This window comes from Lathyrus oleraceus, chromosome 1, assembly GCF_024323335.1.
Source record: "Lathyrus oleraceus cultivar Zhongwan6 chromosome 1, CAAS_Psat_ZW6_1.0, whole genome shotgun sequence".
Lineage (NCBI taxonomy): Eukaryota > Viridiplantae > Streptophyta > Magnoliopsida > Fabales > Fabaceae > Lathyrus > Lathyrus oleraceus.
Window position 1 is genome coordinate 429,861,370 of NC_066579.1, and position 72,089 is coordinate 429,933,458.

General features: G+C 35.7%; 1 long non-coding RNA gene across 1 annotated transcript; it reads right to left on the bottom strand.

Moving 5' to 3' along the window:
- Positions 1–17,318: 17,318 nt before the first annotated feature.
- On the bottom strand, positions 17,319–19,492 carry LOC127079696 (uncharacterized). Its single transcript, XR_007787946.1, has 2 exons — positions 19,166–19,492; positions 17,319–17,644 (listed from the first exon to the last, which is right to left on the bottom strand). It is a non-coding gene; the product is annotated as an uncharacterized LOC127079696 (long non-coding RNA).
- Positions 19,493–72,089: the final 52,597 nt, after the last annotated feature.

Below are 72,089 nucleotides of genomic sequence, written 5' to 3' on the forward strand. Positions count from 1 at the left end.
ATTCTGATCCTTTATCCCCAGCGGCGTATGACCCATTCTAACTCCCCAGTGAAGTCGACGGCCTAATGAATGACTCACTATACGGTCTGGCGTATGACCCAGTGACACCCATGACTTCAGATATCTTCTAACGTACGACGCACTCTGAAGCTCTCATCATCAAACTTCCTAGATGGCATCTTTAAGCCCATCTCCATCAAGACTAACTAATTGACAAGTGCAAATTTTTGGGGCGTTCTAAGTGTTCAATAATCTTCCACCTCCAGACCATGAATGGCGTACATACCATTCTGACTCTCTCGGTTCAAGAATATTGAACAGGGGCAGCTGTCATACCCCAAAATTTGCCCATTAATATTTCAAGACATTTTTTAAGGCACTCAAACTCATTTTTCAAGGCACTGATCTTAAAGGAACAAAGGCCCAGCTCACGAATGGCCCAATCCAGAAAATGGCCCAAACTGGCCTGTTCGCTACACGCTCGCCTAGCGAAGCTGACAGATAACAGAAAATTCTGGGCTTCACTCTGAGCCCATTAGGTCACAAAAAAAGAGCATTATAAATACCAGCACTTCAGTAATGAAAAGGAGAACGAAAAAGGACGAAAGGAGAACCCTAGCAAGCAAACCCTAGCGCTCACAGACGGAAAACCCTAAAGGAAACCCTGAAGGAAAAGCCGGCGGCAGCAAGGTCACTTCCGCTCAATTCGATCCGATCGGCCAACTCAAGGTTACAATTCGATTACAAACAGGTTGGCATTGCTATTACTACCTTATGTTCTTAATTTGCATATGGTATCATGATTGAATTTATGAAACTATCTTAAGTTTTACATATGAATTTAAGTATGCATGAACACCTGAACGTCTAACCACATAATCTCTGTAATGGATGCTATAAGGTGTGAAGCTTGCTGACATTATGCTGTTATCAAAACCAGAATCCGCAGCCGCTCGCTAGCACATCGCTAAGCGAGCATGCAGCGAGTATTCGCTAAGCCCTCGCTAGGCGAGGCAGCGGCGACCGGGACAGTCGCTGATTTTTCTGTTCTGTCCTTTGCTAACCTGTCATGTTTTTATCATAGCCATGCATTGTTTATCTGACCCTACTGCTGTTCTGGTTTCTTTTGCGGTGCAATCCTTGATTGCATCCTGACTTGGTACTCTAACCCGTTTGCTGAATTTTGTAAAGGTTCACCTTTCCCAGGAAAAGATTGTTGTCTAGGTCTTCCACTTTATTTGTGGGATACCCTTGTGGAGTTTCACCCTAAATTACCTAATTAATTTTAATGTATTAATTTTAATGTATTAATTTTAATGTATTAATTTTAATGTGGAGATTCATCCTAATTACCTAATCGATTGTAAAATACGGCCTCTAAATATGTGATCTTGGACCTCTCTTTATTGCCTTACGATATTACGGTATTACGGTCATGTCCCGCGAATGTGGGGATACCCTTAGCAAAGACCCTTCGATTAAATCATCATGTCCCTTTAAAATAAATCATAGTCCCTCGGATGTTGCCTTCGAATATATGATTTTGTCCCTCGATGACCCTTCGGTGTAGCTTACGGTTAAATGATGATCGTCCCTTCGAATGCTAAGGTATCCTTACAACTGTTGCCTTCAATGACCTATCGATGACCCTACAATGACCCTTTTACATCCAAAGGATAAAACTACTTACTTCTCAATAGTAAGGACAGTTTTACCCTCATAAGGATAGGAAATGCCCATAACGACCTTAGGAAGGTATAACTCTCAATTACTGGATCATAACCTAAAACATTTTTCACCCCTCACACTTTGCAAGTCCTAGAAAATCACCACTTGGTATACATTCATACTAGAATCATTACCAAGTTATATCTTTCTAAACTGTTTTTTCAAAATCAAACGAGATAAATACTTTGTATACATTCATACGAGAATCATTACAAAGTTAAACTCTCTTTTCGAAACATTTTTAAACAATTCACCAACACTTTTCAGACAAAAATATAAGTGATCCAGCAATTAAGAGCCCATGGATAACCATGGATACAAAGGGTGCTAATACCTTCCCTTTGTATAATGTACCTCCCGAACCCAAAATCTATTGAGGTCTTTCCTGTTCTTTTCCACCTTTCCTTATTGGATAAAAGAAAAGTCGGTGGCGACTCTTGCTATCCGCGACATTGCGATAAAAAGCAAAATACCCCAAGTCAGTTCACCGTATGACACATTGTTCTGAGGAGCTTCATGCCCTGGCAACCTTCATGCATTTCCTTGTGGAGCCTCATGCTCTAACAACTTTCATGTATTTCCTTGTGGAGCCTCATGCTATGGCAACCATCATGCATTACCCTGTGGAGCCTCATGCTCTGAAAAGCTTCATGCATTTCCCTGTGAAGCCTCATGCTCTAGAAACCCTCTTCATGTAGGTCTTGATCCTTGGATCTAGGCCAAATCCTACAACCTTGCATTGGCCACACCATCTATTGGTTAACGCTACATTCTTTGATTCAGATACACCCATCCATGGCTTCAAAAACATAATTTTGGTTCAAATTATACTTTCACCATATCCAACACAACACTTTCCACAATTTCTTTTACAATTCAAACAACACTTTTGCAATTCAAATCAAGTTCTTTTGTATTCAATTCAATCAAATCTTTCTTTTTATTTTATCACACAAACCTTTTCAAAACAATTGAATTCTTTTCTTAAAAAAACTGTTATAACCTGTTCCTTAGTAGTCAGACTAAAAGCTTGGGGCATCTAAACAAGGATCAAATCAGCTAACGTCTACACACTTCTAGGATACGATTATAATTGTTCCCTAAAATCAACCAACAAATCCGTATTTTCTACCATGAACTACAAAGCTTTGATTTTCTCATTACAATATAAAAATACTTAGGCACGAGGATTCGAATCCTTGGCGAGCACACTAATTATAAACTTATTATTTCCCTATTATCATTTCGCAAGCATCTTTATATAATAACACTCATACGCGCAAAGAACAAACAAAATGGTTCCCGTTGAGTACACTGGATGTGAGGAGTGCTAATAGATTCTCTTTACATAACTGACTTCCTTACCCCTTTTCTATTCCCCTTGAGTTTTATCGATATTTTCCCTTTCCGTCGGGAATAATAAAGTTCAGCGGCAACTCTGTTGTATCTTCAAGTGTGCATTGCGCTCAGGTGTTTTTCGTTGGGCGACACCCGCAATACATTTATGTATTCAAGATTTCACCACTACTTTCCTCATATAATAACCTAAGGTCAATAATATTCTTCACTCTATTTTTTAATTTATCACCAAACATAATCACATAATAGTTCTTTATTTATTAATTCCCTTTTATATGATAAATGAAACAGAGGGTAATGCATTAGTTTCCTAACGCATTTGATCTCGCTTGAAACGAAATTCCAAAACTCAATTTATGGTGTTTTAGGTTAGGCAATTAGTTAAAAAAATGGTAAATAGTTACCAGAAGCTACTGGCTCATTTTGGGGCATTTTTCCAGTTAGGTAATCGTTTACCAACAAGTAATAATCGATTACCAGAAGCCACTGCCTCTCAAAACCTCATTTATGAGTATTTTTCTAGTTAGGTAATCGGTTACCAACATATATTAATCAGTTACCATAAGTCACTTCCTCTCAAAACACCATTTTTAGGCATTTTTCCATGTAGGTAATCGGGTACCAATAGGTAGTAACCCGTTACCAACCTGCTCAAGCTCGAAACCCATACGTAAATTCACCTTCTTCACTGATGTATTCAGAAACTTTCCCATTATTCTTCATGTTGAGATTCTCATATTGCTTTCTCAAGGACTGAAGCTTCACCTTCTTCACTGATGCGTCACCACCATAACATCTAACCAGTGTGTCCCACGCGGCCTTTGTCGTCGTTGAATCTGCAATCTTCTCAAACACATTTACATCAACACATTGATGAATGAAGAACAATGCTTTCTGATCCTTCTTCCTTACTTCCTTCTGCGCGTTTTTCTGTTCACCATCGCATCTGCTGCTACCGGAACATAACCATCAGTGACAAGATCTAGAACATCTTGAGCACCGAACAGTACACGCATTTGGATCATCCAACAATTCCAGTTTTTACCGTCAAATACTGGAAGTTTGGTGTTCATGTTGCCGTTTCCGTTCATCTTTCTACCTTGCACAGTACACTCAGATTTCTCACAGTGTTTCCCAACCCACAGAATTAAAGTTCTGATCAGATTTTGTTCAAGATTGAACACGAATCTAAGAATCAAAATCAAACACACAAGACCTCACGTTCACTCGTGTTTCCCGTGTTTCCCTAATGAATCTGAACCGGAGCTCTAGATACCAATTGTTGGTGCAAAGGTAGAATAAACGATGAACGGAATATTCTATTAAGAGAATGACGGCTACAAAACATGATAAAAGTTACAATGATTGTCACCCTATTTATAAGCTAAAACTAGGGTTACTAGAATAGGATAAAATACTAAAATACCCTCTAACAAACTTAGGGGCTAAGAAAATAGTACAACTAATAAATATGAATTACTTCTAATATAGGTGTTATCTAACCTAGATAATTAGACTTCTAAACAAAATAAAATTAAATATGTTTGATTTTATTATTTACACATATCACTAACTATTAACATAGTCTTTAATTTTTTAAAATAAACATTAGTCTACATATATAGAACTAAGATTGAAAAATTAAAATGTTTATGAAAAAGATTTTAGGAAAAGTTACGAGCTTCAATTTGTTTCTCTTGGGATACTACAAAGATATTTAGGCATTGAAGTTATATAGAGCTACGATCATTTTTAATTTAGAAATCGGATTAAAATGAGAACTAGAAAGGAATAGAATTCTTTAAAATAAAAATTTGAATTGTTCCTTTGATTCCATTAATTCCACTTGAGAGATTCAATGCATTGCAATGGAAACTGGTTTAGTTCTCGGAACTAGGTATATGGATAATTTCATTTCTCTCTCGGGAGATAGGTAAAGAAGTGATATTCTCAAGAAACACATCTGAAAATTCACACACTCCTGGAATTTATGAGGTATCTATCTTCTCATCTGAATCCATAGTGAGAAACAAAAGAAACACCTTATTTTGTTCATAAAGACAAATAATAATGCTAATCACATCTGAAAATTCACACACTACTGGAATTTATGAGGTATCTATCTGCTCATCTGAATCCATAGTGAGAAACAAAAGAAACACCTTATTTTGTTCATAAAGACAAATAATAATGCTAATCATAACTTCCAAAAGTGTGGATATCACGTAATCTAGGGTGGTTGCTTCAGTAGGTATGAAAATGACCTTCTCTTTACAATCAATATAAACTTAATTGATACAGAGCCATGTAGTCCCTTCTCTTTTTCATTCGCCCCTTTTGCGCCCCTTCTCTTTTTCATTCGCACCCTTCAGCTTGTCAAACCATGTCAAACCATGCAATCTAGGCCTTAGGCCCATTAATTTACATGGAATACTCCTTGTGTTTAGTACACACCCATATCAGTGTTTCTAAATGAGAATTGGGCCTCTTTTGAATTAGAGTGTGCACACCCATAGTGTTGTAACACCCCCTGTTTGTTTGTATTTTATTTTATTTTTCTTTAGCTTGATCTCGGGCCTTAAACATAAATTGCCTTTTTTTTATGAAACCCCTTTTTTTGCACCCCTCTTGAGCTTTTATTTATTTTATTTTAATAAATGTATTAATAGATTTATTTACATGGTAATGAATTGATTAATTGTTGAATGTTGTTAAATAAATACTAAAAATCAATGTTCCATATTATTTTCAATAAAAATCAAGCATAATTTCTAAATTTAATCAAAGTTAAATTCTTTTTTCTCAATAAACTCGAATGAAAAAGGAATAACTGGATGTATATCCCTATTTTTCTCGAGTATTTGGATACAAGTCGTATAGCTTGCCTTTAAAATACTCGTCATCCTCTCAAAGCTTAATAATGTAAGCGAATTCAACACGTTCCTTCATGGATGAAAAAGGACTAAATGGATGTATGTCTCTTTTTTCCCCGAGCACTTGGATACAAGTTGTATAACTTATCTTTCGAGTGTTTGTCATCTTTGAGGAACCTTGACTAAATTCATACCAAAAATATTTTTACATTAAAATTGGATGAAAAAAGATTAATTGGTCGTATGCCTCTTTTTTCTCCGAGTATTCGGATACAAGCCATATAGCTTTCCTTTCGGATACTCGTCACGATAAATTAACCAAATTTAGTTCTCTCTTTAATCAAACAAAAAATGCTTAATTAGGCGTATGCCTCTTTTTTCCACGAGCATTCAGATACAAGTTGTATAGCTTTCCTTTCGAATGTTTGTCTTCCTTTAAAGAATTGCAACTCGATTCACCACACATTTCCAAAATCAAATCGGACGAAAAATGATTAATTTGATGCATATCCCTTTTTTTCCCCGAGTATTTGGATATAAGTTGTATAGCGTTCCTTTCGAATACTCGCCTTCCACCTAAAAAAAACTTCAACCAATCAAACCTACTTTTTCCGCCTTTGTGTGACTAAAACCTTTTCATAAATGAACGGTGGTTTATCCATACTGTTGCGATAAACAAATAACACTTCATTCCGCCATGCGCGACCAGCAAACAACGTTTAACCGCTCCAATACGATCAAAACAACTTTCACTAAAATCAACCAAGCAATAAACATTTTCTACCTAGAACTACGTAGCTTTGAATTCTCCATTGCACCGGGAGATACGTAGGAGCAAGATTCAACATCTTGTCAAGAACTCTAGGAAAACACTTATTTTCCCCTTTCTTTCTTTTTATAAATATGTTGTAATAATTAAAATAAATAAAATATACCTCAGCTAATGCTCTTATTCGCAAAACTAATTAAATGGTTCTCGTTGATTATAATGGATGTTGTAGGGTGCGAATACCTTCCCTGCGCATAATCGACTCCTGAATCTGAACTTGGTTGGGATGACCATATTTTTTGTTCTTTTGGCTTTTATCGATGTTTTCTCTTACAAAATAAACTTCGTTTGCAACTTGATTGTAATTTGAGCGCCTACGCGCTCGGGTTTTTATTTCACCGTGATAACTGCTGACTTTATTGGGGATTAATTTAGAGTCAAGCCTAGTTTAGTTAGCTTTGTGATGAGTGTTCACATTGTTTATTTTATTTCTTCTAACATCTTTTATTTTTATATTGCTTTGACATTTATTTACTTTATGATTTGAATATGTTAATGTGTTGGATTCTCCGTTTGCTTTCACATGGTTGATCGAGGCTCTATACCCGAGTCTAAAAACCGAAGTTTAAATGGATGGGCACGTAGTATTGGCCTTCGAGATGTATGTCTCGCTTGGTTGGAATGAAGACCTCACCTATAATACATCCTCTTGGGGGATATTATTGTCTAATGAGTAATTTTTTATCGACGGATTTTTTTTCAAATAAGGTTCGTGACTCTAGGAACCTTGTTTAGAACCTTGGAGTCGATGGTCGTGTAGTTTTGTCCTTCGAGATGCATGTCTTGTTCGGATGGCGTGAAGACCTCACCTAGAGTAGATCCTCTTGAGGGTGTTAGGGTCTAATGATTAATTCATTATTGATGGCAATATTCTCAAATAGGATCCATGACTCAAGGGACCTTGCAAAACCCTAAAGTCATCCAAGGTGAGCATCACTGGTCTAAAAGCTTATAACCATCATTTCGTAGGAAATCCTAAACAAACTTTTTGAAACCCAATAACCCATATCCCTTATGCATCCATACATTACATGGCATTTCATTTTCATAAAAAAATTGGTATATAAAAAAACAAAAAATTTCATGCATCCGCATTCATCGGCATGCATGCACATTTTTCCACAAAAAACCAAAAAAACTCATCCCACCTTTTGTCCATTTCCGCAATAAGATTACATAGAACTCTCTTGGAACTCAAAACAACTTTAAGAGAATTATGGATGAACTTAAGCTAGGCCAAGAAATGTTAAGAAAGGACTTCAACTAGTTAGAAATCCAGATGAGTCAGGTCTTGGAAGCCTTGCAAGATTTGACAAAGAGAGAAGACCACTCACCGCCAACTATTACAACAAAAACAATTACCTCTTTACATTCGCTCGATTTCACCCTAGGTCCACAACAGACCCATGCAGCGACCACCCCACTTCATGATGTATGGATTTCCTTTCGGATATCCTCCACCGCAAGTGAACCTTATCGAAATCTCTTCTCATCCAACAAAATCTTAATCATGCTTCCCTTCATCATTATAAAGGGGAATGGGTCCAATAAAGGTTTGACCAACTAAACCTTATAAAAAAGGAAAAAATGATAGCCTTATGTCATGGTGAGTTGTATCAAAGAGGCTCAAAAAGGCATTCGACAAAAAGTCAAGTCCTTGAGAGTTCAAGGAATGCGACCTAGTACTAAAAAAGATATTGCCTATTTAAAAGGATTCACGTGGGAAATGGACCCAAACTATGAAGGCTCATACGTTGTGAAAAAGTTCTTCTCTACTTAAGCTTTGATTCTTACAACGATGGCTGGATAGGAGTTTCCACTATGTGCAAACTCTGACGTAGTGAAAAAATAACATGCCTAAAAAAAGATTAAAAAAACTCGTTAAGTCAAAAACCCGAAATTGAGGCTTAGTAAAAAAGGACATCCTGGTGGATCAAAAACTCGAAAGAGCAGTCTAGGCAAAAGTTAGGGATTTTCAAAGAAGAAAAAAAGACTGCAGCATGCGATCCTGCTCCAAACAAAAACTAAAGATAGGAAGAATCAATGATAGTCTTCCAGATACAGTAAAGGTGGAAAGCCCAATATTAGAGGAGTCAGGAGAAGAAGAAAAAGACTTGGAGGATTCGATGTCAAATCACGACGAAAAGTGGAACACCTTCTCTTCCTTGATAAACATATTGACTTCAATATTTGAGTGGGTAAAAGGCCAACCAAATAATGAATCAATCACGAGAGTTTATCCTCGACGCTGATGATCATTTGGCTATTTCAACATTTTCCCCTAGTAATTTCCTTGTTTGCAAAGTACTCATTTTCTTTTATATTTATTACTTTTTTGAATGGTAAGATTAATGAAATGATCATGCATCTTTTGAACCAATCCTTTCATTTTCACCCTTTCTATATTCGTTTCCTTTTCACACAAAAATAAATTATAATATCAATATTTCTTCACCTCACTTTGCAAAGATTTGATGGAGGATGATGCGAATAAAATACCCAAAATTTCTAGAGTATGTTTTGATGTAAGGCATTGTTTCAATTCCTAAACACTAAGGACCTAAGGAAATTTAATCCTTAGTCCACCTTGTTGTGCCTAGAAGTTGGCGTTTCTTTTTGTATTAAAAACTCTTAAGCTTAACTACGGGCATGAAAGTTTTTTCAGTTAGTTTCACTATGCATTCAAACTTCAAGATAATCATCCCATATGTACACCTTATAATGAAAGGTTCAACCATATCTTCTTCATCACACACGTCATATAGTGTTAGAGAAGTCGTGAAAATCCAAAAATTTATAGTAATTGTTCCTCACTAACCATTAACATGGAAGTCACGACCTTTTTTTAACAAAATCAAACAAAAAGAACAAATTTTATGAAAATTGTTCCAAAAAGAATGAGATATGAAAAATCGAAGAAAAAAAAAAGAAAAGCAAAAAAATAATTAAAAAAAAAGGTCACCAAAACCTTTAACAAAAAAAGGAAAAATTATACCAGAGGTCCTTTAAGTTATTTTTGAGTAACAGGTTGACCCTTTAAGTTTTTTTGTAATAACTTAGTCCTTTAAGTTACAAAATGTGTGTATTGTTACCCTTTTTTAATAAAGTGAATGTGTTAATTTTGTATGCAATTATTTTGAATGGTATGAAAACTATAGAGTGAAACCAAAAACTCAACAGTCACACATTTTTAAATGTTCAAAATATGAGAAAATGATATAGAAGTCACCCTAAAGGACCAAGTTGTTACAAAAAAAATTAAAGGACCAACCTGTTACAAAAAAATAACTTAAAGGACTTCTGGTGTAAATTTTCCAAAAATAAAACACAAGATTATGTGATTACCATATAAAAAAATGAGAAGAAAAAAAAAGAAACCAAAATAGGTGATTGTCATCTCAAGAAAATCGTCATTAGTTCTCGAGCCATCATATCTTCACCTTTGCAATTTCAATTTTCTCTTGAAATTTGAATGTGTGTGTCGAATTAATTGACCTAGGAATGGAGATCATTAGAAGGAGAAATGGGGGGTTAAAATTGAATTTTGAGCCTGTTGCACTTTTGTTTAAACAACGTGAACCTGACCATGTTACAACACTCAAAAGACATAATTGAAGCAAGGTTTAATTTGAAAGTATACTATAGAAAAATTGCATAAAACTGACTCCAAAGATATCTTTTAATCATCTTAAAAGCAAATCATGCTCTCTGTCGCCTATAGAAAAATACGACCTTATGAGCGCATCGCACGCTAGCGGATGACTAACATAGTCGCCACCGAATTTTATTTATTTCTAAGGAAATGGAAAATAACAATAAAACCCTAAGGAAAGATGATAAGATGGTCATCGCAACCAAATCAGGTTCGGGATTCGGTTATGCGAGGGGAAGGTATTAACAACCCTCACATCTATTGTACTCAACTAGAACCTCCTATAGTTTAGGGTCAAAATGTCTGCTTGAATAATAATTGCAATTATCTATTCTAGTTATTAAAATATTTAAAAAAGGGAAAGAAAAAGTTAATTTTTTATTAGTGCGCTCGTTAGGGTTTCAAAACCACGTGCTTACGTATTCTCAGGTTCAATCAAAAAATTATAGTATCGAAGTTCGGTAAAAAAGAAGTGCTTGCTGGTTGATTTTATAGAATAGGGTTTAAGTCAAATTCTTTCGTTTAAACATTAACTTGTATGCTCGCACGATGAAGGCGGAAGCGCTTGTTTGTGTTTCGTGTCGAATGACCTAAACTATTCATTTCATGAAAAGAGTTTGAATTAAGCGCGCAAGGGCACAAGATATTTTGATGTGTCAAAGATTGATTTTAATTCGTTTTAAATTTGAATATCCGACCGATGCGGCACACACCAACCAATCAATTACTGGGGACATCATAGATGCTCATCCACTCATCCAAACATTTTCAAAAAGTTTGAACTAACTTGATTTAGAAAATAGTTTTGATTATGTAACTTGATTTATTTTTTGTTACTTTTGAGTTACATGAATGAATTAAGTATTTTGAACTAAATAAAATAATGGAATAAAGGGACATATTTTGGTATTTATTTTGTTAAAATACTAACCTAAATTAAATTAATAAAAATGAGAAAATAATAAATCTAAATTAAGTAACTAAAGCTAATTAATTAATAAAATTTGATTTTCTTTTTGTACTTTTTTAATCAACGAAATAGAATCAATTAAATAAAAGTAATTAGGGAAATTTACTAAATAAATAAAATTTACTAAATTACTAAAATAAATTTAATTTCAAAAAATTTAGAAGATAAATAAAATTAAAATAATAAATGCATAAAAGCTAAAATTAAAAAAAAATGGAATGAACAAAAAAAAGGGTCCAACATGGACTTGAGGAAGTGAGAATATCATTTTAGGCCCAAACCCATCACCACTAACCCTAAACATTCTTAACTTAATAAAATAATAAAAGTAAAAAAGAGAAAAAAAGTTTTAAAAAATGGAGAAAGGGGCGACGCCCCACTCATCTCTATTTTCCCTCCTTTGATTTTTCAAACAAATTTCTCAAATAATAACATATTGACATGTGGCATGTAACATAATCAAAAGAAAAGAACAATAAAAGAACTCCCTCACCCTAATTACTCGGTCCTCTCTGTATTCATTTTACTCAATTTCCTTTTCTTCCCAAACCTAAAGACACGACTCTCTCTTTGTTTCTATTCTTCATCTCTCAATCTCAGTTTCCTAACCATACAGTTCATTTTCTTTTGAAAAAGAAGAGAAAACTTTCCTCTTCCTCTCAAACTCAAACCAACAGGCTTCCATCTTTCTCAAAATCACAAAGCAAAACAAAATCAAATCAAACAAATATTCAATGAAATCCAAGAAGGGTGTAAGTACCGAAATTGGATAGGGGTGGCATGGCGTGGATGTGTCTTTAGCAGAGGGCCTTTCACGGGGATCCAGCGGTCTGCATGCTGATCGTAGATTCACATGAGATAGGACGGGTGGAGAGGGGTTCTGCATGGTCGTAGGTGGCAACAATACGCCTGCAATCAGAGCAGTTTCTGCGGTAGTCGGCGGCGATGCAAGCAGCTTTTGATTTCACTTTTTACTCCCTTTTTTCTCCTTTAATTTTTGTTGTGGTGTTATGTTTTTATTTGTTTGGGTTTGAACTTCTTAGAACTGTTCTTTTGTGTTATGAGTGTGTGATGTTGATATCGATTATTGATGTTGTTGTATGAAGAGTTTGAAAAATAATGAATATGGTGTACGTTGGTTTTGTGTGGAATTAAAAATGGTTATTATTGGTGGTGGGAGGTGGTAGGATGATGGTGTTTGTTGAGGTTAATTATTGTTTTGGTGGAAGAAGTTATTTTTATAAGTTGAGTTTTGTTGAAGGTGATATTAAAAAATGGGTGTTTTGTGGTGAGTTTTTTTTGTTGATACAGTATAAATGGTTTGATTTTGAAAAGATGCAAGTGTGGTTTATGGATGAGTTTGTGTGAGAAAAAAAACATGTGAGAGAGGGAGGAATATTGGCTACTTTCTCTATTTGTGTTTGTGTGTTTTTGTCGTGTAAGAGATGCATGGTATTTGTGGTGTAATTGGTATCTGGAAAACTTAATGGAAAAAGAGGAACGTTGATATGTGATGTTGAAAATTTTGGTTACCGCTTCTTGTTTTATCGTGTAATTTTGTGTGGGTTAGAATGTGTTTTCATGGTTAATTTTTTATTAAAAAATTAACAAAATTAAAGGTACAACAACAGGGTTTGAACCTTTAAAAAATTAACAAAATTAAAGGTACAACAATAGGGTTCAAATCCACGATACTACACTTGACCTTCTTACTACACTAATAACTGAGCTAACTGAATAATTCAAAATGCATTGCCTTTAAAAACTATAAAAAGGAAACATGGAAAAATTTGTAGTATGACACTCTCGCATTACCTTTTTTAAATTTTGAATGTCTAGACCAACATTGTGTTCTGACCATTAATTTATTCACTATATATCACCATGTTATCTCAATAACAACTTTTGATTTCAAAACTTGCATGAGCATTGCATTAGAATTACCATTTTGTAGGAGAAATTTTATCTGCAAGTCAACATTTAGAATCAAGGAGATTCCTACAATATGAAATTACTTACATAAGTTGATCATTCATAAAGAGTCACATCATAGGAAAATCACTTCAAGACTCGATCAATTAGAGGAAAACTGATCCAAAAATCGGTTAATCAAGGGTAACTACTTCAAGATTAAAAAATATTGGGGCAAGTCATCTCAAGGTCATATTATAACAAGCTACTTCAAAGACCAAACAGACTGGGGCATGATAACTTATATATAAAGTGGCGAGTTATCTTTGTATTTCAAGGTGCTTAGGTAAACCCTACAAAACACCAGCAACGATCGAGTTCAAAATGATTATCGGGAGATCATGCTAGCATAATATCCTATCAAATAACCTTTTCCCTTGATGAGAGACTTTTTTGCAAAAGAAACCTTTTGTTCAATTTTAACCATCCATTGCACACCACATGAGCACTCAACTCATCATCATCCATTATCTTAACATTAATCGTGCTTATATATATATATATATATATATATATATATATATATATATATATATATATATATATATATATATATATATATATATATATATATATATATATATATATATATATATATATATATATATATATATATATATATATATATATATATATATATATATATATATATATATATATATATATATATTACTCATTATTTGCATTACCATTATATCAACCATATTTTAAATTCTCTAGTATCAAACCAAGCATCTCATCCCATTCATCTGACATATTTCCATAGCATAAATCTAACATATAAAAAAGCCTTATAACACAAGCAGAAAAAAAATCAAACATCTACAATCAAAGTCCAACGTTGCTTGTTACCAAGTCATTTAAAAGTTTAAAGTCCAACCTCGCTTGGTACACACCTCTTAAATCCCAACCTTGATCGACGTCTCTTAGAGCCCAACCTTGATTGACGCTTATCAGAACTACGTAGCTATGAATTCTTAATTTTACAAAGGATGTCATGGGGTGTTGATACATTCCTCGCACATAATCAACTCATGAACCTGAATTTGGTTGTGATGCCCATATTTTTTGTTCTTTAGGGTTTTATCGACATTTTCCCTTACAAAATAAACTTCGGTGGTGACTTTATTGTCATTTGAGTGTTTACGTGATCGCGTATTTTTTGCATCGCGACAGGTAGGCATATCATGTCGATCAAGAAGATACAATCATTCACCGATATTAGATATTTCTCACATACCCATTGAGTCTTTACATTAGTATCTGTAGTAGTGGTGACTCCATTGTGGACGATAATGGGATCACTTTTAATCCAAATATTTTCACACACTTGGATGAAATGAAGGAGTGTGATGCTCTATAATAAAAAAGAACAAAAAGAAGTTAATCATGCATATAATATGCACCAGATATCAAGTCACGATTACCCATTATCTTTCCTAGCGTCCAAGCTATAAACTTTGCTTACTTAAACTAGTACTGTCTGTGATGTTCCTTGAGCTCTCTGATTAGGAAAGTCCTTTTTTATGTGACCAATCTCATGATAACAATAAGTCTCCATAATCCAATCGTTCACTTCCCAAAGTGAAATATCATACAACTGTTGCATTGTGGGGCATGTACAGGTTTTGCACCACGAACTTGTTTCCCTTTTAATGGAGATCCATGTGGCTTTAGTTGTTGATTAAGTCTACCGGAGTGCCTCTAAAGCTTATTTGCCTGTTCGCTTTTGGACCAAATATTTCTCAAACTTTTCTCAGCTACATAGCATTATTGTAATAACTCTACATAAGTGTCTAACCTCTGATGTGCTATGTTGGGCTCAATCTCTCCCATGACTCCAAATTTGAATTGATTGATTTTCCTTCTTTCATTTGGTCAATACAAGGCCTGATTAGAATAGGTTGCCATGTCCTCAAATTTCTTTACAAATTACGCCACTGACGCGTTTCCATGACGAAGCTACTGAAACTGTAAATACCGCATTAAGGCACTCCGGAAAGTACTTATCAAAAAATACCGCATTAAAATTATCCCAATCCTTCGGAATACTATATACAGTCATATAAGATGATTAATTAGTCGACCACTTTACTGCGGATCCTCTCAACATATGAGTGGAAAAAGTCATCTTGTCTTCTTCACTACAGGGAGTTACATGGAATATTTGCTCCATACTAGTAAGCTAGTCATGTGCCAATAACAGATTGAGACTACCATCAAATTTTGATGGTTTCATCCAGTCAAAGTCTCTGATGTTCTGGTTTTATGCTCCTTGTCGAGGAGGCTGAGGTTATGCAACACCCTACATAAACTCTTGTTATTGCAGCTGCATCTAAAACTGATGTCATTGTTGTTGGTACATCATATATGCCCAATGGTCCTCATCATTTCCACCTCCCTAATTTTCTCCCACATTCTTAGAACGAGCTCTCATCGGCATTTTATATCCTCGCGGTGGCTCAGCCATAATCATGCATATTACATATACATATATCAAGTTAATCATGCTCAATAACTTAATAGCGTGATAGTAAAAATAAGGTTGACAACACACACATATGAGGAAGACAAGATTTAACAATTGATGTCTCATGGCTAGGACGAGGATCAACCTTCTGTGATAACAACTATGCACTCCGAATAAGATACATCTAGAATTAACATATTCAGAATGCTATACATTGGTACTGATATAGACACAGTGTTTAAGCAACATAAATACATGAAAAATCATGTAGTCTACAACATAATGCCTACATATTTAACATGTATGATACAAAATACTAAGAACAAAATACACAGCTAAAATGAAAAGTATAAGGAAGGTTCTTCAACACCTAAAGTTTCCTTGCCCTTCCATTTGCACGAGACCTGCTCATCTTAAAAATATATCAGGAAAATGGGGTGAGATATTGCTATCTTAGTGGAGCCATACTAAACCTTAAGTCTTCTTTTTCAAAAATGTTTCCAATATTATTCTAATTCTACAAGTATTACAATCGCGTATCAGATAAATAAATTTAAAAGGGAATGAAGCTCATCTAGTCTGATATGATATTGGAATGTCAATACACTCGTTACACATACTATGTAGCCATCAGGAGATGGTTAGCTTCACAAAACATCGACTGGTTACTACCTCTTCTTATTTTCAAGTCTAGTTTAGGAAATTGAGGACTTCATATTAATCCTTTCCACTAAGGTTGGTATTACAGGGCAACCTAACACGTTTTCCTATATTACCCTCATAATAACAAGCTATAATCATCAATATGATTAGGAAGTCTCAACATTTATCATATGTATCGTACTTGATTTCTTTTGAAACCAATGCTCCCATTTGCCCACTTCCCGCTGTCATACCCCGAAATTTGTCCTACCCTTTTCACTTTTATCTGACTTTTGATCCATGGTTTGTCTACATATTAATAGGAATCATAAGACATTCATTTATAATTGCACTCTTGAAGTAAATACCATTGATTCAAAGGATTTTTGATGTTTATAATTAACATTGGAACTAGGGTTTCCCTAAGGACCAAATCTAGGGCATCTTGATGTTACATTGGCTAGTGTTGACCAATTCTCTTGAACTCAAAGTTATGGAACCCTAATTGCTTGATCTTTGGCACTTATGGGTCATATGGATTGCATCATGGCATTGGAATTGATTGTGTATGGTAGATTTTACTTGGTCAACCTTGAAAGATTGATTTCGACTGATTAATCTCTTTATGGGCCTTTTCCAATACACTAGTCCTTTAGTTGTTTGGTTTGGATTCAAGGCAAGGTATTATGGTTCATTCAATATCCATTATTCAATTCATTTCAAGAGGTCAAGTTTTATTCAAAGCATTCAAGTTCAATTCAATTTCAAATATTCAAATGCAATTTGGAGGGAAAATTGTGTTTCTTAGAATACATGTCAGATGCTACAATTCAAGGGCCACTTTCATTACAAATCACCCAAAGTTCCATTACAAGAAGTTCAAAATCCAATTCTACAAAAAAATATAAATTGTTGACCTAAAGTTGACTTTGGTCAATAATTGACCAAAGTCAAACTAACTATTCTAGCCCCTAAATCCACTTTGGTCTCCCCTTTTCAAGATTCTCTTCAATCATGCCATGATTTTCCTTCATGATCCATTTGGTTCCATGAAAATTTTGGTCCATGTCTTCAAACTCTGCCACCACCATGCTTAAGCCATGTCTTCAAACCTTGCCATCCCACACCAAATATCATAAGCCCACTAGTCCTGTTGCAAATACAGTAAAAAAACTCAACCAAACATACATGGCAAGTTTGATTTCAGAGATTCAATCAATTCACAAGTTAGACTAACATCACTAACAACTCGTATTCACAATCATGCTTCCAACTGTAACTAACATAAGCATCAACCACACTAACCTCCATAAACTAACTCATTCAAACTACAAGTCAAGAACATAACAAACACTGAAATTACAACAAGCTAAAACCAACTTCTCACAACCCTATACTAATTGTAATTCAAAATCCAAACATTCTAACATCACTAACTTCAACTAACAGTTGATTCAATTAAAAAAACTAACACTCCAATTCTTTAAACTAGCTACTACTAACAGAACAATTCAAATTCAGGCATAACAAATTTTCACAACAATTTCGAACAACTCTAAAACCATTAACAATAACATCCTAACCAACTTCAATAACAAGTTGCCAATACATGCAAATAAAGTCCCATAGGGCCATACCAGTTCAAGCAATGTAGTCATCATAGAAATTCATTCACATGATAATCTCACTGCTTTAACAAGACAATAGCAACTCAGTTCATAACTTCAAATTCAAAACTAACTTTCATAACACTTTAACATAGCATCACTAACAACTTATTAACACATAATTTCCAAGTTATAACACTGACAGCCACAAATTCACTCAATACACATTTTGAACAAATCTAACAAGTTTCACTTCAATTCAACATCAAACTCAAACTCTATCAACAACCCAAATCAGTTCCACATTGGCAGACATCTAGCATAGTATTTCAATGTTCATTCACTAATTCACCAACATTCAAGATTTTAAACAATTCTAACTGTAGCAATTCATATCAACAACATTAACTATAACTAACTCCTAACATATTTTCAATCACAACTAACATACCCTAACTGTTTTACTAAATCTAACAATTCCAATCCAATAACAGTAGCAACATAACTAACTGATTATTTTTCATATTGAAATTCATACTAACAGATTTCCCTCCTTCACTAAATTCGATTTCAGTTCATTTCAATGATTGAACACTAAAAAAATCTAACTAATTTTTCCAAAACCTCTAACTGCTAACAACATGTTATCAACAATTAACCTAACTGATTTCACTAACGGGTTCAACTCATAACAAACTAAACTAAGAGAATTTCACAATGTCAGTTCATAACTAACAACCTTCCTCTCAATTTCACTAACCACTTAACCCTGCCCTAACAGAGTTGACCAATTTCCCAAAGTTGTTACAGATTTAACCCTCTATATAATTCTCATCCTCTTCAATCATTAATCAACAATCACCACTCCACAAAAAACCTGCAGAATTTTCATAATCTCACTCAATCTGAATTCTCTCTCTGCAACTCTCAAACACACTTTACAGTCACTCACACACATAACACAACAACAACAATCAGCCTTCCTACAAACTAACATCCAAGAAGAAGAAGAAGAAGAAGAATAAGAAGGAATTGGTGAAAAAGAGCAAAGAATTCAAAGTTACCTTGATCGTTTTTCTCTGGTATTTTCATCTTCGTCCACAACTTCGGGTGCTTAAACAATCTCCAAGGCAGCCTCCGCCTTGTAGGTAAGCCCTCCAAACTTCACTCATTTTCTCCATTTGGGTTACCAACATGTAGCTCTTGATGAGGGGAATCAAAGCCCCAAGGTTGTGTGGCTTGATTCCTCTCCTTGACGATTTAATTTTAGTTTGAAATATTAGGGTTCATGTAAGGTTTAATTTGATTTGGAATTTGGAGAAACATGGTGGAGATTGTGAAAGAGGGTTGGATGTGTTTGATTGAGTGAAAAGTGTTTTATTTCACTCTGAACTGAACTTTTCCACTTTGGTTTGGGCCTTCCAAGGCCCCAGGCCCATGTTTTGCTTCTAGCACCCATTTTTCACTATGTATCCTCCTTCTTGCAAACACTACAACATTTTGGGCTGCTGACTAAGCCCAATTATGCTTTACTTGCCACACCCCCTAGACAACACATACCCCTCCCTCTATTTTTTTTTCTATTTTTTTTACTTTATTCATTTGGTTTTTTGTTATTTTTCAACAGCTTTTCTTAATCAATTCAATGCATGAATACTTATTTCTTTTTAATACATTCTAGTGCCATTTTTCACATTTTATTTTAGAACATTCCATGATATTACTTAGATAGTATTTATATTTTAATTGGATTTTATTCATTAATCCACCTTTTAATCAATAAATATAATTTACACTAGATCTTTTATTAGTAATTAATCAACATTAGTCTTAGAATTTATTTGCATTTAGATTTTTAAGAATTAATAACATGTTCACATTATATTTTTTATTAGTATTTTATTTTTAATTTTAGAAATTAATAGGTGTTAGCATTTTAATTCCTTCATGATTTTAATTCTTTAAATAAAATCCATGTGCTTTCATACCTTGGTCACCCCCCTGAGTGATTTAATTGGTCAAAGTTAATTTTGATCAATTAATCATTTCACCTTTATTTGATTCCCTTATCAAGTCAAGTGATCATAAGTCCCTTGATCACTTGATAGGATCAGATCTTTGTACTTGCATCACAATGGATTCCAAATCAAACACAAGTTTAAGATATCATGCAAGACCTCGAGGTTGAAGACTCTAGACATCAAGCACAACAAAAATATTCACCTTCAACACTTGTCAGTTATGATGCGAATTATGTGCCACGAGCCTTAAGAAACGAAGAAGAATGAAAGAGATTATTCATATCCTTGTTTTGAGTATATTTGGGTACGGGGCGTAGGCCCCAATTATTTAAAGTATTCGCCTTTGTTCATAGACTTTAGTGTAATTCAAATTTCATAACTATCAAGTCTTCTTCTCCATAGGCAACATCTCAATACTGCAACAATCTTCATTAACAATACTTGTCTCTTTGGACCAAACACATCGCTCTCTTTGACATCCATACATTCTTTGGGTTAATCACCTCATGGTTAAACACCCATATCTGAATGAAACACTTCATGTATTTCCCCGTGGAGTTTCATGCTCTGGAAAACTTCATGCATTGTCCTGAGGAGCTTCATGCTCTGGAAACCTTCATGCATTTCCTTGTAGAGCCTCATGCTCTAACAACTTTCATGCATTTTCTTGTGGAGCCTCATGTTATGGCAACCATCATGCATTACCCTGTGGAGCCTCATGCTCTGAAAAGCTTCATGCATTTTCCTGTGGAGCCTCATGCTCTGAAAATCCTCTTCTTGTAGGTCTTGATCCTTGGATCTAGGCCAAATCCTACAACTTTGCACTGGTCACACCATCTATTGGTTAACGCTACATTCTTTGGTTCAGACACAACCATCTATGGCTTCAAAAACATAATTTTGGTTCAAATTATACTTTCACCATATCCAACACAACACTTTCCACAATTTCTTTTACAATTCAAACAACACTTTTGCAATTCAAATCAAGTTCTTTTGTATTCAATTCAATCAACTCTTTCTTTTTCTTTTATCACACAAACTTTTTCAAAACAATTGATTTCTTTTCTTAAAAGAACTGTTATAACCCGTTCCTTAGTAGTCAGACTAAAAGCTTGGAGCATCCAAACAAGGATCAAATCAGCTAACGTCTACACACTTCTAGGATACGATTATAACTGTTCCCTAAAATCAACCAACAAATCCGTATTTTCTACCATGAACTATAAAGCTTTGATTTTCTCATTACACTATAAAAATACTTAGGCACGAGGGTTCGAATCCTTGGCGAGCACACTAATTATAAACTTATTATTTCCCTATTATCATTTCGCAAGCATCTTTATATAATAACACTCATACGCGCAAAGAACAAACAAAATGGTTCCTGTTGAATACACTGGATGTGAGGAGTGCTAATAGATTCCCTTTACATAACCGACTTCCTTACCCCTTTTCTCTTTCCCTTGAGTTTTATCGATATTTTCCCTTTCCGTCAGGAATAAATAAAGTTCAGCGGCGACTCTGTTGTATCTTCAAGCGTGCATTGCGCTTAGGTGTTTTTCGTTGGGCGACACCCGCAATACATTATGTATTCAAGATTTCACCACTACTTTCCTCATATAATAACCTAAGGTCAATAATATTCTTCACTCTATTTTTTAATTTATCACCAAACATAATCACATAATTAAAAGTTCTTTATTTATTAATTCCCTTTTATATGATAAATGAAACAGAGGACAATGCATTAGTTTCCTAACGCATTTGATCTCGCTTGAAAGGAAACTCCAAAACTCAATTTATGGTGTTTTAGGTTAGGTAATTAGTTTTAAAAAAGGGATAAATGGTTACCAGAAGCTACTGGCTCATTTTGGGGCATTTTTCCAATTAGGTAATCGTTTACCAACAAGTAATAATCGATTACTAGAAGCCACTGCCTCTTAAAACCTCATTTATGAGTATTTTTCTAGTTAGGTAATCGGTTACCAACATATATTAATCAGCTACCATAAGTCACTTCCTCTCAAAACACCATTTTTAGGCATTTTTCCATGTAGGTAATCGGGTACCAATAGGTAGTAACCCGTTACCAACCTGCTCAGGCCCGAAACCCATACGCAAATTCACCATTTCTCCACCTACAATTCAATGTAATCAAGTTCTAACACTAGTAAGAGACCAAAAATGGGTCAATCATGACAAGCAACCGATCATTCATACACATTCATGAACAACAAGTAATTAAGGCATGGAATCAAGCAAAGAGGTGATGATGAAGGTTATGATCCAAAATTTCAAATTTTCTTTTTCTTCAAAGAGCCAAAAATCTAGACATGCAAGAGAGTTTCTTCAAGACTGATCAAACAAACTTCTTCATTCTCTCCCTCTCCCTCCCACACACACGCACACGCACACGCACACGCACAACACACGCACACAAAATATGATGAAATGAATCAAAATGTATTATTTACTCAATTTATGGTCCTTCTTATGTGTAATTACCACCATATCACTAATGAGATTAGTGCCCATAATCTACATGCTTAGCTTTAAAACCTATTCTTAACCTCTATCATTATAACTAGGGTTAGGAAAAGAAGGATATTACATTAATTGTGAGGAAATATATATCATTTATTGAAAATTTATCAAAAAAAATTACAATAATATTTAATATGATATTTTTTATTTTATAAAAATTCATATTATCATATAATGCATATACCCACTAAACTAAGAATGTTACTATGTTAGTTAACTACAAAATTTAGATGTTAATGGTGTATGACACTTATACCAATGGTCTATTAAAATTATGTAGATATATATTATCTATACCTATAATTATATTTGTTATATTAAAAATTTCTTATAATGTATAATCATTTGCAGTCATATATTTTGTCCTTTTCAATAAGTTCTATAGAATGATGTAAAAAATATTTTACATAATTATTTGTTATAGAGAAAATGAGAAAAAAAACAAATTAAATACAATTTATATTGAGAGAGATTAGAAATTCTTTATCATTCAATGCACTCAAATATAAAGTTTATAAAATCATAATGGAAGCAACAAAGAAAAAAGCATACCATAGAAAATACATTACTACGAGGATGATTTATTAGTCTAACTATGATAATCCTCCATCCACCTAGAAGTTTTGTTATATGTTTTCTTTCTCTTAAGGTTTTCTCTTTAATCTCATCATTTAGCTCTTGTATCTTACCTGCTCAAATATTCCATAAATTGGGTCATATCAAATGAATAATCCATATCTATGAAAATATCCTAATAAATTATGCATTCAAATTTAACAGCAATGCCTACTTTTTACTCTTCGTCTTGTTTGTAGAGTCTCTCCCGGTAGTGTTGGTGCTTTCTTTCAAACTTGCCAAGTAACACTTTCCACAAATATTTTTGATACCAACATGATCATAGGATCCACATATATTACTACCACAAATTGGTAGAACCATTTTGTTCCACGTAGATTGGCTAAAGGTTGAATTAGAAGAGGCGTTAATTGGATACACCTCGCCAATTGTGTGACACTAATAAAACTTATAAATGAGAAATTGTTTAATGATTGAATGGGCATGCTTAATTTATATTATCATCAAGAAATAATTGTTTAAGAAAAAAATCCAATACAAAACCATTGGATAATAATGCATTAAAATAACTTCCATATATTTTAAAATTGATTAAGAAATATATAATATACATAATCATTATTCAAAGTATATATATATATATATATATATATATATATATATATATATATATATATATATATATATATATATATATATATATATATATATATATATATATATATATATATATATATATATATATATATATATATATATATATATATAATTTAATTGAAATACACTGTCAGTTAATTATGTAAAATAATTTTACACTTTCAGTTAATGTTATGCATTGGATATTGAAATAAGTTTGACTTTTATTTTAAAAACCTATAAAGTAATGCAAACGGGTGATGGTGATGAATCGACAGTGTAAATCTTTTTACACTTACAGTGTATAATAAATAATCCCATATATATATATATATATATATATATATATATTCAAAGTCATTTATTTAAAAAAAACAACTTTATAATGAATCAAAAAATATTAAATTTGAAATATACATTAAAATAAATCGTAAGGTTATCTCGTCAAGCCAACTCATTTGATAGTTGTGTAAAGATATCTAATTTCATGGGTGCGGGTTCGAACTTGTGACATCTCACTTATTTATATTTAATTGTATGTTTGATATAATTGAGGGATGTATATGGGAGAGATTTTAATTAAAGGGAAAGAAGGGGAGGGAAAGGGAGGGAAGAGATTTTAATTATATATATGTTTTGTTAAAAATATGAAAGGGGGAGAGGGTTACGTTTGGTTCATTGGGGGATGTATTTTAAAATTAATATCCTTTTTTATCCTTGTAATTTTATCATGAGACTCGTGATTTTCATCGATAAAAATTTGAACACAAAATCTCTAACGAAATATAAGTATTCAATTAGAGAACGTCAAAACATATTTTAAATATAAAAATGTAAAGATAATAATATAAAATTTAAAAATATTATCTAATACAATAAATTATTAAAAAAGATATCATAAATAAATATGTTAAGATAATTAAGAAAAGACATTAAACTTTAATATTAAAATAAATTTTAACATATTCAATGAATAATAAGATATATATATATATATATATATATATATATATATAAAAGATCAATTGAAATACACTGACAGTGTAAAAGGGTTTTACACCGTCAATTAATTATAGACGTTGGATATTAAAAGAAGTTTGACTTTTATTTTAAAAATCTATAAAGTAATACAAACAAGTGATGGTGATGAACCGACGGTATAAAACTTTTTACACTGACAGTGTATAGTAATTAATATATATATATATATATATATATATATATATATATATATATATATATATATATATATATATATATATATATATATGAAAATAAGAGAAATGAGTTTTTTCCAAAATAAAATTTTTAACATTTTAATAAGTTAAATTTATATTTAAATAAAAAAATAAGGATAAATATGTAAATATAATCATCATTAATATAAAATACCCCACTCCCTTTCAAATCCCTTAAAATTAGGGAAAGTAAAAAGTGGTCGAGGATCGGTTTTTCTCCCATCCAACGACTCTCTTTTCTAAAAATTAAACGAGACACATCTAATGTTAAATACTCAATCCTCTCCCATCCCGTCACCCATCCCCACAATTTAGAGTCTAAGGATACGTTTATTTTAAGTTTAGAAGTAATATTCCTTGAAATCTCATTCTTATCATTATTATTATTTGGAATAATATTCATATCAAAGTGTTTGGCAAAAACTAAATTTCCTAGGAATGTTTATAATATTTATTTAATTTAAAAATTATAAAAAATAAAATAAATAAATAAATATGAGTAGTAATGGGGAGTTGTAGTTAGTTGAACTTTATTCTCATGGGAATGATGAATTCTCACCCTTTAAACCTTGGAATAAAAATAAAAGAATCATGTGTGAATAAAGTTCCTGGAAATAAAATATACCATGGAATAATTTTTTTAAAATTGAATCAAACATGGGAATGTTGCATTCCCATGATAATATTCCCAAGAATATTTAATAAAACCTTGAAACAAACATACCCTAAGAGATAAAATTCCATCAATTAGGCTACTAGACTAAAAAACAAATCATAAAATTCCCTAAAACATCTTAGATAACAATAAGTATTGATATTATTGACGATCATAAAGAAGATGAAAAAAAATATAACATTACTTTATTTTAGTAAGAAAAGTACTTATATATAAATCTAAAAACAAAAGTCAAAATAAAATAATTAATCGAACAAATAAAGATTTAACTTAATTCATAGACAAATGAAAATAATTTATCTTGATAGTCAATTAAAATTAGAGAAATACTATAAATACTTTTTTTCTATAGGCATGCCAACAAAGTTCAACTTCAATAGAAACTGCTATTAGAATTATAATTTGAGCCTCATGTTGCGATGCAAAAAAATGCCTGAATGTACTAACGTTCGAAATAATTACAGAGTCGCCACCAAAGTTTTATTTTTAAAGGGAAACATTGATAAAACCCTTGAAGAAAGAAAACACGGTCGTCGCCATCAGTTTTGGGTTTGGGAGTCGGTTATGCGAGGGGAGGATATTAGCACCCCTCACATCCGTTGTATTCAAGTGGGATCTATCGCATTGCAAAAAATACCCGAGCATAAATAACGCTCGAAATTACAACATAGTCGCCACCGACGTTTATTTATTCCAAAAGGAAAGGTAAAATATCGATAAAGCCCTTAAGAAAAAGAAAATGGTCGTTGCAACCAAACTCGGGTTCAGGAGTCAGTTATGAGAGAGTAAGGTATTAGCACCTCTCACATCTATGTACTCAACGGAAACCATTTAGTTAGATTTGTGAATGAAATATTAGATTTTGTTATTTGCTTTTTTCTAATTATTAAGAGCTTGAAAGGAACGAGAAAAAACTAAAAATAAGTTTTTATTAGAGTGTTTGACAAGATTACGAGTCTTGCTCTTAGGTATCCTCTGGTGCGCTGAAGAATTAAAAGTTACGTAGTTCAGGCAAGAAAAATATATTTGTTTTGGATTTTTATTATATTACTTGACGAGACGTTGGATCTCACTTATACGTATCCCCAGGTGCTATGAGGATCTCCATGCTACGTAGTTCTAAGTAGCAAAAGTTTGTTGGTTGGTCGATTTTTGCGAAAGATACTTAGTCGCACTCGAGTGGAAAATATTGTTTGCTACCCAAAATATGGAGAAGTGAACATTGGCATTGCACTAGAATGGACAACATAGCTTGGAATCACATAGAGTTATATTCTCATCATATTCGAGTGGAAGGCGTTCTTACTTCTTACAGATGGTAGGAACGAAACTTTGTTTGCATCGTCTTAGAACAGACGAAGCATCTTTCGTTTATGAAAAGGTTTTGGCATTGCGCTAAAGTGGAAAATGGATTTGATTGGTTGATATTTTTTTGGGGTTGGAGACGAGTATTCGAATAGTCAAATTATACATCAGGTATCCAAATACTAAGGGAAAATAGGGGCATACACCTAACTACTCCTTTTTCATCCCAATTATTTGTGATAAGTATTTAATTATGAATTAAAGTCCTTTAAAGATGACAAGTACTTGGAAGACAAATTATACAGCAGGCGCATAAATACTCAGGGAAAAGAGGGCATACGTCTAACTAGTCATTTTTCATCCATTTTATTACGAAAAGATCTTGATGCAAAACGGATTAGAAACTTTTACAGATGAAAAATACTTGGGAGGCAAGTTATATAGCAGATGCCCAAGTAGTTGGGGAAAATAGGGGCATACGCCTAACTATTTCTTTTTCATTCATTTTATAAAAAAATTGTTTAAAGTAATTAAGTCAAATGACTTATGTTTTATTTTTAAAAAAGACACTTAATGTTGATTGTAACACCATAAACCCAAAAATGCATAAATTATGAAAATAAAACAACAACACACATAGGGTGTCACTAACACACCATATAAATCTGCTCCGTAACACAGATTATTTAAAACATGCCTTAAGTTAAACACCTATCGTCATGTGCTCGCCTTTACATAGGCTCATCGCAGTAAAATAATAAATTTAAGATGATTCAACAATCAAATCTATCTCATATCATTGACATGGTTATGGCAAATGCCTTCAACAATAAAAACATTAAAACAATAACAAGTAGCAAATCAAAACATTCGCCCATCCAGTGTTACAGATCAGAGCAACAGAATCTAAAACATAGCATAAAATATAAATGAAAGAAGAACAACCTTAACGTCATCCTTCAAATTCTAAGATACCCAATTACCTGCTCGTATGTACCCCGAAATGAGCGCATAACCACACAAGCAACGAAGGGGTAAGAATATGCTATAATATATAATGGTGCAAAATTATGAAAAGGTAGCCTAAATAAACAACAATAATTATTCAACACAATTCAATCACATACTTCACCAAAACATTATCATTCCCTGATAATAACATAATCATTCAATATATATGCAACTAATAAATGCAAACATACTCAACACCCCGACTCAACAATGCATGTGGTACCATTATGGACAACACACGTCCATATCGCTCCTGAATCCCCGCCATAGGACCATACATACCAAAGTTGAACCAAAGTTTGTACACCATGATGTATGATTCACCATAACATGCAATATCACCAAATGATCACCATACAATCACTATATAATCACTAGAATAACAAAAATATCATATTCCATACAAAATAAGTGGGTTAAATCCATAACAACATGATCAATAACATCATTTACCTCTAAATAGAGGCCAAACAACAACCTATTCACAATAACACAACAAAAATCAGAAAGACATGTCAATTCCATGCAGTTGAGCAAATGACACTCATTTTGGCTGTGTGACGGGTTACCCTATCACCAAAGTGATGCCCCTCGCCTTCCACATCATCTCACACGTCACATATGTGACGCCCGTCCCACCACCCATGCTTGGTGTCATACCCTAAATTTTTCCCCACCTAAAATCATTCATCTGCATATTTTCATCTGCATCTCATTCTGCATAATTTTTTATGACCATTTCATTTGGTCATAAGATCCCATTTCATGCATGGGTCAAAATTAAGACTAAGGTCAATCTCTATTTTGAGGTTCATTTTGAAAAATCCATATCATTTCATACATTGTTATCATGCATTATTTGAAGTCAGTAAAGTGTTGAAATTGATTTGATTCATGGTTTAGTTAATATCATATTATTTTGTTGAGAAATAAGTGTTTGTTTTCTTATTAGCCAAGTATCAATACTTTTGATCTTTCCTTAAAAAAGAATTTTATTTTAGAAGACTTTAATCTAGTATCATTTCATTGTATTTACCATTTTCATTTCATTCCATGCACTGTTGCAAGTTTAAATTTCTCTTTAACCATAATAGTTGCCATTAAGCTATACTTGCATTTTAATCTTTGAATTGTTTCTCAATTGTTATTATCGTGATACATACTTTTATTCATGCATACTCAAATGATAAATTTCAAATACTTCAAATAAATGACATATGCATATGCATTTCTCACATTATTTTAAGGGACATTTTTGCATTTTAATTTTTTTTATAAAAATCAAGTTACAAAAAGAGTTTTTCTACATAGTTTTTTAATTGCATTTCAATCATAAAACCTACATCACATAAACCATAAAATCACAAGTTTTTTAAACTTTTCATGATACATGGTGCCATGACATTGCGTTATATGCATCATATAAAGTTTTGGTAACATAAGAAGACAAAATAAAAAAGGCATCTTTCACCAACATATCATACATGTTTCCCTATATTTTTGTTACAAACACAATAAGACAAAATTGCAAAAGTATCTTTTCTCCTCTCTCTCTCTCTCTCTCTCTCTCTCTCTCTCTCTCTCTCTCATACACTCACACACACATACAAGCAACCCATTCCATTTTTTCTTACTAGCACCAACAATTCCATTACCAATAAATTCATAACAACTAGTATTATCCTCACATGTTTTGATCTCCTCATGCATTTCCCATTAAAAAAACCTAACCTTCACCTAAAATACTAAGATATGAGAAGGAGAAGGGGCATCCATTATTCACCAAAAGCAAGAACAATCACTATTGCATAGAAAAATTCAGCAAGTCACAAAAATAAAAAAAAGGATACACATCACCTTACAACATAGAAAAATATCATCTTCCCTTATGTCGCATTACGCGAAAAACCGGCGGGAAAGAAGAAACAACAGAGCCGCCACCGTGCGTTATTTATCCCAAAAGAGGGAAAGGAAACGCTCAGAGTAAACCTAGGAAAGACATGGTCTCGCGACCAAAGAGGATGGGTTCGGGAGTCGGTTATGCGAAGGGAAGGTATTAGCACCCCTACGCATCCGTCGTACTCGACAGGATCCACGCACAAAAGGAAGGAAAATGGTTGCTAAAACACTGCTCACACACTCACACAAACTGGCTGAAAGAGACACAAGAAAACAGACAAGACTGACTCGGCAGGATATCGCATCCTGGGCCTACTTAGTCTATCAGGCATAGACATCAGAGTCGAAGTAGTTCGGACTGGGGAAACGACACATGCTCGCTAGGATATCGCATCCTATGCATACGTATCTCCTTGGACGAAGGAGAATCAGAGCATTCGTAGCTCGGCTAACACGCACACAAACAAACACAGGCAAAGGAAAACGTGGAGCCTGAATGCCAATCGCTGGACTTACATCAGCATCCGAACCAAAACACACACAAAGAGGCAAACGTGGAGCCCGACTGCCAATCACTGGACTTACATCAGCATCCGAACCAAAACACACGCAAGGGTGGTTAAGACACAAAGGGTTGAAAAAGAAAAAGGGCGCCCGGAGAGATCAGCTCATCTCCTGCCTACGTACCTCATCTGGTATGAGGATCAGGGCGACGTAGTTCCCCTACGCAGGGACAAAGGACTAGCCTAACCAGATAACAGAGGGAGACACAACTCTAGGGAGACTACGACTCGAGCCTAGATGTTGTCATGCAAAGTCGTCCCTAAGTTAAGGTTTCTAGCTAACTGGCACAGGGAGCCAGCCTATCCTAATCATGACTCACACAGGAAGCAAGCCACACCTAACCTAACTTGCACAGGAAGCAAGGGTCTCGATTGCAACTAGGGCAAGAGAAAGGGGAGGTCTCAATCGCAACGAGGGCGAGAGAAGAGAATTAGTGTTAGTTGTTAGTCAAACTCGACAAGACATCGCATCTCGTGCCTACGTATCTCATCTGGACATGAGAATCAGAGTTGCCGTAGTTCGGCTAAACTATTCCTGTTGGTTTGTGTTTTTTAAATGGACAACGTCACTGCGCAATCTACCTGATGCTCGACCTTTGGAGACTTACTCATCTGTAGTAGAAGGAGTTAACGTATCCTTAAGAGGGGATGATGTTTGTTTGTGTTTTAAGAAAGCTCAAGCAAGAAAGGAAGTCCTATACGAAGGAACCGTGCTACCTTAATTGACATGCAAACGAGACTACGCGGAGTCTAGCAAACCTAGGGGATACAATCACACCACACAAGCACATACAGCATGAAATAAACACACCAACAAGGGGCTCAAACACCAAGGCTAGGTTTTAGTCGAGGGGTCATATCAACCTCAACAAACAAACCACTGGAACTGGGTAATGTTGCTCTTAACCTTGCCATTGAGGGGCTAAGGTGAAGCAGATGAAAGGAGATGAGGGGTGTGCCTCATTGCTCTTATCCCTGGTCAGGGAGAGCATTTGACAAGAATGTGTGGGTTCAGAAAGTGGGAACCCTTCTACACATTTGATACTGACTCAACTGTACAATTGTACAAGATCTTGGGTTTGTATCTGCAATGCATCAACACAGTGGTGTGAGCAAAGCAGATGACACACAGAATAGCAGGGGATAGGTTGCATATCCCTTGGGTTCTGCCAATTGCCTCTTCACTTAGGAGGTCTTTGACTATGTACAAGGACAAGATTTAAACATACACAAACATTGCCTCTTAAGGAGGACTTCAGACAGTTGCCTGGCCAAGTAACAGGCCAGGTCTTCCAGACTACATGAAGATCAGAAATATACCTCAATGCAAATTGCTTAATAAGCAAAGCAAAGCAAAAGTTCACAAAGGAACTGAGCAACTAAAAGCACCTGAAATAGTCAAGCAGACATTAGTATACAACTTCAAAACAAAGCAAAAGGAAACAGACATCAACAGTTAATCATAAGCAAGTGAATGTGCAAGGCACAAGGCTCAAGGCATGTGAGCCAAGCCACCTACAAAACAAACAAGTTAATCAATGGTATTCAAGCAAGCTCAATCAAAAGAATTGGTCTCATTGGTCATTTGTTGGTCAACCTGAAAACATGAACTCAAAGGTGAGTAACAGGACCACTAGGGCAAGCCTAGGGTCAAAAAGGAATGAAAAAGTCAAAACAGCAAAGGGCAAGCATCCAAAATCATGTTCAAACAATCAAGAATCAATGCCAATTGGTTTCACATTCATATCAATCATTATCATCATTTCATGAACAATTTAAGCCAAAGTAATGCAAACAGAAGCTCATGGGAGTCAACAGCAAGACTTGCATCAAAAGTAAACTCAAACATTTTCAAAAATCACCAAATAAATCATGATCTATCACAAACCACAGCATGGCAAGCATGTCAAATTTCATCTCATTTGGACAAGTGGAAGGCAGTCAATGAAAATCAGAAAGTCAAAGCAATTTTGAACATGCTCAAAGAAGTCAACCAAACATGCATCAACTTGAAAAATTCATAAATCAGAGAGGGCATATGATAAATGAATGGGACTAAAACCATGGCAAATCTTAGGATGTCTAGTTATCTCATGTAAAATTTCATGTCCATCTAATAAAGTATGAGAATTTCACAAATGAAATGGCAACATGCATCACATAAGGTCAACATTTTGGTCAAACAAAGGAGAAAATCTCAAACAATTAGGAAAACGGCACAAACAATTCCACAAAAAAACATGTGCAAACTAGACATACAAGAGTAGGTTCATGCAAAATTTTAGATCAATTGGAGGTCAAGAAGCATGGATATAAAAATCAGCAAGTTGCACATCAATGGTGTGACACAAATTGTCACACCCTACTTCAAAAATTCACAACTCACAAACCACATAAGATAAATTCATGAACTTTACATCAAAATAAACATGAGTGTGTCTAGTTTGTGCTCAAAAAGTTTCAAGTCCATAGGATAAGTTATGACAATTTCACAAAGGATTTGGCAAGATGTACAAGAAAAGGATACATGTCACAAACCAATATGCCAAATAAAATCCAATGATCAAAAAAATTCTGGAAAAATTATGATAAAAAAGTAGAGCTCATGATGAAGATTATGCAAAAAGTTTCATGAAATTTGGAATTAAAATGAAGGAGATGTGATTTTTCAAAGTTTGATGATCAAATGGAATAAAAATGGAAAAGAAATAACTAATTTGAATAGGTCATATGCCACGAATGGCACTTTTGTAAATAAGGGATCACTTAACTAAAACGACTGTGTTTAAGGCCACGAAAAGAAATAAGCTGATTGGCCAGTATGCAGGAACAGTGCCATGCACACGTGAGTGGATGAAGTTCTGGGCAAGGCATGAAGATAAGCTAGGGTTCATGTACAGTATGCAACAACATTCATCCCTAATTCGAGTTCATCAAAGATTTTTCCAAAAATCAAAATTGAATACATAGACATGATCAGCAAGCAATGACAAACACGAATCCATCATCAATCTCCATTAAAACACAGTATAACTCAAGAATCGAGCAAGAATGGAATTCATCATCAAACTTCATTTCAGCATAACTCGAGCAATAATCAACCATTTTAAAAAGTAAGACCATCACAAAGCTCAGCATGGAGAGATCTTTCTAAAACACGCATTTATTTGAAGAAATAAAGAGATCGAAAGTTTACCAATCCTGAAGAGCAGCTGAGATTCAGTTGTTATTTGGCTTCAAATCTTCGAAACAGGTGAAGCTCCTAGTCCCCAAATGATGAATTCTTGAAGGCTTTGAGCTCAAAGAAGCTTGGCATGGAGGTACACGAGTTCTGCCATGGATGATGTTCTGAAAAACAGTCGGGCAAAGGCTTCTTACAGTTGGAGAATGATGGTGAAAACAAGCTTAAAATGGTGTTTAGATGGTGGATCGAGCAAGGCAATGTTCGGTTCTCTTGAGGTTTTTTTGAAGATTTTGAAAATGGCAAGAAAATGAAGTTTTGAGAGAGTGAGGGAATTTCTGTGTTTGTGTGGCTGCTAGGGCTACCAAATGCTCAGAAAAATGGTATATATGTGCTGTTTAACTTTTAATCCATGTATGCTAATCATGCTTAGCTCAAATGAATCAAATTGCTAATTTGTCACATTGGTCCATATGGTGAGGTATGTATTGGCTAGGGCACGAAATGGGCCTTGCACAAGTCACAAATGACATTTCCAATCAATTCCAATTGGCCAATCTGACTGAAAATGCTTAATTCAACAATTCAATTTTGCACCACACTTGAATTTTAAACATGATAGTTCAAAAAGGGCCATTTTGATCCATAGAGTTTTGGCACATGAAAGTTACATTTTTGGAAAGAGGAGGTTAAATATGACTTGTTGAAAAAAACCTCACCAAATTTGGCCAAATGGTTTGAGAGATATGGCCTTTTGAAGTTCAAGAATTTTTGAAAATGAATTGATCATATCTTGCCAACCATACATGGGAATTGAGAGTTCTTGGACTTTTTGGAAATGGGAGAACAAGATCTTCAACTTTCATGTTGGGAAAAAATTCATTTGAAGCTTGTATCATGATGTAAGTTTGGGATCAAGAAGTTTCCATTTTTGGCAGTTAAAATTACAGGTCCAGTTTCTATTTTTGGAAATTTCTGATTTTGCTTCAAATTCTTCAATGATGTTGTTTGCCATGATATATGAGGCCTATTTGGACATGAATAAGCTCTCTCAAACCAAATCTATCCATTAAAACCATAAAATCAGTCACAATTGACCAAGTTTGACTTTCTAGGGTTTCTGACTGATTGTGCATTGACTGATGACCTCTGAGCCTCCAATCTTTGACCTAAACACTTCAAATGGACCCCCAAGTCATGTGAACATGTTGGACCAACCCTAGGGCCTTGGCTCAATGAAAAACACACTTGCTTGCTTGGTTGACTGATCTCCTGATCAGTTTGACCTAATTCTCCTGATGATCTTGCACTTGGGCAAAAGGGACAATGCAATGCTATGCAGTGGACCATGTTATGTTATGACCTAATATGATAATGTATGTACAATGATAGGTGCAAATTTGAGGTGCTACAGCTGCCCCTATTCAATCAGCTGGGAACCCGAACGGATGATAGCAACGGCTGTCAGACTTTCAGGGTAAACAGGGATTGAATACCAAGAACCGTAGAATTTGCACAATGCAGGGATCCAATAATGGAAACGTCCACTGGGATCTGATACTTATTACTGGGTTTTGTTTTTTTTTTTTTTTTTTTTTTTTTCAAAGGGTACGGCCACATCCAGACATCGCAACGACGATGAATGGGAAAAGAAAACACAACTAGATGCCAACGGACAACTAGGAAAAACTCAACGTTTACCAAGACCAACGGAGAGGTAACCAGACATTAATGAATGACTGGAAGGGATACAACCATACGTCAGCGGACGTAATGGGAAAAACTCAACGTTTACCAAGACCAACGGAGAGGTAAATCCACGTGGGGATAGGTACAACTAGACGTCATAGGACGAATAGGAAAAACTCGACGTTTACCAAGACCAACGGAGAGGTAAATCCACGCGGGGACAGGTACAACTAGACGTCATAGGACGAATAGGAAAAACTCGACGTTTACCAAGACCAACGGAGAGGTAAATCCACGTGGGGACAGGTACAACTAGACGTCATAGGACGAATAGGAAAAACTCGACGTTTACCAAGACCAACGGAGAGGTAAATCCACGTGGGGACAGGTACAACTAGACGTCATAGGACGAATAGGAAAAACTCGACGTTTATCGACACCAACGGAGAGGAGGAAACTCTACTGGGGAGAGTGAACACAACCAAATCATCAACGGATGACCGGGAAAAACTCAACGTTTATCGACACCAACGGAGAGGAGGAATACTTCTTCGATCTGAAAATCGGAAATTGGCCTGAACGCCACTTCGGTCTGAATACCGGAAAATTGGCATGAGTGCCATAAGTACATCGACCTGATCGTCGGAAACTTCTTCGGTCTGAATACCGGAAAATTGGCCTGAGTGCCATGAGTGCATCGACCTGATCGTCGGAAACTCCTTCGGTCTGAATACCGGAAAATTGGCCTGAGTGCCATGAGTGCATCGACCTGATCGTCGGAAACTCCTTCGGTCTGAATACCGGAAAATTGGCCTGAGTGCCATGAGTACATCGACCTGATCGTCGGAAACTCCTTCGGTCTGAATACCGGAAAATTGGCCTGAGTGCCATGAGTACATCGACCTGATCGTCGGAAACTCCTTCGGTCTGAATACCGGAAAATTGGCCTGAGTGCCATGAGTACATCGACCTGATCGTCGGAAACTCCTTCGGTCTGAATACCGGGAAATTGGCCTGAGTGCCATGAGTACATCGACCTGATCGTCGGAAACTCCTTCGGTCTGAATACCGGGAAAAACATAAGTACATCGACCTGATCGTCGGAAACTTCTTCGGTCTGAATACCGGAAAAACATAAGTACATCGACCTGATCGTCGGAAACTTCTTCGGTCTGAATACCGGAAAATCATGAGACATATTATCTATAGCCGTCAAAACGTAGATAATACACTCGCATGGAAGATTATCCATAACCGGGTTGTAGGTTGTTAAATGAATAAACGACCGAAAACAAAGGCATCGGTACCAGGACTAGGTATGCAAAAGATGACCAATCAAAAGAGGATAAAGTTGTTTACTCGGAGCAAGTATCCAAAAAGAAAGGGCAGACCCAATGGGGACAATACTGCTTGATCAAAGCAAGTATCCAAAGGGGAAAGAATATCAATATCGCAAAGAGGGGATTACATCTACCGGTTTGTAGGCAGAAAACCACAGAAAAGTAACCAGTCATCGATAGGATGAGCACAAAGGGTTAACTCCAACAAGGGGAGGAAAGTGGGATTTTAGAACTACCAGCTTGTAGGTAGAAAACCACAAAGATAGGACTTACAACTACCGGTTTGTAGGTAGAAGCCAACAAACAGAATGAACCACAAAGTTTACCTCTGCTAGGGGGTGAAAGTGGAATTTTACAACTACCAGCTTGTAGGTAGAAAACCACAAAGATAGGACTTACAACTACTGGTTCGTAGGTAGAAGCCACAAATTCCGCTGAGGATAAGATGAATGAGTGCCGGTTAGTGAGCAACTATTCATTTATGCCCCAGGGAAGCACAAGAAACAGTTGACGGGGAGCCAGTTTAGGATCGATCCAAAAAGGCAGACTGAAACAAGACTCATCCTAATGAGGAAAGAACTCAATAGGGAAAACCCATCCCAATGTGTGTTGGGAGGGAACGGAAACAACCGTCATCCACGAGGATGTATCTCAGTGGGGAAATGGCAGGAAAGGATAGACACTTTCTGCTTAAGGGGTTGGCTCTACATGGAGAGATCAGACACACCCACATCTGCTAGGGAAAAATCTACTGGAGAGATTCTTATCACCAAACAGCAAGAGACAACCATCAACAGATACACGGCAACAACTGCATCATGAGTATCCGAATGCTATGATTATGCATGTATGCATTATGCATGGTGAATGTATGATGAATGCTGACAAACAGACATGTAAACACACAGGTCCAGGAGTCAACCACCCGGTACTACTCTTCTTCCATAGGGAAGGCCAAAAACACCAGAGAGCAAACGCGATCTGCTGGAAACCGGGATATCAGGGAACAAACACCATCCTGCGGGGAGAGGAGAAGACTGCTCTGCTGGAGAGAGGAACGCTAACGTCTTCAGTAAACACTCTGCTTGGGGAACTGCCCCACAAAAGTATTTCAAAAGCAACCTTGCTGGGAATGCCCCACGGTAGGGCTCAAACAAACCTATACTGGAGATGCCACACAATAGGGCTAACAGGGACTTGGAGGAAGAATGTTGTACTGCCGGGAACATGAAGATAAACAGCTTCAACCAACACTGCACTGAGCAACCTCGCTGAGGAGAAACCATGAAAATGTTCTGCAGGAAAAAGATACAGTCATGCTCGAGATACGAACAAATGTCTTACCTGTTGGTAATCATACCACCCTTGGGAGAGCACTGCGGATCTCCTAAGTATCCTTCCATCATTGTGAACGTTCACTTTGTTTAAGAACAATTTTTTTGAAAAATTTGTTTATTTTGAAAAACAATGATACTTTATCAATTAAAACATGCAAAACATTTGTTGAGTTGAAACAAATAAGAGTGCAAATAATTGGATAAAAGCTCAAATAGATGTGATGGAATGGTAGTCTGCAAAGGGCGAGACTCCATAGATCTGTACAAGTTTGGAATCGGTGATATATATTGGAGAGGGCTACATTGAACATAATGACCTTTCCTCTACCATTCCGAATTTTCGATGCATTCAAAGCTTCAGTCGACGACGAATCGAGAATCCCTGACGGATGACAGATATAGAGCACAGTCTTGTCAAGATGCAGTTACTTGCCAAATCCCTAATTTTTTGCCTAGTTTGCCCCAGTGTGAGGTGATCAATCTAGCGGGATGCAAATTCTTTTTTTTTCAATGTCTCTAACTTTTGCCTGGATCGCCCTTTCGGGTTTTCAATCCACCGAGACGCTCCTTTTTGCCTAAGTCGCCCTTTGGGGTGTTCGACTTAGCGAGCTATTCTGCTTTTTTGTTTTTATCTTAGGCGAAGTATTTCTTGACTGCATCAGAATCCACAGGACGAGTGAACTTCTTCATCCATTGTAGTAAGTGTCAGAACACTGCCTGAAGAGGCTCTTTTGACAACATATGGACGTTCATGGCTTGCAGAGTTCACTTGCCCCTGGAACCGGGCGTGAAAGATAAGACTTTCTTAAGCACAAGGTCCCTCGGAACACACGAGGCTTGACCTTCTTATCGCGTGCTCTTTTCACTCTCTGCTGATATGATTGACCATGACACATGGCAGTTGATTTCTTCTTTTCGATCGAATTCAGCATCAGCCAACTTGGGACTTTGAGGGTGCTATTCTCTTTTGTTTTCTTTTGATTTTGCTTTTGATTTCTTTTGATTTTGCACCCTCTCTTTCTTTGTTTTTTTTTTGATTAATTTTTTTTTCTTCTTTTTTTTTTTTAATGCCCCAGTTGGCTGTTCTGCTGATTCTCGAGATGCAGCTGAGTGATCTTCTTTTCTTGCTCAAGAAGTCGGGAAATCTCGTCAGGAATCCCTTCAACATCATCTTCTTCCGCTTCGAATACAGGGAATTCAAAATTGGGAGATGACGTCTGATCACTATGTTCAATGGGTTTGAGAAACAACCTGCATAAAGATTTTGAGTATAAAAAGCACTTTGAAAATCAAACAAGACAATCGTTATGCAGATGAAAAGATTGCTTTTATTCTTGTTTTTAAAGGTTTTTTGTGATCACCAATTTCATGCAAAAAGCGAAAAGGAAAACAAATGGAAAAACAAATGTTTAACATGAATTTATTTGAATGAAAATATCATTGCATAAAATGTTGCCAACAATGTCATCACTTCTCCTTTTGGCATGGGAGAAGGGTTTTTAAACAGAGTGATTATTACAAAGACTTATGAACAACCGTAGGAACGCCCACAGTGACCCAATTGTGATAGATCCCACCGGGGATGACAACCGTCAGTATCTCTTGCATCAGCAGCTTCTGTTTTCTGAACAACCCTTCTGAAGAAAAGTCAGCGCCAGCCCGGGACTTGTTATCTTCGGACTTGATTATCACGGGGACCCAAGTCTTCAAAGTTCAGAATACCTGACCTCACGAGGTCTTGAACCTTCATCTTCAGCTGGAAACAACTATCCACATCATGACCAGGAGCACCCGAGTGATACACACAATACTGTTCAGGCCTATACCACCACCGAGGGTTGACGGGTATGGGCGGCGGGTCTCTGGGAGTAATCAAGTTCCGCTCTAACAGAGAGGGATACAGTTCGGCGTAGGACATGGGGATTGGGTCAAAAATGATCTTCTTCCTCTCATTACTTGTACCAGCTTGATTATCAATGGGAGGCTGGTAAGCTTGCTGCTGAGGACGATGTTGTTGATGCTGATATTGCTGAGTGGGTCTTCTCTGTTGCTGTTGAGTTTGAGTTGCTGGGATAGTCACAGCAGCAGCCTGACGATACTGTCCTCTGTTGGCACTCCTCCGACGGTGCACAACATTTGTTTCACTTTCTCCCCTTTTGGGTGCCCCAGAGGATGGCTTCTTAGAACCGGAAGAACTTGAAGAGCCAGGATGGCGAACCGGAGCACGGGTTGCTCTGACATTAACAGTCTCTGCAGCAAGAGGCTGTTCACTGATTCTGATCCCCTTCAATTCATCACCCACGGCATAATCATCGACGAGAATAGTGACAGCAGCATTCTCATGAACGGGTACATCCACTGGTGGAGCACAGTGGACTGGTGGAATCACGGCTTCCAGTCTCTGGGCTAAGGCACGCAACTCCTCTTGCCCCTGAACAACTCCTTGCATCGTTGTCATGAACTGGGCCATGTTTACCCTCATCTCAGCCAACTCTGCTTAAACCTGATCCATAATCTTCTGATGATTCAATCTGGTTGAGTAGCGGTGCGGACGACGATCAGCAATCCTGTCTCAGTCAGGAACCAAAGTGAGAAGTCTCTCCCAAACATGTCTGCAATGCAAGGATGATATGTGCATGATATGCATGATGCGGATGCTATTTTAATATGAATGATCCTGATAAAGGATATGCGTATGCGAGTTAACTTTTTTTCTTTTTTCATGCATTACTATTTTTTGGAAAATAAACATGCTATGATGCAAATGATGCAACATGACTGGTCAGGCTGTGCGTCTCAAGGCACAGGGTCAAAGCTTCGGCTTGAACTCTGATCACAAACATCTGAAACCCAAAGTCAATCTGATCAACTGGCATCTGAAACCAATCTGAGGAACCAAGTCACCATAAATCCGACTTGGGGAGTTCCGAAATAAACGGAACTGGAGATTACATCACTATCATCACAGGAACATCCACTGAACGGATGACAACCAGCTCCTCTGAACAGGTACTCTCAAATTCAACCCGGGGATCCGAAATAAACGGAACCTGCTGATAAACCACGGACAGAACTCCGGCGTCCCAGAAATAAATGTCCATAATTCACAGTCACCATCTGTACCGGGAGTCACCAACTATACCTGTTAAAATGATCAATCCCTCCCCACTCACGGGTGTAGTCTAGGCCAGGGTAAGGTCGAGAGAAACACAGCATAAATAACCTTTCGCAGAATATCATCATATACACACCTGAAGTATGCAACGACAATATCCCACCAGGGTCTGAACTGTTCGTGATATCAATGTTCCGCTGAGTGGCGCAATACCACCCGCTTCCCACGAATCACTCTATTCCTAGGTATCCTAGATTTCACTCATAGCCTGGGCATTGGGCCTTTTACCTCGAGTAACTCCCACCCCAAACAGAGAAACACAGCACAACCAGCAGATGAATATGAATGAATGCAAACATTAATGCAAACAATAAATGCAAACAATAAATGCACATATATACAATGAATGCAATAAATAACAGCACAAAGCAACCAAAGCCCTAACCTAGAGAGCGCTAGGAGAGACTCGCTTAGGGAAGACGGACCAGCACAGGTCAACTTCTCTAGCGTCCCCAGCAGAGTCGCCAGCTGTCGCATTACGCGAAAAACCGGCGGGAAAGAAGAAACAACAGAGCCGCCACCGTGCGTTATTTATCCCAAAAGAGGGAAAGGAAACGCTCAGAGTAAACCTAGGAAAGACATGGTCTCGCGACCAAAGAGGATGGGTTCGGGAGTCGGTTATGCGAAGGGAAGGTATTAGCACCCCTACGCATCCGTCGTACTCGACGGGATCCACGCACAAAAGGAAGGAAAATGGTTGCTAAAACACTGCTCACACACTCACACAAACTGGCTGAAAGAGACACAAGAAAACAGACAAGACTGACTCGGCAGGATATCGCATCCTGGGCCTACTTAGTCTATCAGGCATAGACATCAGAGTCGAAGTAGTTCGGACTGGGGAAACGACACATGCTCGCTAGGATATCGCATCCTATGCATACGTATCTCCTTGGACGAAGGAGAATCAGAGCATTCGTAGCTCGGCTAACACGCACACAAACAAACACAGGCAAAGGCAAACGTGGAGCCTAAATGCCAATCGCTGGACTTACATCAGCATCCGAACCAAAACACACACAAAGAGGCAAATGTGGAGCCCGACTGCCAATCACTGGACTTACATCAGCATCCGAACCAAAACACACGCAAGGGTGGTTAAGACACAAAGGGTTGAAAAAGAAAAAGGGCGCCCGGAGAGATCAGCTCATCTCCTGCCTACGTACCTCATCTGGTATGAGGATCAGGGCGACGTAGTTCCCCTACGCAGGGACAAAGGACTAGCCTAACCAGATAACAGAGGGAGACACAACTCTAGGGAGACTACGACTCGAGCCTAGATGTTGTCATGCAAAGTCGTCCCTAAGTTAAGGTTTCTAGCTAACTGGCACAGGGAGCCAGCCTATCCTAATCATGACTCACACAGGAAGCAAGCCACACCTAACCTAACTTGCACAGGAAGCAAGGGTCTCGATTGCAACTAGGGCAAGAGAAAGGGGAGGTCTCAATCGCAACGAGGGCGAGAGAAGAGAATTAGTGTTAGTTGTTAGTCAAACTCGACAAGACATCGCATCTCGTGCCTACGTATCTCATCTGGACATGAGAATCAGAGTTGCCGTAGTTCGGCTAAACTATTCCTGTTGGTTTGTGTTTTTTAAGTGGACAACGTCACTGCGCAATCTACCTGATGCTCGACCTTTGGAGACTTACTCATCTGTAGTAGAAGGAGTTAACGTATCCTTAAGAGGGGATGATGTTTGTTTGTATTTTAAGAAAGCTCAAGCAAGAAAGGAAGTCCTATACGAAGGAACCGTGCTACCTTAATTGACATGCAAACGAGACTACGCGGAGTCTAGCAAACCTAGGGGATACAATCACACCACACAAGCACATACAGCATGAAATAAACACACCAACAAGGGGCTCAAACACCAAGGCTAGGTTTTAGTCGAGGGGTCATATCAACCTCAACAAACAAACCACTGGAACTGGGTAATGTTGCTCTTAACCTTGCCATTGAGGGGCTAAGGTGAAGCAGATGAAAGGAGATGAGGGGTGTGCCTCATTGCTCTTATCCCTGGTCAGGGAGAGCATTTGACAAGAATGTGTGGGTTCAGAAAGTGGGAACCCTTCTACACATTTGATACTGACTCAACTGTACAATTGTACAAGATCTTGGGTTTGTATCTGCAATGCATCAACACAGTGGTGTGAGCAAAGCAGATGACACACAGAATAGCAGGGGATAGGTTGCATATCCCTTGGGTTCTGCCAATTGCCTCTTCACTTAGGAGGTCTTTGACTATGTACAAGGACAAGATTTAAACATACACAAACATTGCCTCTTAAGGAGGACTTCAGACAGTTGCCTGGCCAAGTAACAGGCCAGGTCTTCCAGACTACATGAAGATCAGAAATATACCTCAATGCAAATTGCTTAATAAGCAAAGCAAAGCAAAAGTTCACAAAGGAACTGAGCAACTAAAAGCACCTGAAATAGTCAAACAGACATTAGTATACAACTTCAAAACAAAGCAAAAGGAAACAGACATCAACAGTTAATCATAAGCAAGTGAATGTGCAAGGCACAAGGCTCAAGGCATGTGAGCCAAGCCACCTACAAAACAAACAAGTTAATCAATGGTATTCAAGCAAGCTCAATCAAAAGAATTGGTCTCATTGGTCATTTGTTGGTCAACCTGAAAACATGAACTCAAAGGTGAGTAACAGGACCACTAGGGCAAGCCTAGGGTCAAAAAGGAATGAAAAAGTCAAAACAGCAAAGGGCAAGCATCCAAAATCATGTTCAAACAATCAAGAATCAATGCCAATTGGTTTCACATTCATATCAATCATTATCATCATTTCATGAACAATTTAAGCCAAAGTAATGCAAACAGAAGCTCATGGGAGTCAACAGAAAGACTTGCATCAAAAGTAAACTCAAACATTTTCAAAAATCACCAAATAAATCATGATCAATCACAAACCACAGCATGGCAAGCATGTCAAATTTCATCTCATTTGGACAAGTGGAAGGCAGTCAATGAAAATCAGAAAGTCAAAGCAATTTTGAACATACTCAAAGAAGTCAACCAAACATGCATCAACTTGAAAAATTTATAAATCAGAGAGGGCATATGATAAATGAATGGGACTAAAACCATGGCAAATCTTAGGATGTCTAGTTATCTCATGTAAAATTTCATGTCCATCTAATAAAGTATGAGAATTTCACAAATGAAATGGCAACATGCATCACATAAGGTCAACATTTTGGTCAAACAAAGGAGAAAATCTCAAACAATTAGGAAAACGGCACAAACAATTCCACAATAAAACATGTGCAAACTAGACATACAAGAGTAGGTTCATGCAAAATTTTAGATCAATTGGAGGTCAAGAAGCATGGATATAAAAATCAGCAAGTTGCACATCAATGGTGTGACACAAATTGTCACACCCTACTTCAAAAATTCACAACTCACAAACCACATAAGATAAATTCATGAACTTTACATCAAAATAAACATGAGTGTGTCTAGTTTGTGCTCAAAAAGTTTCAAGTCCATAGGATAAGTTATGACAATTTCACAAAGGATTTGGCAAGATGTACAAGAAAAGGATACATGTCACAAACCAATATGCCAAATAAAATCCAATGATCAAAAAAATTCTGGAAAAATTATGATAAAAAAGTAGAGCTCATGATGAAGATTATGCAAAAAGTTTCATGAAACTTGGAATTAAAATGAAGAAGATGTGATTTTTCAAAGTTTGATGATCAAATGGAATAAAAATGGAAAAGAAATAACTAATTTGAATAGGTCATATGCCACGAATGGCACTTTTGTAAATAAGGGATCACTTAACTAAAACGACTATGTTTAAGGCCACGAAAAGAAATAAGCTGATTGGCCAGTATGCAGGAACAGTGCCATGCACACGTGAGTGGATGAAGTTCTGGGCAAGGCATGAAGATAAGCTAGGGTTCATGTACAGTATGCAACAACATTCATCCCTAATTCGAGTTCATCAAAGATTTTTCCAGAAATCAAAATTGAATACATAGACATGATCAGCAAGCAATGACAAACACGAATCCATCATCAATCTCCATTAAAACACAGTATAACTCAAGAATCGAGCAAGAATGGAATTCATCATCAAACTTCATTTCAGCATAACTCGAGCAATAATCAACCATTTTAAAAAGTAAGACCATCACAAAGCTCAGCATGGAGAGATCTTTCTAAAACACGCATTTATTTGAAGAAATAAAGAGATCGAAAGTTTACCAATCCTGAAGAGCAGCTGAGATTCAGTTGTTATTTGGCTTCAAATCTTCGAAACAGGTGAAGCTCCTAGTCCCCAAATGATGAATTCTTGAAGGCTTTGAGCTCAAAGAAGCTTGGCATGGAGGTACACGAGTTCTGCCATGGATGATGTTCTGAAAAACAGTCGGGCAAAGGCTTCTTACAGTTGGAGAATGATGGTGAAAACAAGCTTAAAATGGTGTTTAGATGGTGGATCGAGCAAGGCAATGTTCGGTTCTCTTGAGGTTTTTTTGAAGATTTTGAAAATGGCAAGAAAATGAAGTTTTGAGAGAGTGAGGGAATTTCTGTGTTTGTGTGGCTGCTAGGGCTACCAAATGCTCAGAAAAATGGTATATATGTGCTGTTTAACTTTTAATCCATGTATGCTAATCATGCTTAGCTCAAATGAATCAAATTGCTAATTTGTCACATTGGTCCATATGGTGAGGTATGTATTGGCTAGGGCACGAAATGGGCCTTGCACAAGTCACAAATGACATTTCCAATCAATTCCAATTGGCCAATCTGACTGAAAATGCTTAATTCAACAATTCAATTTTGCACCACACTTGAATTTTAAACATGATAGTTCAAAAAGGGCCATTTTGATCCATAGAGTTTTGGCACATGAAAGTTACATTTTTGGAAAGAGGAGGTTAAATATGACTTGTTGAAAAAAACCTCACCAAATTTGGCCAAATGGTTTGAGAGATATGGCCTTTTGAAGTTCAAGAATTTTTGAAAATGAATTGATCATATCTTGCCAACCATACATGGGAATTGAGAGTTCTTGGACTTTTTGGAAATGGGAGAACAAGATCTTCAACTTTCATGTTGGGAAAAAATTCATTTGAAGCTTGTATCATGATGTAAGTTTGGGATCAAGAAGTTTCCATTTTTGGCAGTTAAAATTACAGGTCCAGTTTCTATTTTTGGAAATTTCTGATTTTGCTTCAAATTCTTCAATGATGTTGTTTGCCATGATATATGAGGCCTATTTGGACATGAATAAGCTCTCTCAAACCAAATCTATCCATTAAAACCATAAAATCAGTCACAATTGACCAAGTTTGACTTTCTAGGGTTTCTGACTGATTGTGCATTGACTGATGACCTCTGAGCCTCCAATCTTTGACCTAAACACTTCAAATGGACCCCCAAGTCATGTGAACATGTTGGACCAACCCTAGGGCCTTGGCTCAATGAAAAACACACTTGCTTGCTTGGTTGACTGATCTCCTGATCAGTTTGACCTAATTCTCCTGATGATCTTGCACTTGGGCAAAAGGGACAATGCAATGCTATGCAGTGGACCATGTTATGTTATGACCTAATATGAGAATGTATGTACAATGATAGGTGCAAATTTGAGGTGCTACACCTTAAACCTCACTCTCCACTTAATACATCACTTCATTTTCCCTTTTATAGTAGCTACACAAATACTTATCACCACAATCTTCCTCATTCCTATTGATATCACAACAACACTACATAACTACTTTCCACCTTCAAGTCATCAACACTAAACTTGCCAAAGCATTTGGGAAGAAACCCAACAATAAATAAGGAGTAGAGGAAGAGGACAGGAACGCGAATCTGACCTCCCTTTAGGGTCTCCTTTGTGGTAATCTATCTAAACAATATTTCCTTCTCTTTGCTTGTGTATTTCCATGACTATTTGCTTGTTTTATTATTTGAAACCGAAAAAACCAAGTTGAGCTGAAACTTGCATGAGTTAATAAGTCTGAAAATGTCGTTGCATCGCCGTAAAAAAAACATAAATAAATTTAAATCAGTATAGATGTGAAACCTAACTATGACTTGAAAGAAAACTTCTTTGAATCAAAAGGCACCTTATTGTTGTTGCTTTATTCTTGATGCATAATAACCGATATTTATTTATATTCTTTTTCTTCTTCTTGTTGTTGATTCGGTAGTAGTGAAAGTGTTCATGTTGGGAAGGATATTTTCTTTTAGTTTCCCTTTTGAATGACACAATGGAATGAGTGAGCAGAAATTTTAAGACTTAGATCCATTGTTTTTTATGTTAAGAGCACACTTTATTTGTTTCTCTTGTAAGCATGGAGTACTGTGAGAGAACATAGAGATAATACGTTGAGATATACCGTTTGAGTCTTTATTTCTATTGTTGAGAGAAGTAGTTTTTTCTTACTTTTGAAAAGGAGATTCACGTAAATATCAGGAGCATGGATTTTCACCAATCACGACCCCATTTTTTCATTCGTTTCATTATGCTATGGCTATAACGTGTTTGTCTTTTGTTGTTACAACTTAGAAAAAGAAGGTTTTAGTTGGACTAAGGGAATGATTTGTTTGTTAGGATTAACCAATCCTATTATATCACCTCAGTGAGAGAGAGAGAGAGAGAGTATTTTAAAATAGGTTGCCAAAGCCGTCGCCCATCATTTTTGTTCCGCGTTTCACTTTCTTCCTAACTTAGGTCAACTGACCTCCCTTTGGGATGACCCAATTTCGGCCCCCTCCAAACCCAATTCTTCTTCTTTTTAAGTTTTTTTTGCCTTATGCTTATTTCGGGTCTTGAATTCTTCTTGGATTTAGTTGTTTTTACCATACCTCCCATCCGGGGCACCCCTGACACACCAGGCTTTTATTTTTTTATTTTTATTATCCTATTCATTTTCTTAATTTATTTGTTGCTAGTTTTAATATATATATATATATATATATATATATATATATATATATATATATATATATATATATATATATATATATATATATATATATATATATATATATATATATATATATTCGTTAAAAAAAGATATTAGTTTTTTATTTAAAAATTAGTAAAAATATTCATTTTATTTTCTTTATTAGATTTATTTATTTAATAAGTTGATTAAAGTTTTTCTTTCTTTTATAAAAATAAAAACATCAACAAAAAAATCAAATAAATAACATCAAACACAAACAAAAAACTTTCATTTTAATTTAACATATCTATCTTTTTTTTTTTTATCTTTTCTTATTTATGATTAATATTTTCTTTTGTTTATTCCACATTCATTTATTTTAATTGTTTAGTTCTACTATAGAATTATTTTGCTTTATTTTTTTATCTTTTCACTTTATTCCCCAAATGTCAAGTGTACCTCTCAATCCTTGTTTGTAATTTGTATTTTTTTATTTATCTTAGGTAGTGCGTTAATCAATTTCTAAAATAATAAATAAAAAATCAACCTTTCAAAACAATAAAACACTTGGTCAACGCCAAGTTCCATTTTCAAAAAACACTTGGTCAACATCAAGTTAAAATCAATGCAACTTTCAATCCATTCCATCAATCAAACTATTTCACTTTCAAACTTTCAGACCATTTTGTCAAATAATTTTTACAAACGATAATCAAATGCTTGATCCAACGTCAAACAATTTTCCCAATCAAAAATCAAAAATCACTTAATTCTTATTAAACACTTTTCAATAAAGATGGAAAAGGAATATGGTGGATACCACGGGCTCCAGAGGCTAGGATACGAGATGGATATCTTGCCCATCTGAGTTCTCGCCATCACTCAAAACTTCCAAATGTGAATCTTGTAGACATTTTCTCAATCAAAAACCTCAAAACATCTAAAAATATCAAACCCTTTTCAAATAAGATGGAAAAAGAATGTGAGGGATACCAAGAGCTCTTGAGGCTAGGATTCGAGATGAATATCTCTCCCATCCAAGATCTCTCCATCATCCAAAATACATCTAACACATCAAACTCTTTTCTAGTCGTTGTGCGATCCTAAAACCTTTTCAAAAATGAAAGATATTTCATCACGAGAGGATGCAAAATAATGTTTCGTCCACATATGTGTGAGTTGAGATAAGTGGTGTTTTCCCATTAATGTTGATATGTAAAAATCCATTCAATATGGTGAAAACGCACGCTCCTCACCTATTTTGGGTAAGTGATGTTTTTTCTGTCGATTGTGACAAAATAGATTTCGCTAAAACCAACCAACCAATAAGCATTTTCTACCCAGAACTACGTAGCCTTGAGTTCTCCATTGCACCCGGTGATACGTAGGAGCGAGATTCAAAGTCTTGTCAGGAACCCTAATAAAAAATAAACTATTTTTTCCTATTCTTCTTTCCTTTTAATAACTCAAAAAGTCTAACATTTCTAAGCTAACACTAATGAATACAACTAACTAAATGGTCCCCGTTGAGTATAACGGACGTGGGGGTGTTAATACCTTTCCCTTGCGTAATCGACTTCTGAACCCTGATTTGGTTGTGACGATCATAATCTTAGTCATTCTTTTAGGGGTTTTATCAATATTTTCCTTTTCGCTCTTTGGGAATAAATAAAGTTCGATGGCGACTCTGTTAGTCCATCCCGTGAGCATGAGATTGCGATTCACGATGTCGTATTATTTTTTACAAGGTACAACACTTGGGGACCATGACGGTCTACCCGTTAGGCAGCTGGCGCCTGTCAGCGCCTCCAAAGTGATGACGACCAAGGCATCATTAGGGCGACGCCCGTCACCCTGAACTAGAAGGAAGAAACTGCATTTTTGCCATTGGAGTCTAATTTAGAACTTCGTTTTCACTTCCCTTGACTATAATTTGCACACCAACATCAAGAATAATAACATTTAGCATCAATACAATATCTATCCATCAATTATATTGTAATTCCATCAATTAATCATGAATTTAACATACTTTTTCCATCAAAACCACGACACAAATATGAACAGACCTTCATATCAATTTTATCAACAAGAATACATCATTCTCATGGAAAACTAATGCATGAAAATCATGCAACACACCACATGATCATACAATTACAGAATTTGTTTCATGTTTATTATTCATTCATCATAAAAGAAAAGAATTGAGAAAAATCTAACGGGATTAAGGATTTCCCTCTACCCAAACATGCAATCTACACCAATATTAGAAGTAATCACCCATTACCTTAGATTTTCCAACAAAACTCCTTAAAGGTTATTCAACGGATGTTCTTCTTATGCCCTAGCCTTTGTTTCTTCCTCTTTTCACCAAAATTCTATTTTTACGTAGAAAAAAAATCTCAAAATCACATCTACTAATCTTTTTAATATTAACCTAATCTACTTCAATTAGTGACTTCCAACCACATCTTCTTCCTTGCACACATCATATAGTATTAGAGAAATCGTGAAAATCTAAAAGTTTATAGTGGGTGTTCCTCACTAACCATTAATATGGAAGTCACGACCTTTTCAACAAAATCAAACCAAAAAGACATATTTCATGGAAATTTTTCCAAAAAAGAATGAGATGTGAAAAATCAAAGGAAAAAAAGCAGAGAAAAAAAGAGAGGTCACCAAAATCCTTAACAAAAAAATGGAAAAATTACACCAAAGATCCTTAAAGTTATTTTTGTGTAACATGTTGGTCCTTTAATTTTTTTATAACAACTTTATCCTTTAAGTTATCAGTGCACCATTATCCTTTTTTAATAAAGTGAAGGTGTTAATTGTGAATGCAATTATTTTGAATGGTATAAAAATGATGAAGTGCAACCAGAAATATAACAGTCACACATTTCTAAATGTTTAAAATGTGAGAAAAAGGATGTATAAATCACCTTAAAGGATCAAGTTGTTACAAAAAAAAACTTAAAGGACCAACCTGTTACAAAAAAAAAAAACTAAAAGCACCTCTGGTATAATATTTCCAAAATACACAAGATTAGGCGATTACCATATCAAAAAAACAATGAGAAAATAAAAGAAAGAAAAATAGGCGATTTCCATCTCAAAATAATCGTCATTAATTCTCGAGCCATCATATTTTCACCTTAGCTCTCGGAATTTGAACATATGTGTGTCGCATACGCGAAAAACAACCGGCGGAAAAAGACACAGATCCGCCACCGTGCGTTATTTATCCCAAAGGGAAAGGAAACACTCGAAGTAAACCTAGAAAGAAAAGGAATGATCTTACGACCAGAGATTGCTAGATACTGGAGTCAGTTACGCAAGGGGAAGATATTAGCACCCCCTCACGTCCATCGTACTCGACGGGATCCACGCTCAAAAGAATAGAATAAGGTTGCTAAATAACTGCTCAAAAGAATGCACATGCACTGGATTAATAAACAGGATGAAAGAAGACGGAGAAAGTGGACTCGGCAGGATGTCGCATCCTGGGCCTACGTAGTTTGTCAGACACAAACATCAGAGTCGACGTAGTTCGGGGAAATGGGAAACGTGCTCGCTAGGACATCGCATCATATGCATACGTATCTTCTCTAACCAAAGTAAGAATCAGAGCACTCGTAGCTCGGCTAACGCACGCCGAAACAGAACGCTGAAATAAACGCTGAGATGCCAAAGCAAACGCACAACGGGAAACGGAATGCCAATCAATAGTCTTACATCTGACTCCAAACAAACAAACGCAAACAGGAAATTGAATGCCAATAAATGGGCTTACATCCAACTCCTAACAAACAACAAACAAACGGGAAACCGAATGCCAATAGATGGACTTACATCAGACTCCGAACAAACAAACGCAAATAGGAAACGGAATGCCAATCGCTGGTCTTACATCCATCTCCTAACACACACAACACAAAAGGGTTGAAAAAGAAAAAGGGTGCCCGGAGAGATCAGCTCAATCTCCTGCCTACGTACCTCATCTGGTATGAGGATCAGGGCGACGTAGTTCCCCTTAACAAGGAAAAACTTTCCTAACCAGAGACTAGGGAGATAACAACTAAAAGGGAGACTACGACTCGAGCCTAGAAGTTGTCATGCAAACGATCCCTAAGTTGAGGTCTCTAATCAGAACCTAACTCGCACAGGAAGCAAGCTAGCCTAAACAGCAAGTAAACATCACGGGTGAACATGTATCACACAATATATGCAAACAAGCGGCTCATACAAGGCTGGGCTTTAGTCAAGGGGTCATATCAACCTCGACAAACAAGCCAACACTGGAAGGGGTGTCTGAGGCTCTTAACCACTGACATTGACCGTCAGGGTGAGCAGATGAAAGGTAATGAGGGTAAGACCTCATAGCTCTTAACCTGGGCCTGGGTAAGCTTATGATAAAGAAGGTGTGGGGATCCAGAATGAGGGACCCTATTCCACATGACTGACTATATACAAGATCTTGGGTGTTTATTCAAAAGCATCAGCACGTAGTGCGAGCATGATGAAAGACTCAACTGAATAGCAGGGGATTGATTACAAATCCCTTCTATTTTCCAATTGCCTCTTCACTTAGGAGGTCTTAACAAATGACAATGCCTCAACAAGGAGGTCTTTAGCACAAATATAAACAAACACAGTCATTGCCTCTTAAGGAGGACTTCAGCCAAATGCCTGCCAAACAGAAACGACAGGGCTTCCAGACTACATGGAGTTAGAGGATGATTACCTAGGTGGTATGCCAACCACAAGCAAAGCAAAGCTCAAGCAATGAGCTAAAGCGACTAAAGTACCTGTAAGAAAGTGAAACAAGTCAATATCATATTCAGACAAATCCAACAGACAGTCAACAGTGTTACAACCAATATGTTCACAATGCAAGTCCTATGTGTAAATAACTCAAGTGAGTTCATCACCAAGGAACCTACAACACAAGAAAGGTTAGTGGACAAAGCAATATGCATCTCAATTCATAAGATTGCATTAACCACTAGAGCTAATAGCTTGAACCTGAAATACAAAGCTCAAAAGATGAGTACAAACCACTAGTACCAAGACTAGGGTCAAAGGCAAAGCAAAAAGTCAAAACAGCAGCCAATATTCAACATGAAGCACATTTATTCAAGTAAGAACATGTCCTAAAAAGGATCAAACTCATATCCTAAGGCAAATCCATCTAAGGAACAAGATAAGGCAAAGGCAATCACAATGCACACAATTGGATATCAAACAAACAAAAATCCACATTAAAACAGAAATGAATTAAATGATCATGAAATTTTTTATGTGTATACAACATGTTAAACGCAAGCATCATGCAAAAAATTGGAATCAGAAAAGCTCAATTGACATGTGTATGAAAATGAACAAGAGCAACATCAAAATGTGTGACACACATTGTCACACCCTAAGTTCATGTGCCTAAAACAGAAATGAAAAATGCTAAAAATGCCAATCGAAATCTCAAAAATCAGGCAATATGTTATGAATGAGCATGTTAAATTTCAAGTTAATTGGAGAAAGTATGAGCATTTCACAAGAGAATTGGTACAACATGTCACACTTGCACACATGACCAAATAACAGTTCATCATAAAAAATCCAGAAATGACAAAATCAGGAAATGGACATTATAAAATACTAGACATCAAGATGAACATGTAGGAAAAAATTGCATTCAATTTGGATCAATATTCTATTTGTTATGATTTTTTGAAGTTGGATGAAATAGAATTGAAATGATGAATCAATGCATGTCAAAAAATGGAGGGAAATGGAAATGATTGACCAAATTTGAAAATGTGCAATCAGCTGGAATTGAACCAGGTATGAAGAAAAGGCGCTGGAAACAAAAATAAAATCACAAATTGCTGAAGGTGGGAATCGAAGGGAGGTACAAGCGCAAGGTTCCAAAACACAGCACTTCATTAATTGAAGTGGCGTTCCAGTCAGCAAAGTCCAAGCACATGTGGACAAGTCAAAGGAATCCTGGCCTATCATCTGGACAGCAGGACGCTCGCATGGCAGCGCACAGGTAAGCCCTAGCATTTATAACAGACGGCCGGAATAGTGATTCCGGTCGTCTTCTCCGACCAAACCCGCGGCGGAGGCGATGAACTTCAACAATTTTTTTTCCAGAAACATGCATAGCATACATCAATCGAAAGCTCATGAGGTGTAGAACATGGATCTATCATCAACTAAGTCTAAATCATCATGAACAAGGCGAATCGAGCAGAAACATTTTTCATGTTCAAAAATTGAAATCCACATATCTCAACCAAATCTCAACCAAATTCAATTCTATAACCATCATAATTCTCAGCATGATGAGACCTATCTAAACATGGCAATGATTTGAAGAATTAAGAGATGCGAAATTTAACCAACCTGAACTTGCAGTGACCAAAATCTTGTAATCAAGCCTCCAGAACCTCCAAATCTCCTTCTCCACTCTTGATATGAAGCTTTGAATATGAATTGATGCTTGAATTGGTCTGGATCTAGCTCAACTTGTAACTTCCATCTTCATGTTCATGTATGGAGTATGCACAAATCTTGGCAAAAATCTTCAATCCAGAGCTTGATCCTTCATCAATAACACTTGCTGAACACGATTATGCAATAAAATTCATGTGCTATGTGGAGAATTTTCAAATTTGGAATGAGAGAAATTTTGGAGGGAATTTGGATCTAGATCTAGAATGAGTTAAAACTCTGCAATTCTGTTAGGATTAACCTTTTATATGTTGTGTTAATTATCATGCTAATCCAAATTAGCAATGGCTAATGAAAAGTTAATGAGAAATAAGGTGTATGACCAAAAATGAAAAATGAGGGTGCATGGCTCAATCCCACGTGAACAGTAGCATGTGGAGGTGTATTTTCACTTAAAATCAACTCATGAACACAATTGGATTGGAGTTTAGCTCATGTAATGCACCAAATTTAAATTGCCAATTTTCCCTCCAAAATACTCATGCATGCACCAATGATCATATGATTTTATTTCATGCAATACAATGATAGATTTGGAAAATATTAGTCATGACATGCATTTTGCAAAAAGAGTGACTCCATTTGGAGTTTTGAAACCAAAGTTATGCCCTTTTGAAGTTCCATGCACACTTGGTGATCCTTTGCTCATAACTTCTCAACCATTCATCAGATGCTCATGATCTTGGACTTTTTGAAAATGGGAGAGAAAGATCTTCAACTTTCATGTTGACCAAAATTTCATTTGAAGCTTCTTTGATGTTGGAAAGTCAAGTTGAATGTGGTCCAAAAACTTGCCATTTTTGGAAACTTGAAATTACAGGTCACTTTCCATTTTTGGAAACTTTTGATCTGGCTTCAAAATCTTCAAGATAGATGTTTGACATGATGAATAAGCCTCTTTTGGACATGAATGAAGTGTCTCAAACCAATTCTCCACCTCCTAGCCCTCAGTTGACTTTTATGGGCCCCAGATGACCTGGCAATGCACTGATGACTTTGAGCCTCTGATATTTGGCAAAGTTGCTTCAAAATGAACCTTAGCTCATGTAAGCTCTTCAAAATAATCATGTGGCCTTCATCTCAAGGAAAAACTTGCCCTTTTGCACTGATGAATCTTGATGCCAATGCCAGTTGCCAAGATGCAATGCAATATGTAATGATGTTAATGACCTAAAAAAAATGAAATGAATGCATGAATGGGGGGTGAAAATTTGAGGTGCTACAGTGTGTCGAATGAATTGAACGTATGACTGAAGATCATCAGAAGGAGAAATAGGGGGGTTAAATTGAGTTTTGATCCTTATACCCTTTTGTTCAAAAAAATGAATCAGAGCATGTTACAGCCCTCAAAAGACCAAAATGAAGCAAAGTTTTTATTTGAAAGCATACTATAGCAAAATTGCATTAAATTGACTCCAAAAATATTGGATAATCATCTTAAAAGCATACCATGCTCTCTGTCGCATATCAAAAAATACAACCTTACGAGCGCATCGCACACTCGCAGATGACTAACATAGTCGCCACCGAATTGGGTTAGGGAGTCGGTTATACACGGGGAATGTATTAGTATCCCTCACATTTGTTGTACTTAGGGCTGGAAATGAACCAAACCAACTCGAAAATAGTTCGAGACTCGATTCGATAATTAATTCGTTGGACTTGGTTCATGAACCAAATGAGTCAAACTTGAGCTCAAAACTAAGTTCGTAAAATAAATGAGCTGAACTTGAGCTATGTATAGTTCGACTCGTTAGGTTAATGAGTTGACTCGGTTATATATATATATATATATATATATATATATATATATATATATATATATGTATATATATGTATATATATATATATATATATATATATATATATATATATATATATATATATATATATATATATATGTATATATATGTATATATATATGTATATGTATATATATATATATATATATATATATATATATATATATGTATATATATATGTATATATATATATATATATATATATATATATATATATATATATATATATATATACATATATATATATATATATATATATATATATATATATACATATATATATATATATATATATATATATATATATATACATATATGTATATATATACATATATGTATATATACATATATATGTATATATATATATATATATATATATACATATATGTATATATATATACATATATATGTATATATATATATATATATACATATATGTATATATATATATATATATATATACATATATATATACATATATGTATATATATATATATATATATATATATATATATATATTATATATATATATATATATATATATATATATATATATATATATATATATATATATATATATATATATATATATATATATATATATATAATATTTTTAAATCATATATCTCAATAGTATCATTTAAAAAAATAATGTATAGATTTTAACCTTTTAACTTATCAAATTCTATATTTTAAAAAATACTTGTGACATTTTTTTATACAAAGTAAAATACTTCTAATACCATGATCATGTTTTGTGGTATTCTGATATATGAATTTAATTGGCTTAAAAATTATCCTCTTCCATCTTGCAGATTATCCTTTCCTTACTAGCTATGACAGTAAATCAGTTGACAGTTGGTGTAATGAAGATTGAAGTTGAATAATCATTTTGTGATGGGAATGTATCAATTTCTAATAGTTTTTGTTGTACTATTTTATTATATTTGTAATAGTTTTTGAGACAAACTTAAACTCAAAAAGAATAGTTTTTGAATTAGACTTTTAAATTTATCTCTTGAAAGCTTTATTTTGTTTTAATATTTTCCCTTTAAAAAGAATAATTTAAAATGTCAAATATAATAAAAAAAATTAAACTTTAAAAAATGACTTTTTAGTCCGTGAAGTAAACAAACTGAACCTAACGAACTGAACCTAACGAGTTGAACCGAGTTGTTCAAGAACTTAAAACGAGTCGAGTTCGAGCTTAAAAAAAAGTTCGTGTCGAACTCGAGTCGAGTTTCGAGCTAAACCAATTCTTATCGAGTCGAGCCGAGCTGACGACGGGTTCGACTCGACTCGACTCATTTCCAGCCCTAGTTGTACTCAATGATAACCTCCTATAGTTTAGGGTTAAAGTGTTTGCTTAAAGAATGTTTACAATTATTTATTCTATTAATTAAAATATTTACAAAAGGGAAAGAAAAAGTTAATTTTTTATTAATGCGCTCGCAAGGGATTCAAAACCCAGTGCCTACGTATTCTCGGGTGCAATGAGAAAGTCAGAGCATCGTAGTTTGGCAAAAAAAGAAATGTTTGTTGGTTGATATTATAGAATAGGGTTTTAGTCACGTTCTTTCATTTAAACATTGGCTTGTATGCTCGCACGATGAAGGCGGAAGAACTTGTTTGTATTTCGCGTCGAAATGACCTAAACTATTCTTTTTATGAAAAGAGTTTGAATTAAGTGTGCAAGGGCACCAAAGATATTTTGATATGTTAAAGATTGATTTTAATTCGTTTTGAATTTGAATAACCAATCGAAGCAGTGCACGCCAACCAATCAATTACTCGAGTACATCGTAGATGTTCATCCACTCATCCAATCATTTGTAAAAAAGTTTGAATTAATTTGATTTTGAAAATAATTTTGAGTGTGTACACATGTTGATGAAGATTTTTATTTTTATTTTTATTTTTGAATTACATGAATGAATTAAGTGTTTTTAACTAAATAAAATAATGAAATAAAAGCTCTCGTCTTTTTGTCCTTAACTTGCTTGATTATGTTGTATTTATGTGCATATTCAATGAGAGATGAAGGAGTGCTCCATATTTTACAGCGAGGAATATGGCCAAGAAGCATTATAGTTGGCCCTTCTGTTACTTCGGGCCCCCTCAAGGGTGCTACTAATTCGGGTCCCTTGCCCCACATGCTAGCACAACACCCTATTCATTATATTATTTACACAGAATATTAATAAATTAATTTGTTTACAAACTACATTGTTTACACATAATATTAAGGTAAAAATGTTCTTCATTGTCATCACTGTCGGTGAAGAACAAATGTTTGATAACTTGGAAAAGAGAAAATGATGAAATCCTCATTTCATTGATCTTGAGGAAGATCAAATGTTGAATGTAGTATGTTGATTTTATTCCAAGGGAGATTGGGCTTCAGGATAAGTTCCAAGTGGGAAAAGGTATTTTGTAAGGAGCCAAGCAATGTTGGGCTTTTGTAAAGTGTCAAGTAAGGTTGGGCTTTTGAGAGGTGTCAAACGAGGTTGGCCTTTGGCATTTTATGTAGAGCGAGTTTGGGCTCTTGGATTTTGAGGCTCCGAGTAAGGTCAGGCTCTTTGGTTGTAAATAGTGGATTCCAAGCAAGATTGGATGTTATGGCTGTAGGTATTGGGTGCAAATCAAGATTGGGCTTCATGAGATGCCAATCAAGGTTGGACTTTAGGGGTAAATGCCAAGTGAGGTTGGCTTTTTTGTAGATGTTTATGTTATAAGGCTTTTTGATGATGTTAGATTCATGATGCGGGGATGTGACAGATGAATGAGATGATAAGCATGGTTGGATCCTAAAGCGATGCATCATGGTCAATGCATGGTGACAATTTATGGAACGACTTGAATGTTTCAACAAGTGCCCATGTGGTGGGTCATGGACGGTTAAGGCTTAGAGATCTTGTTTGTGTAACAAGGTTGTTTGTCAAAAGGTGGTAGGGTGTTGTGCTAGCATGACTTCCTAAACTCATGTTGAACTCGGTGATTATTGATGTACGACAGAGTTTGCTTGAGTAGCTTGAAAGTACGAAGAGGGTTTTCCCTTGTAGTACCCTATCTTTGCCCATGTTGGTAGGGTATTTGAAGGAGTTGCATGAAAAGGAACTTGGATCCCTCCATGTTGTGATATGACCCTGATATGAACTACCCAAGTATTTGAATCTTGAAAGGTCTTCCCCTGATCATTAGGGTCAGAAGGTGACTTGACCTAGGTTGGCCAATTCTTGGAATGTTTTGCTCCTAATCAACAGGATCTTGATCTGCCCAAGATTATAAGGATTTTCTTCTGATCGACAGGATCCCTCTGTGATTTTCCCCTAGTCAAAAAGTGTCTTGAAGCGGTATGCCTCTGATCAGTTCATTGTTGAAATTTCCTTAATGCTAAGTATTGATTTGCGGGTAAAATTGTTCCCTTTGAAAATTAATTCTAACGCAATGCTCGTGCAAGTTTTGAAATAAAAAATTGTTATAGATATGTTGTGTATAATGTGGTTAGTGATGATTTAACAAACATTTGGATTCGGTTTAACAACAAATTTGCTAAGTATGCTTTCATAGTGAACCTAACTTCAATTGGGTCTTTTAATGATTCTAACGTGGCTTGGTTCACGGTTTATGAAAAAAAGATATAAGGATCAAAATTTGATTTAACCCACCCATTCTCCTTTGATGTTATCCATTACTAAATCCAATTAACTCAACGATGCATTCAGTTTGCAAGAGAATTTTTGTAGTCATGATGATGAAGGTAGAAATAATGGTTGAAACATTGATGAGATTCTTAAGGTGACGGTCACCTACTTCCATTTACAAGCATGTTTCCATTTTTTTTCTTTTAATCTCTATTTTGCATGAACCGATTCTTTTGAATTTGTGATCCATTGGGATGCCCTAACTTTTGCCTAAGTCAACCTTATCAGGTTTTTTTGACTTAGCAGACCTTTTTTTGGAACAATTCTTGTGAGATTTTTCTTTTGATTCAGAAAGGTTGTGACTGCCATGTTAATTATTGTGAGCTTTATCTTTTCACTAATTCCTCGACGTTGGATGACATGTGTGAGGGAGAAGTTTTGCTTTGGAATGGCTCTTGATATTATAATGCATCATTGAATTAATTGAAATTTAACCTGCCCCTAGTTAAGATATGTTTTTTTTATAAATAGAAAGAACACCGACTTCAGGATCGAAGGGGTTGACTATAAATTATCTCTTTATTTCTCTAGTGTTTGGGAAGTGAAACAATGCCTTACATCGTCAACTATGTCTTACTAATAAAAGTATATGTCAATAAATTCGGTTATTTTGTTTTATCATTATCCTTCTAAGTTTATTAACAGGTGAAAAGCGAAATGAAAAAAACATTGATTTTTATGTATATGGTGAGTGATGGCATAAAAAGAGTGAACGCGAAAGGATTGATTCTCAAAACATGCATGTTCATTTTATTTAAATTACTGATCCAAGTGAAGGATTGATTCCCAAAACATGCATGCTCAAATTTAAAAACAAATAATACTTAACAAGAAAGAAATTACAATTGGAAAAAAAACCCAATGATCCAAGGAATGAGCTTTCTTGTTGACCACTAACTTTATGAGGTGCTTCTTGACGTTCTTGCACTTGTCAAATTAAGGGGTGACCGTTCACCAATAAGATTCCTCCTTCGAAAGTTAACTACTTGTCGTTGATCAGGTCTTAGACCTTATGTTTGAGAGTCCTACAATTTTCCACCGTATGCCCATGCGTACTAGCATGATACTCACATCTAGCATTCTCATCATAACTTAGAGGATATGGATGAGGAGGAGGATCAAGTGGGCTTGGCTCTACTAGGTCACCTCTGAGCACGTGTTGTAGCAACTGACCTTAAAACATTGGCATAAGGTCCAATTTCCTTCCAAGCTTCTTTTTTCATGGTGGAACATAGTGATTTCGTGGCTAATGAGGCGCCTAAGGCAGCTGCCGACGAGGATATTAATGTGACTTTTTTTACTGAGGCATTATCTAGGGTTTCTGTATTTGAGGCACTGGTTAGGCCTTTTTTTGCATGGCGAAAGGTTGCCTTTTCTCCTCAATAGTACTTGTATGCCCAAGTTCATTTGAGTCTTTAGTTGGTTGATCTCTTCTTTCAACAATTATTTCCATCTCCTGAATTCCTCCATAACTTCTTGAGACATGCTTCAAGTTTGTTCATGAGTATCGAGAAATCAGCAAGCGCGGATCAGGCTGGAGAAAGGGGAAGAAATATGAGTTTTTGTTTTATGATATGCAAATGTATGTGCATGTATTCAGATGCATGAAAATGTATGGGTATGCAAAAGATTTTATGTTTCATTTTCTAGGTATGTTAAAAGTTTTTTATGCAGATGTAATGTATGTGTCACATGCGGGTTTAGGATAATGACGAGCATAAGAACACACATACATGTTTAGGGATAACGAAGGATATAAGAACACCTTATTTAGGAAGGCTCCCTATGATAGGTCGATTCTAAATCTTTAATACCCAATCCCCTCACAAGGATGGCTACAGGGTTTTGTTGGTTGTTTAAGGAAAAATTCAAGGTCATGGACCACAAATGAAATTTCGTCATGATATGATGAAGTCTCAATGTTCGAGTTCTATAAGAGGTCTCTAGAGTCATGATCCAAATTGAAAGTTTCACCACGAAGATGGGATAGACAATTCATAGTGAAATCTTTGAACTTATCTACTCTATACGGAGCTTTCGTTAAAAACCTTGTGGGATGTGCATCCCAGTGGCCAAAATAGGACAAACCTCTTACTTAAGCTTATGTTTCTTCTCGAGCTTGTGTGTATAGCTTATTCTCAAACAGAAATTTAAAACCCACAATGTTAAAATAAAATACAAGATAAGGATAAAAAAAATTAAAGCAAAAACCAAAATAAATAAAATAAAAAATAAAATAAAAAATAAAATAAAAAATAAAATAAAAAATAAAATAAAATAAGCAAACAAAAACATACAACCCTAGAACTAAAGGATAACCTTGACTCACTTTAGGGTAGTTCCCTCCGCAGAGTCGTCAGCTGGCGCATCTCGAAAAATACGACCTTACGAGTGCATCATAACTCACGGATGACAAACTGAGTCATCACAAAATTTCATTTATTCCTAAGATAATGGAAAATAACGATAAAACCCTAAGGAAAGAGGATAAGATGGCCATCGCAACCAAATCGGTTTTGAGAGTCGGTTTTACAAGGGGAACCTCCTATAGTTTAGGGTTAAAGTGTCTTGTTAAAGAATGCTTTCAATTATATATTCTATTTATTAAAATATTTACAAAAGGGAAATAAAAAGTTAATTTTTTATTAGTGCGCTCGCCAGGGTTTCAAAACCCAATGCCGACATATTCTCAGGTGCAATGAGAAAATCAGAGCATCGTAGTTCAGTAAAAAAAGTATTTGTTGGTTGATTTTATAGAATATGGTCTAAGTCACTTTCTTGCATTTAAATATTAGCTTGTATGCTCGTACAATAGAGACGGTAGCGCTTGTTTGTATTTCGCGTCGAAATGACCTAAACTATTCTTTTTTTAAAACAGTTTGAATTAAGTGTGCAATAGCACAAAATATATTTTGATGTGTTAAAGATTGATTTTAATTCGTTTTGAATTTGAATAACCCTTCGATGCGGCGCATGCCAACCAATCAATTACTTAAGGATATCGTAGATGTTTATCCACTCATCCAGTCATTTGTAAAAAGTTTGAATTAATTTGATTTAGAAAATAGTTTTGATTGTGTACACATGTTGATGAAGATTTTTATTATTTGTTATTTTTGAACTAAATGAATGAATTAAGTATTTTGAACTAAATAAAATAATTGAATCAAAGGACATATTCTAGATTTTTATTTTATTAAAAGACTAACCTAAATTAAATTAATAAAAAAAAGAAAATAATAAATCTATATTAAGTAACTAAAGCTAATTAATTAATGAAATTTGTTTTTTTTTCTAATCAACTAAATAGATTCAATTAGATAAAAATAATTAGTAAAATTTACTAAATAAATAAAATTGACTAAATTACTTAACTAAATCTAAGTGAAAAAAAGTTTACAAGTCAAATAAAATTAAAATAAGAAATGCATAAAAAATAAAATAAAATAAAATGGAATGAGAAAAAAAAGGGAGGGACAACGTGGACTTGAGGAAGTGAGAATAGCTCTTTGGGACGAAACCCATTACCACTAACCCTACACATTCTTAATTTAACAAAATAATAAAAGTAAAAAAGAGAAAAAAATTATTTAAAAAATAGCAAAAATGGGGAAAGGGGCGTCACCCCACTCATCTCTCTTTTCCCTCCTTTGACTTTTCAAAAACATTACACAGCTAATGAGATATTGACATGTGGCATGTGAAATAATCAAAAGAAAAGAATAAGAAAAGCACTCCCTCACCCTAATTATTCGGTCAACGCTCTCTTCATTTTACTCAATTTCCTTTTCTTCCAAAACCCAAAAACACGACTCTCTCTCTCTCTCTCTCTCTCTCTCTCTCTCTCTCTGTTTCTATCCTTCATCTTTTAACTCTCACTCTCCTAACCACACAGTTCATTCTCCTTTGAAAAAGAAGAGAAAACACTCCTCTTCCTCTCAAACTCAAACCAACAAGCTTCTATCTTTCTCAAATTTACAAAGCCAAACAAAATCAAGTCGAACAAATATTCAATGAAATTAAATAAGGGTGTAAGCACCAAAAACAGATAGAGCGGCATGGTGCAACTATGTCTTTAGCGGAGGGCCTTTCGTGGTGGTTCGACGGTCTACGTACTGGTCGAAGATTCACATGAGACCTGACACATGGATAGGTGTTCTATTTTGCGGTAGGTGGCGATGACCTAACTGCAATTAGATATGCTTATGTTGTTGTCGACGGAGACGCTAGTAGTTTCCAATTTTATTTTTACTCCTTCTTTTCTCCTTCAATTTTTGTTGTGGTGTTCTACCTTTGTTTGTTTGGTTTGAACTTCTTAGAACTGCTTTTTTGTGTTATGAGTGTGTGATGTTGATGTCGATTATTGAAGTTGTTGTATGTAGAGTTTGAAAAATGGAGAATATGGTGTAAGTTGGTTTTGTATGGAATTAAATATGGTTGTTGTTGGTGGTGGGAGGTGATAGGATGATGGTGGTTATTACGGTTGATTGTTGTTTTGGTGGAAGAAGTTATTTTTATAGGATGAGTTTTGTTGAAGGTGATATTAAAATGTGGGTGTTATAAGGTGAGGTTTTTATGTTGTTACAGTAGAAATGGTGCGACTTTGAAAAGATGCAAGTGTTAATGGATGAGCTTGTGTGCGAAAAACTCACGCGGAAGATGGAGGAAGTTTGGTTACTTTATTTGTTTTTGTTTTTGTGTTTTTGTCGTGTAAAAGAGGAAGGGTATTTGTGGTGTAATTGGTGTCTTGCAAACTTAATGGAAAAAGAGGAATATTGTTATGTGATGCTGAAGATTTTTCTTACTGCCTCTTGTTTTATCGTGTAATTTTGTGTGTGTTAGAACGTGTCTGCCTGGTTTGATGTGTGGTGGCCTTATTTATATAAGTAACATTATGTTAAGACATTTAATTAATAAATTAAAAAGTGAATCATGAAATAAATAAAGATTTTAATGTTAATAATTTCTAACCAAGAATAATTCTATTTTCTTGTTTTATGCAAAAACAGATAGAGCGGCATGGTGCAACTATGTCTTTAGCGGAGGGCCTTTCGTGGTGGTTCGACGGTCTACGTACTAGCCGAAGATTCACATGAGACCTGACGCGTGGATAAGTGCTCTATTTTTCGGTAGGTGACGATGACCTAGCTGCAATTAGATATGCTTAAGTGGTTTCCGGTGGCGACGCGAGTAGTTTTCAATTTTATTTTTACTCCTTCTTTTCTCCTTCAATTTTTGTTGTGGTGTTCTACTTTTGTTTGTTTGGTTTGAACTTCTTGGAACTTCTTTTTTGTGTTATGAGTGTGTGATGTTGATGTCGATTATTGAAGTTGTTGTATGGAGAGTTTGAAAAATGGTGAATATGGTGTAAGTTGGTTTTGTATGGAATTAAATATGGTTGTTGTTGGTGGTGGGAGGTGATAGGATGATGGTGGTTATTGAGGTTGATTATTGTTTTGGTGGAAGAAGTTATTTTTATAGGTTGAGTTTTGTTGAAGGTGATATTATAATGTGGGTGTTATAAGGTGAGGTTTTTATGTTGTTACAGTAGAAATGGTGTGACTTTGAAAAGATGCAAGTGTGGTTAATGGAAGAGCTTGTGTGTGAAAAAATCATGTGGAAGAGGGAGGAAGTTTGGTTACTTTCTTTGGTTTTGTTTTTGTGTTTTTATCGTGTAAAAGAGGAAGGGTATTTATGGTGTAATTGGTGTCTTGCAAACTTAATGGAAAAAGAGGAATGTTGTTATGTGATGCTGAAGATTTTGCTTACTGCCTCTTGTTTTATCGTGTAACTTTTTGTGTGTTAGAACGTGTCTCCCTGGTTTGATGTGTGGTGACATTATTTATATAAGTAACATTATGTTATAACATTTAATTAATAAATTAAAAAGTGAATCAAGAAATAAATAAATATTTTAATGTTAATAATTTCTAACCAAGAATAATTCTATTTTCTTATTTTATGCAAAAATAGATAGAGTGGCATGGTGCAACTATGTATTTAGCGGAGGGTCTTTCGTGGTGGTTCGACGGTCTACGTATTGGCCGAAGATTCACATGAGACCTGACGCGTGGATAGGTGCTCTATTTTGCGGTAGGTGGCGATGACCTAGCTGCATTTAGAGATGCTTATGTGGTTGTCGGCGACGACGCGAGTAGTTTCCAATTTTATTTTTACTCCTTCTTTTCTCCTTCAATTTTTGTTGTGGTGTTCTACTTTTATTTGTTTGGTTTGAACTTCTTGGAACTGCTTTTTTGTGTTATGAGTGTGTGATGTTGATGTCGATTATTGAAGTTGTTGTATAGAGAGTTTGAAAAATGGTGAATATGGTGTAAGTTGGTTTTGTATGGAATTAAATATGGTTGTTGTTGGTGGTGGGAGATGAGAGGATGATGGTGGTTATTGAGGTTGATTATTGTTTTGGTGGAAGAAGTTATTTTTATAGGCTGAGTTTTGTTGAAGGTGATATTAAAATGTGGGTGTTATAAGGTGAGGTTTTTATGTTGTTACAGTAGAAATGGTGTGACTTTGAAAAGATGCAAGTGTGGTTAATGAATGAGCTTGTGTGCGAAAAGCTCATGTGGAAGAGGGAGGAAGTTTGGTTACTTTCTTTGTTTTTGTTTTTGTGTTTTTATCGTGTAAAAAAGGAAGGGTATTTGTGGTGTCATTGGTGTCTTGCAAACTTTATGGAAAAAGAGGAATGTTGTTATGTGATGCTGAAGATTTTGCTTACTGACTCTTGTTTTATCGTGTAATTTTTTGTATGTTAGAACATGTCTGCCTGGTTTGATGTGTGGTGGCCTTATTTATATAAGTAACATTATGTTAAGACATTTAATTAATAAATTAAAAAGTGAATCAATCAATAAATAAAGATTTTAATGTTATAATTTCTAACCAAGAATAATTCTATTTTCTAATTTTATGCAAAAAAATAGAATATTTGTCTTTTATAATTTTTTAATTAAAAAAAGGTGCCAAAAGAATAAAAAAAATAATAATAATAGAAAACAAAAATTAAATATAAAAATAAAAAATAAAAACCAAAAAAGATATTTAAAAACCTAAAAGAAAGAAAAATTAGTTTTTTTGGTACTTTTTGACCTTTTAGCAAAAATAACAAAATAAAAGGAATGACAATGGGGTTTAAACCCGCGACCCTATACCTGGCCTTGTTACTACACTACCAACTGAGTTAACTAAATAATTCAAAATGTAATACCTTTAAAAACTATAAAAAGGAAACAATGCAAAATTTATGGTATGACACTCTCGTATTATCATTTTCAAATTTTGAATGTCTAGACAAGCATTGTGTTCTGACTATTAATTCATTCACTATACATCACCATGTTGTCTCAATAACAACTTTTGTTTTCAAAACATGCATGAGCATTGCATTGGAATTACCATTTTGAATGAGCAATTTTATCTGCAAGTCATCTTTTAGCATCAAGGAAGTTCAAACAATGTGTAGTTAGTTACCTAATTTGATCATTTATAAATAGTCACATCATAGGAAAATCACTTAAAGATGCGATAAATCAGAGGAAAATCGATCCAAGAATTGGTTAATCGGGGGCAGACTGCTTCAAGGTTAAAAAATATTATGGTAAGCCATCTCATGGTCATATTATGGCAAGCTACTTCAAAGCTCATATTGAGACAGATTTCTTCAAAGATCCAACAGACTGGGCATGATAAGTTGTATATACAGGGGCAAGTTATCTATGTATTTCAAGGTGTTTATGCAAACCCTACAAAACATTAGCAACGACCAGGTTGAAAATGATTGTCGGGACATCATGCTAACACAATATCCTATCAAATAATCTTTTCCCTTGATGAGAGACTTTTCTGCAAATGAATCATTATGTTCAATTTTAACCATCCATTGCACGCCACGTGGAACTTTTGGAATCCTTCAAGTCATTACATAAATGGGGCATTCAAATCATCATCATGCATTGTCTTAACATCAACCGTGTTTGCGCATATCATGCATTACTCATTATTTGCATTACCCTTACATAAACCATGTTTGCCTTGATCTAGCATAAAACCATGCATCTCATCCCATTCATCTAGCATTCTTACATAGCATAAATCTGACATCATCAAAAATCCTTATAACACGAGTATAAAAAAAATCAAGCATCTACAATCGAAAGTCCAACACTGCTTCTTACTTAGTCATTTAAAAGTTCAAAGTCCAACTTCGCTTGGCACGCACCTCTCAAAGCCTAACCTTGCAAGACGCTCTCAGAGCCCAACCTCGTTTGACATCTCTCAGAACTACGTAGCTTTGAATTCTTCATTGCACCGAGAGATACGAAGGATCAAGATTCAACAACTTGACAAACACCCTAATAAAAAACTTATTTTCCCATTTCTTTCTTTTTATAAATATTTCGTAAGAATTAGAAGAAATAAAAAATACCTCAGGCTAACACTCCTATTCGCAAAAATAATTAAATGGTTTTCATTGATTACAAGGATGTCGCAGGGTGTTAATACCTTCCCCGCACATAATCGAATCCCGGACCTGAATTTGGTTGCAATGACCATATTTTTTGTGTCTTTGGGGTTTTATCGATGTTTTCCCATACAAAATAAATTTCAGAGGCGACTTCATTGTCATTCGGGTGTTTACTCGCTCGAGTATTTTTCACGTCGCTACAGGTATGCATATCATGTCGATCAAGAAGATACGATCATTCATCAATATTGGACAGTTCTCACATACCCATTGAGTCTTTACATTATTATCTATAGCAGTGGTGACTCCATCAGGGATGATAATGGGATCACTTTTAATCCAAGTCTTTTCACACACTTAGACGAAATGAAGGAGTGTGATGCTTGTCGCGTTACGCGAAAAACCGGCGGGAAAACGAAACAACAGAGCCGCCACCGTGCGTTATTTATCCCAAAAGAGAGAAAGGAAACGCTTGAAGTAAACCTGGAAAAGACATGGTCCCGCGACCAAAGAAAGATGGGATCGGGAGTCGGTTATGCGAAGGGAAGGTATTAGCACCCCTACGCATCCGTCGTACTCGACGGGATCCACGCACAAAAGAATAGAAGAAAGGTTGCTTAAAACTGCTCACAAACTGCACAAGGCTGGAAGGAAACACAGAAAGACAAAAGAAACGGAACTCGGCAGGATATCGCATCCTGGGCCTACGTAGTCTGTCAGACACAGACATCAGAGTCGACGTAGTTCGGGACAGGGGAAACGTGCTCGCTAGGATGTCGCATCCTATGCATACGTATCTTCTCTAACCAGAGGAAGAATCAGAGCACTCGTAGCTCGGCTAACGCACGCCAAACAAAACACAAACAGGAAACCGACTACCAATCGCTGGACTTACGTCAGACTCCACACAAACAGGCAAACATGGAAACCGAATGCCAATCGCTGGACTTACATCAGACTCCAACAAGCAAACAAGACACAGGAAACCAACTGCCAATCGCTGGACTTATGTCAGACTCCAACACACACAAAGGGTTGAAAAAGAAAAAGGGCGCCCGGAGAGATCTGCTTATCTCCTGCCTACGTACCTCATCTGGTATGAGGATCAGGGCGACGTAGTTCCCCTACGCAGGGAAAGAACTTCTAACCTAACCAGAGACTGGGAAATGACAAACTAGAAGGGAGCCTGACTCGAGCCTAATAGTTATCATGTAATCCACAATGGTCCTAGGTTGAGGTTTCTACCCTAACTTGCACAGGGAGCAAGCTATCCTAAACAGCACAATCAAACACATACAAGCACAATAAAGCAAGCACACACACTATATGCACACAATTGGGATCATACAAGGCTAGGCTGCAAAAGCAAGCCAACTGGAATGGGGTGTGATTAGCTCTTAACCCTAACATTGAGAGTTAGGGTGAAGAAGATGAAACGGGAAGTGAGGGTAAGACCTCACAGCTCTTATCCCTGGCCTGGGAGAGCTTGACTCAAATAGAAAATGTGGGAGTTCAGAATGTAGGAACTCTTCTCCACAGATGACTGACACAACCTGATCTTGGGTTTTTTATTCAAAATGCATCAACACATGGTGTGTGAGCAAAGTGAATGACACACTGAGTAGCAGGAGATGGATTGCACATCTCTTTTATCTGCCAATTGCCTCTTAAGGGGTCTTTAACTGCTTGGCACAAAAGTAAACATTCACAAGCATTGCCTCTTAAGGAGGGCTTCAGACAGGTGCCTGCCCACATAACAGGACAGGTCTTCCAGACTACATGAAGTCAGAAGAATTATACCTCAGTGGTAAGCAAACCACAAGCTAGCAAAGCAAGTTCAAAAGAACTCAAAGCAACTTAGGTACCTATGAAAAATCTAAACCAATTAGTTCAACTGTACAGACAAGCAATCAACAATCAATAACACAGACAGACAATGTTCACAATGTGCAAGCCACAAGGCAAACTCAAATGAGTTAGCATCAACCTACAAAACACACAAGTGTTAGTAATCAAGAGCAAACATCAATGCTCAAATGAGGAAGCATCATCAACCATGGACTTGGATGTTTAAACCTGAAATCAAAACCCACATGTAAGCCACAAACCACTAGGTCAAAGCCTAGGGTCAAAGATGGAGAAAAAAGTCAAAACAGAACCTCAAATTTAACATGAATCATCCTTATTCAATCAAGAACAAATCTCAAAAAGTCCCACATCAAAATCATTAATCAAATGCATTTCATGATCAAATGAAGTTAAAGGTGATTTCAAAGCATCCAAATGGTCAACATGAATGAAAAATCTCAATCAAAACAGAAATGATTCCAAAAAATCTGGAAAATATCATGAGCAATCTAGACATCCATAACATACATCACACAAAAAAATCAGAAGCATTGGACATCATTAGGCATGGAAGTCACATAGCACAATTCAAACAATCACATGTGTGACACAAATTGTCACACCAAGTTAGCATGAGCATAAAACAGAATGGGAGCATGGGAAAAATCTCAAACCAAAGCCAAAATGTCACTCAACATGTCTAGAATTCACACACAAAATTTCAGAATCATTGAATCATTTTTGAGCATTTTATGATCAAAGGAACAAGGCAAGGTCAAACATGCATATGCATTCAAACACCCTAGGACAGATGATTTTTTCAGCCAAGCACAACTTGCAATTTCATGATCATAAAAAAGTAGACAGGATAAGGATCATATAGCAAAAAATTGGGATCAAATTGGTGCAATTTTCAATTTATATGATTTTTGGAAGTTGATGGAAAAATAAAAAATGCAAAGTGAACCAAGGCATGAAAATAGGAGGGAATATGAGAAAAATGCATGGCAATTGAAAAATTTCACTCAGCCAGATTCGAACCTAGCGCGTTTTTGAATGTGGCGCGCTTCCAAAACGACCACGTTTTGAATCTAAAACCCTAAGCGCTGCATGGCATTTCCAGTTTTCGTAGCAAATCATGATTTTCGTAGCAAATTCCAGGCAAATCCGTAGCAAATTCTGGAAATGCATGGTGTTCATATGTGGAAGATGAAGATCATGAAGATCTTCATCTGGATTTCCAGATTTTCACAAAAATGTCCAGAAATCAAAAACAACAACATCAATCGGTTCATCATTCCACATACATACAAGATCAAACCACAAATTAACATGAATCATCAAAACAAGCTTGGATCGAAGAAAAGAAAAAATGTCATCAAAACTTGAAATGCATGTAACTTTGTCAATACAACACCAATTCACTCAAAATTTGTATCAGAATCATCACCACTAAAAGCTCTACACAAATATCACAAAGAAATTGAGAATTAAAGAGGTCGAATTCT